Source organism: Lolium perenne, chromosome 1 (assembly GCF_019359855.2).
Source record: "Lolium perenne isolate Kyuss_39 chromosome 1, Kyuss_2.0, whole genome shotgun sequence".
Lineage (NCBI taxonomy): Eukaryota > Viridiplantae > Streptophyta > Magnoliopsida > Poales > Poaceae > Lolium > Lolium perenne.
In genome coordinates this window covers 146,709,828-146,781,588 of record NC_067244.2, presented here as the reverse complement: position 1 = coordinate 146,781,588, position 71,761 = coordinate 146,709,828, and the positions used below count along the sequence as shown (strand labels likewise).

Below are 71,761 nucleotides of genomic sequence, written 5' to 3'. Positions count from 1 at the left end.
TGCATACGTATTTTTTGACTCTATAGTCGCAAACGGTAGGTCGGCGTCCATTTCCATCGCCCTGTTGGAGATGGAGAGAATTCCTTATTTAACACTACCTAAAATTGTGATTCCTTATTTGACACTAGAAAAGTTTTTCTTCCCTACCTGACACTTCCTCAAAATTTCTTTCCTTATATAACACTCTAGTACATTTTAAACATAACGGTGTTAAATAGGGACATGTAAAGACGCTTTTTTCCTTGGTGCATTATCTCTACTACTTAAAAAGACTAAAGTGGTTCCTTATTCTGCCTCCACAATACGTTTCGTAGTTCTTGGTCGTCCCACAAAATTTTCGTCGTACCTTCGTTGTTCCACCTCTCCCGAACGCGCCGACAATTGGGCCACTGGGCCAGTCCCGAACGCACAAGCATTTTCCTCCATCTCCCGTGCGCCGCTCCCCCACCCTCTCCCTTTCTCGTCCCCCGCCGGCTAGGGTTCCGCCGCCGCTCCCTTGCACCCGTGTTGCTGGTCGTTGACCTCAAAAGAGGGATCCCGCGCCGCGCCATGGAGGCCCCATCACCTCAAGACCGAGCTCCGCCGCCTTCGTGCCCGACTTCGCCGGCTACAATATCCACCCACCTCCACATGCTCCCCTGGCTCCCGGTCACAGGGATCTGCAACCGCTGGGCCTTCACCGTGGGCGCCGCCGCCTCCACGCAGGGTGCGTCGATGGCCGTCGCCTAGTCTTCACCGCGGGCGCCGCGGAATCCTCATTGAGTGCTATTGGTGGACATCTCCATGATCCATCGCGCTGGTGCCGTGAACTATCTAGGTAATATATCTCTACTACTTAAAAAGACTAAAGTGGTTCCTTATTCTGCCTCCACAATATGTTTCGTAGTTCTTGGTCGTCCACAAAATTTTCGTCGTACCTTCGTCGTTCCACCTCCCCCGAACGCGCCGACAAGTGGGCCACTGGGCCAGTCCCGAACGCACAGGCATTTTCCTCCATCTCCCGTGCGCCGCTCCCCTACCCTCTCCCTTTCTCGTCCCCCGCCGGCTAGGGTTCCGCCGCCGCTCCCTTGCACCCGTGTTGCTGTCGTTGACCTCAAAAGAGGGATCCCCGCGCCGCGCCATGGAGGCCCCATCACCTCAAGACCGAGCTCCGCCGCCTTCGTGCCCGACTTCGCCGGCTACCATATCCACCCACCTCCACATGCTCCCCTGGCTCCCGGTCACAGGGATCTGCAACCGCTGGGCCTTCACCGTGGGCGCCGCCGCCTCCACGCAGGGTGCGTCGATGGCCGTCGCCTGGTCTTCACCGCGGGCGCCGCGGAATCCTCACTGAGTGCTATTGGTGGACATCTCCATGATCCATCGCGCTGGTGCCGTGAACTATCTAGGTAATATAGGTAAGTATACGCGTGCCCTGGTTCATGTGATTGCAAGATGTGTGGTTTTTTTAGGGGGAATTGCAGGAGATAGTTTGGTTCGTGTGATTATAGGAGCCTATTTTTACACGAAAGACTTGAAGAAATTGTCGACTGTGGTTGTCATTGCTATAGTCAGATTACTTGTATTAGGAAATATGGGGTAGTTTGAATCGATTATCAGATCTGCCGTTTTCTGTATATTATGCCCTACTTGAAACCAATATGCCAACATGAGCCCCATGTAGGCACAGTATTGAATTTCAACTTATTTCTACAACTTTAACACCAATAAGCCTCTATTTACCATATGTTAAAGGATGTGTATGTTCCAAGGAATTATAGCTCATCTTAAGTTTCTTTACATTTGAGCACCAGCCCATGTCATACACATGGTAAATGAGTGATCCCTTGAACAATGCGAAACAAGTATATAAGATGCTGAATAATATATATTCTATGCAGCTTGACTGATGATTTATAAAGTGCATTCCCAGATTTCCTTGCTGTGAGTCAGGTGGATATGAGGGACACATGTAATCTCAATAGACATCAGTTTTAAAAAGCAATAATTCCTTGGGCAAGTTCTTTGCTACGACGGGGAACCCACTGATAACACGAGTTTTGTGGAATTTTTTCAGTTATCATGTGCTCATTGGTCTCTACAACTCCTCATGAGTTTTCCCTTTATTTTTGCATGTGAAGCAGAGGAAGGAGAAGCAAGCTTGGCTCAAGGATTTAAACTATGCTGTATTTTGCCCTGGGAACAGCCAATACGAGCATTTCAATAAGGTTTGCTTGATTAAATATGAGATGTTGCTAAATTAACAAAGGTTGAATGCTTTTACGGTAATTGACACGGAGCTTATCTCCATGTAATATTTAGGTTGCAGTGGTGGTGAAGGACCTACTACTGAAGCCGGGTAAGAATTTAATTTTATATTATTTTCCAAGTAATTTTGGAGAAAACAGAACAAGTGCATTACTCCGTGTGGGAACAATTTGTTGCAGGTGTATGCAAATATATTTTCCTATTATAGAAGTTTCTAAAGCTAGACACTTCTTGCCACATTAAAAATTAAGATTTGACAAGTTTAATTAAAATATAAATTGTTTCTATTACCTCGGAAAAACCAGCTTTGCAATGGTAAGGATATCTGTAACTTGTAACTGGTCAGTCAGGTGGGGTAGGGATCGATTAATACATCAAGTTCATGTAGTGCTCAAGATTTTAAGTTTTTTTCAAGATTGCGGCTTTTAAAGCTTTATATGAACTGGATGCCACACCGAGTCGACCATGAGGAGGGAGGGATACTATTATCTTGAATTCTTGATCTCATCTTGATCAAGTCTAGGGTGGGTGGGGCAGATGGGGCTGACAACTTTGGATGTTGCCGATTCCCAACTCATGAGATCCTACTCAAAATACAAATTGGGAGATGGAATGTGCTCTTACTCTCTGCGTAGGTTCACAAATCACCAGTCACGTATTCTATGCATATAATTCGTGTGCTCGTGGTTGTGACAGAATAATAATTCTTTTTATTTCAAGTTTGGCTCATGATTATGCTCAATCAATTGCAGCTTCTATAGATCACCATCATGTGTGGACATTTACGTTTCTCTCTCTTTAAGCGACACCACCTCTGAGGTTAGCTCTAACTTATATTTGCATTGAGGATCATACTCAAATGTCTTCCCATTGGACAAATGATACATGGATTGTACTACAACTTAACTGACCTTATTTGTATTTTCATTTTATAATTGGTAGTTGTTCTTTGCTAGGGAAAAGTTCTTTCCGTGAAGCCTAATTTTATTAGTACAACATCCAGAAGAAAGCCAAGCTAGCATAGGGTGGTGGAGATATCTTGAATAGCTGCAAGGTAGCCGTAAGGAGCAGCTCATGCAGGTTAACAAGAGTGGTTTTGTGTATGGTCCTTTCCACTCTTCTTGTGCAAGAAAACAGAAGCCTGATCACTGTAAGATCGTTGAACAAAGGAAGAGTACCCTGAATCGAGAGAGTTGCTGATTCATTCTGAAGGAGTACAAAAGTGGGTATTTATCAGCACTCTACTACATGGTTCTGTTTCTTGTCAAAATTTGCATGGTTTTATATAGTGAAAAGTCTATCGCATTCTCGCAATGAATATTAATTTCTTATATGAAAATGCTTGTCGCTTGATTAGGCTAAAAGTAGGAACTGAACTATGTCTACGAACCTAGCTTAAGTAATAACATGAAGTCTACTTAATATGGCCGACCTTTGGTTGCTATGCTTCCTATTTGGCATGCAACCACCGGTGAGTTATTTTCTTTGTCGATTTTCTCTCTCTCTCTCTCTCTCTCTCTCTCCTGGCTCCTTGATCTACATGTACGAGAAATTGACTGATTGGTGGATTGATAGCTGGGCAGACAAAATAAAATCTTGTGAATTCCCTATTTAAAATTTTGTGCTCAGGTTTTTTGTTCCAGACTTGTAACTTATGGTTTGGTACAATCTGACAATTGAAACATTATACCTGGTATTTAGTTAGTTTAGTTACTGAATGGGCAATGCTAACAAATGACCTCTAAAATTTGTAAGCCTAAGGGATTCACTCTTTCAGTAAAAGATATCTAAGAAACACGAGAGTAGAAGCTATAGCTTGCAGATTAGATTGCCATTATCATTTAAATTTTTTGAGTAATTTTTTGATTATTGCCATATTGAACTTGAACTGTTATTAGCTTCAATGTCCCCATTATTATTGCCTGGGAAATGCCGCAATAGTAGTGTAGTGTGCCTGCACACTTGCCCAACTAACTGCATTTAGAAGAGGAGGCATCTTGCAGGAAATGGAAAGTACATCAACGTGATTATTTGTTCTCTAAAGAATTTGTTACTGTATATATTTTTTGTGTTTGGGGAATTCAGTACCTGCTGGTTTGTAGTGAAACATCGTTAATTTGCTAGCAGGTATATGTACAAACATCGTTAGTATGGTTCAAGTAGAGTTTTTTGGTGATTATATGGCATTGTTGTTTACTTGATGGAATAAAGAGTACCAACATGAAATAAACTGTGACTTATGTGATAAGTGGAGTGCTTTTGCATTTTATTTCCATGCAGTTATTTGCTTCCGTACAGTACACTCTTTTTTACTTGAGGCCTCTGAAATTATTTATCTTTTTATATCCTTAAATTAGACATGCCTTTTTCTTGTGCACGAAGGTAGGTCATTTTTCCTTCACTATTTATGGGGTTGCTTGCCTTTCAGGAAAAAGATATATTTGATGGTGTTTTCGTGCTACATTTTTACAGTTTGAAACAGGGAGTATATATGAGCCATACTTTGATCTGAATCAGCTCTGATGATTTCCTTGCTTGCATGGATTCCTTCATATGGTTGTAGCATGTTAAATTAACATGACAAAGATGCCTTTCTTGTGCTGCTTCTTTGGATGATAATTATCCTTGCTTCTTTAAATTGTAGAAATACAAGACGGATGAACCAGGCTGAAGAAGGCGATCCTTCCTTTGATAGTCGGTGCGTGCAAGTGGAGGGCAGGGTCCTGACGATGGTGATGAGCAAGGAGGGAGGAGGCGAGGTGGTGGAGGTGTAGAACAGCGGTGCTGGATCGATGTGCCGATTTGTACCCCTTCCCTTCCACGCCTTCGCTGCGGCCATGTTATTCAAAAACCTCAGGTGTGTCCATGTTCCTGGATTTTTTGTACTCCATTGAACTGAGGTGCAATAATTTTCTCCGGATTAGGGCATTGCCTGCCAGCCCTTTTGACGCGATTTCCAGATCCCAAATAAGATGCATCTTGGAGCTATGCAAATTTCGAATAGTACGCCTTCAGCCCTTCACAAAGGAAATATAGAGACAGATTGTGTTGACCCTTGCTAGGAAAGGCAGCTCAAAAAGTTAATAAAGATAGAAAAAAATCCATCTTATTGCAGTACGTATCTTTGTTTTTTTTATTTGGTTGAGCATCTGATAGGAATGAGGTTCCCTTGCGGCATTTTTTAACAGGTGGGATCGTCAAGAATGGGAGGGAAATCCTCCTCCAGGTGAGATTAAGAATGTGTCTATGCACACGCATTTACTATGACACTACGTCTCAAACGGATGGATATCAGGATATGTGCTCGCCTACTTTGAAACCACTGACAATAAAAATGCTCTACGATCTGCGTACACATACTACTTTTCACCTGCTATATCAATAGAAAGTGTTTCCATGCTCACCAATGATTACTGGGAAGTATCTGATTGGTATCGGTATGGAATCTCAACGAAGTATCAGGTAATCTATCATCTATTTTCTGTTCATTTTGAGTCATTTCCCTTGCAAATTGCATACATGAAAGAAGCTATTGTTAATAATAATATGTCTTGTTGTCATTCTAGGGTGGCTCTTGTGTTAGTGAGCTTTCGTTTGTTCACCTTTGTAATTTGGATTTAGCTTGACATGGTTCATTAACCAGAAAGCAATTCAAGATATGCTCACTATTCATCAGTTGGTATGGCAGTGTGTTCAGAAAAAACTCATTGAACAAACAAATATGATTTCTTTTACATATCTCTTAGATATCAATCATGTGGCAGGCTTTTAACTGGGCAGTGTTGCCAACATTGGGAAATCTGGGTTTACGGCAGCATGGCTGCCTCCACCACCACAATCATTATCTCAAGAAGTTAAGATTGCTTATCACCGTTGCTTGCTTAACTTCGCCAACGGTTGGTCATGTTATATATGACCGTTAGCATGTCCATAGCAGTCCGTCATTATGAAAAATGACTAATATGATATTGCAGCAATTTTGGATGTGCAGTGATTTTGTTAGCAGGGAATACTGATTACTGTAGTTTCCTATGTTTTGGTTCTTGAAATAAGTACCTACATGTATCAAGGCCACTCTATGTCAGAATCCAATAAGCACTTACCACATTATGAATGACCTCATGATGTCTCAGGTGTCAGGCAGTTTGGAATTTTGTTCTTTTCTGTTTAAGGTTATGCCATGAGAAATGACTCTCTTTTCACACAGGAGCGCGGTCCAATTTAAAGAGTTACAAAGTTAATCCTGGCGCCAAGAGTTGTTTGGTCAGTTGAACTGGATAGAAAATTCGTTGCTGCTGTCAACCATCTTGGAATTGACAGTAAGAACTTATCAGTACTTTCTTTGTGTCGTTATTTACTTAGAGTAACTCATGGTACTCACTATGATTTTCTGTTTATGCCAAAAGAATACTTGAGCTCATGAATGTTGAGAAACTCACTTGGGAAAATATTGCAAGTCACCAAAAGGCAAGGCACTTTATTTACTTTCTTGTAGTTATCAGTAGATCAGTACCTTGTCCGTCCCATACTGCCAAATGTAAATCTCTGTACTGCAGCCAGCAGCTAGGTATTAAAGATAGCAGGGCATACAACAAGTTATACCCAAGAGATAGTTCTGATATATTTGGCACTAGGCATTGTATACCCTGCAAATTTTCATTATGCAAATGGTACAGGATACTACCATATATTATGCTAAGCAATTAACATTATTTAAGTTATGTTGAAAGAAAGCACCGCTCCCTACACTCCTTGCTTAATTCAACAATTAATATTACATGCCTCTTATAGCAACCAATATCACCCCACGGGTGCGGTGTGTAGGATTCCCTCTATAATTGAAGTGTGTTATTATGGGTTTCAGTTAATCAATGAGGGGATGGTTGCTAGGACGTAGCTAACTGGGTAGTAATATTTAAGTTGATCTAACCTCATACTACAAAAGTTACTAATAATAGAGATTTGTTTAAGATAATTTGAGGTAAAAACTGCTAGCATTGTCTATAATTTTCTGGTTTTGCCAAATTTTGATACTGACTTTTGTACCATATAGCCTGATATTTTGTAGCAGCTGGGCTCCGAAACAGAGATGCATAGTTCCTTAAGATTTTGTGCTGCTTGAGCAAGACATGTCAATATTTCTGACACTAACCTTTTTTCACTTCTGCACTTCTATGTAATGTGTAACGCTTTCCCTCCTTTTTCTATCTGCAGTTTGTTGTAGATTAGTTTGCAAGATACTCTTTTGGTCACGGGTTTGAGACTTGCTACCAGATCGCTCTTGCGACCAAGGAGGTTGAGGATCCCGAAGCTGGTGGTATTCAGGTCTGTGTATTAGCTTTCTTTCTCTTTCATCATATCATCAATACGTCCATGTGGAATGTGTAAGAACGTGCTTTGGCCATTGCAGGTGATCCATATAGATGAGGCTGCTGTAAGAGAGGGTTTGCCTCTGCAAGTATCTTCTTTGAATGTCATGAGATATTCAGAGATCTTTCGTCACCCTGATACTGCAGGGATATAAGTTTGCTCTATTAATAATTTAATCTTGAAGTCCATTTATGAGCATATGAGGCAAATAATGATTTAGCTTCAGGTTTTCTTTTGCTTCTCGTGTGTCGAAGTGTCGTTTGTGAGTCCAGAAATCCCGACCGCTTTACTGCTTGTACAATTAAAATCCGCCATTTGTTCTTTAAAAACTGATAATTTCAACACTGAACACTTTTGTGTATTCGAGACCATGAACAGACCATGTTGTAAGGAACAAAAAACCTAAATTTAATTACTACTATGATTTCATTGGAGGTAGTCTGAAAATTGCGCCATGGTGATGGTTAGCTGATAAAGGTCTCAAATGGTTTCTGCACCATTTTTCGTGTTTGGATTTTTCTGTGCATGCCAATACGGCCCTGCTTTGGAATTGCTTCAGTGCTCATGACCATACCATGCATAAAACAGAAATGTCTTTGATATGAAATATTTAGATTAAATAGTCTGAAATGACTTAAATTTATTTTCAGTAACTTGCATACCAGTGACTTCCCTAAGATCGCAACCTATTTTATGAGGGTTTACTGCTTCATTTACCGCTTATGTGTACCCGGCTGAATGCAGTATTTATAGATGCACAGAGTGTTGATTGTTCTAGCACCCTCAAATTATTGTGTATCTTGGACCCTTCTCAGATTTATGCACCCCCGTTGCATTCAGTTATTTGTGAGACCCTTTGTAGCATGAGGTGTTTATTTTCTAAACCTGATTATGCTTTTGATTGTTTGACATAATTTTTGCACCACTCGTAAAAATGCGACACCAGCGAGGAAAGGAAGCCATGACTAATTTCTTCAGATTTTGTTGGTATGATACATTGTGGCCAATGGATCGGCAGAGAAGGAGCTGTTGTTACTAAAAAATAGTCTAGGACTAGAAAATGGGGGGAGAAAGAGAATACATACCATAGCTTAGTCGAATTGTAAATTTTCTTACATGTTATATCATATGTGTTGAGGACCTTCGTAATATCTCGAATGAGAGAAACACCACAATTATATATTGCTCCTCATAAAGTTCTCAATCTGTGGAATCATATCACCATATTATTCAAACTTCCAGAAATCTATTGCATCCATCTGAAGACAAATCACATAACAGGTGTAGTCTGGGTAAAGTATCATAGTGGGATCTTGTTGCATGCAAGGTATGCAACAAGGTAAGTGAATTACATACTGTGAAGTTCTTCATGATTTCTGTGAATGGTTTTTCCTATATTATAATAAGCATTCAAAACTATTTACGGTTAGTGATGATTTGGAGTTGGAGAGTGGTGCTGTTGTTGGGGTAGTGGTTACTGGAACAAATGAGAAGAGACACGAGGAAAGGAAGGGGAGCTGGAGAAAGAGCCACACAAGAAATGATATTTGATCGCAAAGGTGTTTCACTTAATTTTTTTGTTGCTTGCATGTGCTGAAGGGTTTGAGGAAGCTACCTAAAAAAATTAGCATCCGCATCACCGCCTACCGACGGATTTTTTTACCCAAAGATTTTCTAAGCCTCTTTTGTATGTTGACATAGCAGGATACGATCTAGCTACGGTTGTCTCCGTATAGATATTTATGAATATCAAAGTGTTGTTTAAACTAATCAGAAAAGAAGTATTATATACTTATGTTCACACACGTTTTGTGAGACAATAATACATCCAAAAGGAGTGACTGTTGAGTTAACATTATGATGGCCTAAAACACAGTTGTGGGATTGACCGCGAAAAATTAACAAGAAGAGCTAGAACTTAAAACCACACAGAACACAACAATGTTGTCTGTTATTGCTTCGGTGTTATCGTGTTGTATATTATGTTATCCCTGATTTGTTTCAAATTTTCATAGTGCGTTGTAAATTATATATGTACATTGAGAAATAAAATATGAGGACCCGTGGCAACGCACGAGCATTTGTACTAGTGCTACAAAAAACAAAAAATTGTACATGACAAAACACAATAGTATTGTGACGTATTTGTTCATGGTTAATAAACGCCAGATGAGACATTTATTTGTCCAAAACAAAAGCAACGTGATAGGACATATTTTTTTTATGGGAAGTGCACAATCAGCTCAGTTTTCGTAGATGTATAAGTTCCACACAGTTTTATAAACCAAAAATTCACCATAGGACATTTATAAAGTTGTATCGACAATTTCTTTTCCGATTCCCTTACCGTCCCAGATCCATAGCTAGATCCATTTCGTATAGGGGGTCCATTCGGCTCAGTTTCAAGATTCATAGTTACCAGACTCGGTCGGTATTTATACAGTTTTTTTGAATTCAGATCGAGAAAAAAATCACACAAGCAAATCTGGTCGTGGACAGAACTGGAGGACCAGGCCCGCTCGCTGCAGGCCCTCACGCTCGTGGAGATGGTCGGGGGTGAGGCGGAAGTACGTCGTGCAGGTCTACGCCACCGAGGTGAGGCGGGCGGCCGCTCCGACCGGCTGCTCCACAGAAGGCTTCCGTAATGACGCTGAAGGAGGAGGCAGTGCTGGTGCGCGGGATCGAGGATGCAACAGCCGAACTCCTCGTCGCCGCCCCTTGCCCGACCTTTGCCGCCGTGCCGAGGTTGCCATCCGCTGTTCTTGAGTTTTTTTTTTCCAATTGGTTTTCTTTTTTGTCCGCCGGTCGCTGACCGGCGTTTTCTTTTTTGATTTTGCCGATCATAAATCGAATTGAGTCGCCCACCGTCGTCATCATCACGCGCCTCTACTCCAACCTCAGCGTCGACTTCGCACAGGCTCTCCTCCATCATCCGCCCTACATCGGCCACTGCGGTCGACTCGCTGGCTGGCTACAGCGCCTGCCTTGGTAGGCTAACGCGGCCGGCTCGCCCGAGTCGTCTCCGCCTCGGCCGGCCCGCCTCCATCTACCGTGGGGCACGGCTGCACGCGATGCACATGGGACGCCGTTTGCGTCGCAGCAGGCCGCCTTCGCCTGCGCGGTCTCCATCGCTGGTCCGTCTTCGCCGTCATCGTCCGGGACATCACCAACAACGTCGCCAACGACTCCGATCTGCGGCGAGTAGTCCACGTCATGGCACGTGTAGCGCCCCCGTGGGTCTGATAAACCGACCCGCACACGTCTACGCCAAGCACGTCCCCGAGCACGCGCCTACCACCGATCGAGCATCAGGTTGCCGCTGCGTCGCCCCTTCGATCCGCAGCGCCGCCGCCTTTGGTCCACGCTGCCAGCCTCCGACACGCCTTCCGAGGCGGGTACGTCGCTGGTGGTCTCCCGCCGCTGCACTGACTCGCGCCCTGCAGCTATGTCGGCCCCTCGGGCCGTGGTGTCGCCGCCCGCGGTCACATTCGTCGTCCCCCGCACATCGACGTCCGAGGCCACCACAGCGCCGCCCCTTCGGCGCGGGTCGCCTCCGTCCGCGCATGGTCTTCGTCATGCCGCCGGGTCTTCCTCGCCTACTTCGTGTACCGCCGCCGCACCTCCACAGGTAACCTGCATGACCACTTCTGGCCGTCGCAGGCCTCGCCGACCACTGATACGTCTCCAACGTATCTATAATTTCTGATGTTCCATGCTAGTTTTATGACAATACCTACATATTTTGCTCACACTTTATAATATTTTTATGTATTTTCCGGAACTAACCTATTAACAAGATGCCGAAGTGCCAGTTCCTGTTTTCTGCTGTTTTTGGTTCCAGAAAGGCTGTTCGGGCAATATTCTCGGAATTCGACGAAACAAAAGCCAAACATCTTATTTCACCGAGACGGACCAGAACACCGAAGGGGAGCCGGAGAGGAGGCCCAGGGCCTCCACACCATAGGCTGACGCGGCCTAGAGGGGGGGCGCGCCGCCCTATGGGGTGGGCCCCCCAGGCACCCCCTTGCACCGCCTCTTCGCCTATAAAATCCCTCGCGACCTAAAAACCCGATACCAATTGACGAAACTCCAGAAAGACTCCAGGGGCGTCGCTGCCATCGCGAAACTCCGTTTCGGGGGACACAATCTCTGTTCCGGCACGCCGCCGGAACGGGGAAGTGCCCCGGAAGTCATCTCCATCGACGCCACCGCCTCCATCATGCTCCGTGAGTAGTTCCCCCATGGACTACGGCTGCTGTGTTACTGTTACTATTGCTCTCATATTACTGCTGCTTTCACATCACCCCTGTTAGTAGTGCTTTTCCAGGTGCAGCTGAATTGACAACTCAGTTGTTAAGACTGATAAGTATTCTTTACCTCCCCTTGTGTCGAATCAATAAATTTGGGTTTTACTTCCCTCGAAGACTGTTGCGATCCCCTATACTTGTGGGTTATCAAGACTATTTTCTGGCGCCGTTGCCGGGCAGGCATAGCTCTACTCATAAGTTCACCTGGGGAGTACACTCTACCTCTCTATCTCTGTTTTTATTTTATTTTGTTTTGCTTAGTTTACTTTTGCCTAGTTTGTTTTTGTCTTGTTTTATTTTTCCTATATACCCAAAAATTCATAAAAATTTGAAAAACCGAAAAATTAAAAACTGTTGTTATGGAAGAACCCACAACCTATATGGAGCTTATAGAATTATATAACAATTATAAAGAATCAAGAAAGGGTAAAGTCATGAGTGATGTGATAGAAAAATTGAATACAATTGCTAAAATCTTGCTTAAACGCCATGATATAAACTGTTGCTCTAAACAGGATACTAAACATCTTAAATTCCAATGTGGCTTTAGTGAAGAAGTTTTAATTGTGAACTATCATTGGAATAACTATATTCATCTTGGGTTCGAAGAAGTAGAATAATTTGTTTTATTTATGGGAGCTTCTGAAATAGAATCCTTCATGTCTAAAAATTATGAAACCTGTGTTGCTTATAATAACCTTAAAGATTATGTCTCTTCCATCCTTGATTATTGCATAGAACATTACAGCGATAATCCTTATATCATTGATTATAAAGAGAGACACATTCATGCACAAGAATGCACTCACAATTTGCAGAAACCTGTGGAAGAAGAAATTGCTGAACTTGAAAGCTCATTGGATGAAAAAGAGGAGGAGAGTGATGAACAAAAGGAGGAAGAATGGATTAGCTACCCATGCCAACCTTCTAATGAGAGTAACTCTTTATCTCTTACACTATTTGATTGTCCTCCATGCTTACCAAAGGAGGATGAATGTTATATTCCTGTGGATTCTCTTGAAATATTCTCTGTGAGTAAAACTTGTGAAAATGATTATGCTACTGTTATCTATGATAATCCATGCTATTTTGATAAATCTTATGATAATGCTTTGTTTGTGCCTGATATCGAAATGCATGGTACTAAAGAGTTTTGCTTAGCAAATGTTTATGATAAAGCTCTAGATGATGGTCCTATGTTACTTGATAATATTAATTGTACTACTAATGAAAATGGGATTGGAGAGGTCTTGACTTTATCTAGGAGTCCCATATCTTTTGAGATTGATCAATCATCCTGTTATATTATTGGTAAAAGTGGGTTTGAAAGTTTTAATCCCATTATTTTTGAGCTTGATAAAAATTATGTGTTTGTAGATCATGGAAAGCATGCTGTATGTGATAGTTATATTTTTGAGTTTATTCATGAAGCTAATGAAAATTATTATGAGAGAGAAAAATATGGTTGTAGAAATTTTCATGGTACTAAAACACCTCTCTACATGCTGAAAATTTTGAAGTTACTCTTGTTTTATCTTGCTATGCTTGTCACTTTGTTCTTCATGAATTTATTTGTGTACAAGATTCCTATGCATAGGAAGTGGGTTAGACTTAAATGTGTTTTGAATTTGCTTCTTGATGCTCCTTTTGCTTCAACTCTCATCCTTATGTGAGCATCATTAAAATTGCTGAACCCATCTTAATGGCTATAAAGAAAGCACTTCTTGGGAGATAACCCATGTCTTTATTTTGCTACTGTTTTGTTGTGTCTTGGAAGTTGTTACTACTGTAGCAACCTCTACTTATCTTTACTTTATTACATTGTTGTGCCAAGTAAAGTCTCTAATAGAAGGTTGATGCTAGATTTGGATTTCTGCGCAGAAACAGATTTCTATCTGTCACGAATTTGAGTAGGTCTCTCTGTAGGAAACTTAGAAAAATCTGCCAATTTTCATGCGTGTTCCTCAGATATGTACGCAACTTTCATTAGTTTTGAGTTTTCTGATTTAAGCAACGGAAGTACCTCTTAAAAATTCGTCTTTACTGGCTGTTCTGTTTTGACAGATTCTGTCTCTGTTTTTTGCATTGTCTCTTGTGAACTTTAAGTAAGGCTTTCTAGACGTGGAGAGCTGTAGCTAATGTTTTATTGAGTTCTTGCAATGTGTCACTACATAACCAAAGTGGATTAAAGTTTTTTGAGTACTAACCCCTCTAATGAAGTTTATGAGAAGTTTGGTGTGGCAGAAGTTTTCAAGGGTCAAGAGAGGAGGATGATATATGATCAAGAAGAGTGAAAAGTCTAATCTTGGGGATGCCCCCGTGGTTTATCCCTACATATTTCAAGAAGACTCAACCGTCTAATCTTGGGGATGCCCAAGGCATCCCCTTATTCATCAACAACTTATCAGGTCACTTCTAGTGAAACTATATTTTTATTCAGTCACATCATATGTTCTTTACTTGGAGCGTCTGTTTGTTTTTATTTTTGTTTGTGTTTGAATAAATTCGGATCCTAGCAATCCTTGTGTCGGAGAGAGACACGCTCCGCTTTTTCATATGAACACTGGTGTTCTTCGTTTTATTTTTCGTGTTCATGGCGGAAGCTGAAAACCGAAGCACTTATTGATATTTGGTTGGAAACAGGAAATGCTTCATATTGTCTTGAATAATTTGATACTTGACAATTATTTTGAGCTCTCAAGTAGATCATGTTTAATCTCATGCACCATGTAGTTTAAACCTATTAGTGGAGAACTACCATAGAGCTTGTTGAAATTTGGTTTGCATGATTGGTCTCTCTAAGGTCTAGATATTTTCTGGTAAAAGTGTTTGAGCAACAAGGAAGACAGTGTAGAGTTTTATAATGCTTGCAATTTGTTCTTATTTAAGTTTTGCTGTACCGGTTCATACTTGTATTTGCTTCAAACAACCTTGCTAGCCAAAGCCTTGTACTGAGAGGGAATGCTTCTCGTGCATCCAAAATCTTGAGCCAAAACCTATGCCATTTGTGTCCACCATATCTATCTACTATGTGGTATTTCCTGCCATTCCAAGTAAATACTTCATGTGCTACCTTTAAACAATTCAAAAGCTATTATCTCTTATTTGTGTCAATTTTTTATAGCTCATAAGGAAGTATGTGGTGTTTTATTTTTCGATCTTGTCATTTACTTCTGACAGACTTTCACCAATGGACTAGTGGCATATACATCCTCTTATCCAATAATTTTGCAAAAAGAGCTGGCAACGGGGTTCCCAGCCCCAATTAATTAACTTTCATTAATAATTCTCTTCACATGTTTTGCCCTGATTCATCACTAAGCAACTTAATTTTGCAAATAGACACTCCTTCATGGTATGTGAATGTTGGAAGGCACCCGAGGATTCGGTTAGCCATGGCTTGTGTAAGCAAAAGGTTGGAAGGAGTGTCATCCATAAATAAAACTAACTACATGTGTAAACAAAAGAGAAGAGGGATGATCTACCTTGCTGGTAGAGATAACGTCCTTCATGGGAGCCGCTCTTGAAAGTCTTGTTGATAAGGTAGTTAGAGTACCCGCTACCATTCGTTGACAACAATAAACACCTCTCAAAACTTTACTTTTATGCTCTCTATATGGTTTCAAAACTTGAAAAGCTCTAGCACATGATTTAATCCCTGCTTCCCTCTGCGAAGGGCCTTTCTTTTACTTTATGTTGAGTCAGTTTACCTACTTCTTTCTATCTTAGAAGCAAACACTTGTGTCAACTGTGTATTGATTCTTACATGCTTACTTATTGCACTTATTATATTACTTTGTGTTGACAAATATCCATGAGATATGCATGTTGAAGTTGAAAGCAATTGCTGAAACTTAAATCTTCCTTTGTGTTGCTTCAAACCTCTTATTAAGAATTTATTGCTTTATGAGTTAACTCTTATGCAAGACTTTTTGATGCTTGTCTTGAAAGTACTATTCATGAAAAGTTTTGCTATATGTTATCTATTTGTTAGCAAACTATAGATCGTTGCCTTGAGTCACTTCATTCATTTCATATGCTTTACAATAGTATTGATCAAGATTATGATAGCAGCATGTCACTTCAGAAATTATCCTTGTTATCGTTTACCTACTTGAAGGCGAGTAGGAACTAAGCTTGGGGATGCTTGATACGTCTCCAACGTATCTATAATTTCTGATGTTCCATGCTAGTTTTATGACAATACCTACATGTTTTGCTCACACTTTATAATGTTTTTATGCATTTTCCGGAACTAACCTATTAACAAGATGCCGAAGTGCCAGTTCCTGTTTTCTGCTGTTTTTGGTTCCAGAAAGGCTTGTTCGGGCAATATTCTCGAAATTCGACGAAACAAAAGCCAAACATCTTATTTCAGCGAGACGGACCAGAACACCGAAGGGGAGCCGGAGAGGAGGCCCAGGGCCTCCACACCATAGGCTTGCGCGGCCTAGAGGGGGGCGCGCCGCCCTATGGGGTGGGCCCCCCAGGCACCCCCTTGCGCCGCCTCTTCGCCTATAAAATCCCTCGCGACCTAAAAATCCGATACCAATTGACGAAACTCCAGAAAGACTCCAGGGGCGCCGCCGTGATGCGTGCAGTTAACACACGTCCGTTGGAAACCCCAAGAGGAAGGTGTGATGCAGAAAGTAGCAAGTTTTCCCTCAGAAAGAAACCAAGGTTTATCGAACCAGGAGGAGCCAAGAAGCACGTTGAAGGTTGATGGTGGCGGAATGTAGTGCGGCGCAACACCAGGGATTCCGGCGCCAACGTGGAACCTGCACAACACAACCAAAGTACTTTGCCCCAACGTAACAGTGAGGTTGTCAATCTCACCGGCTTGCTGTGAACAAAGGATTAACCGTATTGTGTGGAAGATGATTGTTTGCGAAGAACAGTAAAGAACAAGTATTGCAGTAGATTGTATTTCAGATGTAAAGAATAGACCGGGGTCCACAGTTCACTAGAGGTGTCTCTCCCATAAGATAAATAGCATGTTGGGTGAACAAATTACAGTTGGGCAATTGACAAATAAAGAAGGCATAACAATGCACATACATATATCATGATGAGTACTATGAGATTTAATCAGGGCATTACGACAAAGTACATAGACCGCCATCCAGCATGCATCTATGCCTAAAAAGTCCACTTTCAGGTTATCATCCGAACCCCTTCCGGTATTAAGTTGCAAGCAACAGACAATTGCATTAAGTATGGTGCGTAATGTAATCAACACAAATATCCTTAGACAAAGCATCGATGTTTTATCCCTAGTGGCAACAGCACATCCACAACCTTAGAACTTTCTGTCACTGTCCCAGATTTAATGGAGGCATGAACCCACTATCGAGCATAAATACTCCCTCTTGGAGTCACAAGTATCAACTTGGCCAGAGCTTCTACTAGCAACGGAGAGCATGCAAGAACATAAACAACATATATGATAGATTGATAATCAACTTGACATAGTATTCAATATCCATCGGATCCCAACAAACACAACATGTAGGATTACAAAGAAACGATCTTGATCATGATAGGCAGCTCACAAGATCGAGCATGATAGCACAATTAGGAGAAGACGACCATCTAGCTACTGCTATGGACCCATGGTCCAGGGGTGAACTACTCACACATCAATCCGGAGGCGATCATGGCGATGAAGAGACCTCCGGGAGATGATTCCCCTCTCCGGCAGGGTGCCGGAGGCGATCTCCTGAATCCCCCGAGATGGGATTGGCGGCGGCTGCGTCTCTGGAAGGTTTTCCGTATCGTGGCTCTCGGTACTGGGGGTTTCGCGACGAAGGCTTTAAGTAGGCGGAAGGGCAGGTCAGGGGGCCACACGAGGGCCCCACACAACAGGCCGACGCGGCCAAGGCCCAGGCCGCGCCGCCCTAGCGTGTGGCCGCCTCGTGGCCCCACTTCTTATCCTCTTCGGTCTTCTGGAAGCTTCGTGTGAAAATAGGACCCTGGGCGTTGATTTCGTCCAATTCCGAGAATATTTCCTTACTAGGATTTCTGAAACCAAAAACAGCAGAAAACAAAGAATCGGCTCTTCGGCATCTCGTCAATAGGTTAGTGCCGGAAAATGCATAATAATGACATATAATGTGTATAAAACATGTGAGTATCATCATAAAAGTAGCATGGAACATAAGAAATTATAGATACGTTTGGGACGTATCAAACATCACCAAGCTTAGTTCCTACTCGCCCTCGAGTAGGTAAACGATAACAAAGATAATTTCTGAAGTGACATGCTATCATAATTTTGATCATACTATTGTAAAGCACATGAGATGAATGCAGCGATTCGAAGCAATGATGAAGATAATGAGTAAACAAATGAATCATATAGCAAAGACTTTTCATGAATAATACTTTCAAGACAAGCATCAATAAGTCTTGCATAACAGTTAACTCATAAGCAATAAGTTCTTAGTAGAAAGCTTTGAAACAACACAAAGGAAGATATAAGTTTCAGCGGTTGCTTTCAACTTCAACATGTATAACTCATGGATAATTGTCAACACAAAGTAATATAACAAGTGCAATAGGTAAACATGTAAGAATCAATGCACACAGTTTACACAAGTGTTTGCTTCTAAGATAGAAAGAATAGGTAGACTGACTCAACAATAAAGTAAAAGATAGGCCCTTCGCAGAGGGAAGCATTGATTACTATTTTTGTGCTAGAGATTTTATTTTGAAAACAAGAAACAATTTTGTCAACGGTAGTAATAAAGCATATGAGTTATGTATAAGACATCTTATAAGTTGCAAGCCTCATGCATAGTATACTAATAGTGCCCGCACCTTGTCCTAATTAGCTTGGGTTAACACGGATTATCATTGCATAACATATGTTTCAACCAAGTGTCACAAAGGGGTACCTCTATGCCGCCTGTACAAGGGTCTAAGGAGAAGGTTCGCATTGGATTTCTCGCTTTTGATCATTCTCAACTTAGACACCCATACCGGGACAACATAGACAACAGATAATGGACTCCTCTTTTAATGCTTAAGCATTCAACAACAGTTAATATTCTCATAAGAGATTGAGGTTTTATGTCCAAACTGAAACTTCCACCATGATTCATGGCTTTAGTTAGCGGCCCAATGTTCTTCTCTAACAGTATGCATACTCAAACCATTTGATTGTGAAAACCGCCCTTACTTCAGACAAGACGAACATGCATAGCAACTCACATGATATTCAACAAAGGTAAAAGAGTTGATGGCGTCCCCAGAAAACATGGTTACCGCTCAACAAGCAACTTACTAAGAAATAAGACACATAAGTACATATTCTTCACCACAATAGTTTTTAAGGCTATTTGTCCCATGAGCTATGTATTGCAAAGGTAAAGAATAGAAATTTTAAAGGTAGCACTCAAGTAATGTACTTTGGAATGGCGGAGAAATACCATGTGGTAGGTAGGTATGGTGGACACAAATGGCATGGATTTTGGCTCAAGGATTTGGATGCACGAGAAGAATCCCTCTCAATACAAGGCTAGGCTAGCAAGGTTGTTTGAAGCAAACTCAAGTATAAAATGGTGCAGCAAGACTCACATATAAACATATTGTAAGCATTATAAGACTTTACATCGTCTCCTTGTTGTTCAAACACCTCAACCAGAAAATATCTAGACTTAGAGAGACCAATCATGCAAACCAAATTTTAACAAGCTCTATGTAGTTATTCATTAATAGGTGCAAGGTACATGATGCAAGAGCTTAAACATGATCTATATGAGCACAACAATTGCCAAGTATCACATTATTCAAGACATTATACCATTTACCACATGCGGCATTTTCCGTTTCCAACCATATATCAATGAATGAGGTAGTTCAACTTTCGCAATGAACATAAAAGATAAAGCTAAGAACATATGTGTTCATACGAAACAGCGGAGCGTAATATCTCCAATATAAAGGATTGTGGGGTCCAATTTTATTCAAACAAAACAAAAAAATAAACAAACAGACGCTCCAAGTAAAGCACATAAGATGTGACTGAATAAAAATATAGTTTCATTAGAGGAACCTGATAAGTTGTCGATGAAGAAGGGGATGCCTTGGGCATCCCCAAGCTTAGACGCTTGGGTCTTCTTAAAATATGCAGGGATGAACCACGGGGGCATCCCCAAGCTTAGACTTTTCACTCTTCTTGATCATATTGTATCATCCTCCTCTCTTGACCCTTGAAAACTTCCTCCACACCAAACTCGAAACAAACTTATTAAAGGGTCAGTGCATAATTCATATATTCAGAGGTGACATAATCATTCTTAATACTTCTGGACATTGCACAAAGCTACTGAAAGTTAATGGAACAAAGAAATCCATCAAACATAGCAAAACAGGCAATGCGAAATAAAAGGCAGAATCTGTCAAAACAGAACAGTCCGTAAAGACGAATTTTAAAATGGCACCAGACTTGCTCAGATGAAAATACTCAAATTTAATGAAAGTTGCGTACATATCTGAGGATCACGCACGTAAATTGGCAGATTTTTCTGAGTTACCTACAGAGAATTATTCTCAGATTCGTGACAGCAAGAAATCTGTTTCTGCGCAGTAATCCAAATCTAGTATTGACTTTACTATCAAAGACTTTACTTGGCACAACAATGCAATAAAATAAAGATAAGGAGAGGTTGCTACAGTAGTAACAACTTCCAAGACTCAAATATAAAACAAAGTACTGTGGTAAAAACATGGGTTGTCTCCCATAAGCGCTTTTCTTTAACGCCTTTCAGCTAGGCGCATAAAGTGTGAATCAAGTATTATCAAGAGATGAAGCATTGACATTCTTACCAGGGGTGTTGGGAGTTGCCTCAAAAATGCATTATATATGGTCTATATAAGTAACTCCTCTTGTATGCTTTTAGGCTTACTATTCTCATCAAACAAATTTTCAGGAACAAGCCAAGCATAATTATTTTCTAGAGCTTCATGCATTCCTAGGAGCTTACTAGGTATCGGTGCTTTAATTTCCTTACCATCATTAACATTACTAGTGTACCTTATTCTATCCATGTCCATCTTTTCAAGTGTTCTTTTAAAATCAGGGAACATACCAAGCCTCTTATGCTTGATAAAAACTTTTCTAGCTTCTTTAACTATATCCTCAAATTCTCTAGCAAGGACTTTTAAAACAAAATTTCTCTTTTCTCCCATCTCCATATCAGAAAGTGTAAGAAACATATGTTGTACTATGGGATTGAGATTAACAAATCTAGTTTCTAACATGTCTACCAAACAAGCAGAAGCACTTTCATAAGTAGGAGCAAATTTTAATAATGGTATATCTTCAAAATCTTCATCCATACTAACATGGGTGAAAAATTCTTATATATTATCTCTTCCAATGATAGACCCTCGGCCTACCGGTATGTCTTTTAGAGTGTACTTAGGAGGAAACATGATGAAATAAACAAAATGTAAATAAAGTAAATGCAAGTAACTAATTTTTTTTTTTTGTGTTTTTGATATAAAGAGCAAGACAGTAAATAAAGTAAAGCTAGCAACTATTTTTTGTGTGTTTTGTTTAAGTGCAGCAAAAAAAGTAGTAAATAAAGTAAAGCAAGACAAAAACAAAGTAAAGAGATTGGAAGTAGAGACTCCCCTTGCAGCGTGTCTTGATCTCCCCGGCAACGGCACCAGAAAAAGAGATGTTGCCGTGGGAGTTGGAAATCCCTGGGGTGTAACTTTTCTTCAGATCCCCGGCAACGGCGCCAGAAAAAGAGCTTGATGCGTGCAGTTAACACACGTCCGTTGGGAACCCCAAGAGGAAGGTGTGATGCAGACAGTAGCAAGTTTTCCCTCAGAAAGAAACCAAGGTTTATCGAACCAGGAGGAGCCAAGAAGCACGTTGAAGGTTGATGGTGGCGGAATGTAGTGCGGCGCAACACCAGGGATTCCGGCGCCAACGTGGAACCTGCACAACACAACCAAAGTACTTTGCCCCAACGTAACAGTGAGGTTGTCAATCTCACCGGCTTGCTGTGAACAAAGGATTAACCGTATTGTGTGGAAGATGATTGTTTGCGAAGAACAGTAAAGAACAAGTATTGCAGTAGATTGTATTTCAGATGTAAAGAATAGACCGGGGTCCACAGTTCACTAGCGGTGTCTCTCCCATAAGATAAATAGCATGTTGGGTGAACAAATTACAGTTGGGCAATTGACAAATAAAGAAGGCATAACAATGCACATACATATATCATGATGAGTACTATGAGATTTAATCAGGGCATTACGACAAAGTACATAGACCGCCATCCAAAGATGCATCTATGCCTAAAAAGTCCACTTTCAGGTTATCATCCGAACCCCTTCCGGTATTAAGTTGCAAGCAACAGACAATTGCATTAAGTATGGTGCGTAATGTAATCAACACAAATATCCTTAGACAAAGCATCGATGTTTTATCCCTAGTGGCAACAGCACATCCACAACCTTAGAACTTTCATCCTTGTCCCAGTTTAATGGAGGCATGAACCCACTATCGAGCATAAATACTCCCTCTTGGAGTCACAAGTATCAACTTGGCCAGAGCCTCTACTAGCAACGGAGAGCATGCAAGAACATAAACAACATATATGATAGATTGATAATCAACTTGACATAGTATTCAATATCCATCGGATCCCAACAAACACAACATGTAGGATTACAAAGAAACGATCTTGATCATGATAGGCAGCTCACAAGATCGAGCATGATAGCACAATTAGGAGAAGACGACCATCTAGCTACTGCTATGGACCCATGGTCCAGGGGTGAACTACTCACACATCAATCCGGAGGCGATCATGGCGATGAAGAGACCTCCGGGAGATGATTCCCCTCTCCGGCAGGGTGCCGGAGGCGATCTCCTGAATCCCCCGAGATGGGATTGGCGGCGGCTGCGTCTCTGGAAGGTTTTCCGTATCGTGGCTCTCGGTACTGGGGGTTTCGCGACGAAGGCTTTAAGTAGGCGGAAGGGCAGGTCAGGGGGCCACACGAGGGCCCCACACAACAGGCCGACGCGGCCAAGGCCCAGGTCGCGCCGCCCTAGCGTGTGGCCGCCTCGTGGCCCCACTTCTTATCCTCTTCGGTCTTCTGGAAGCTTCGTGTGAAAATAGGACCCTGGGCGTTGATTTCGTCCAATTCCGAGAATATTTCCTTACTAGGATTTCTGAAACCAAAAACAGCAGAAAACAGCAACTGGCTCTTCGGCATCTCGTCAATAGGTTAGTGCCGGAAAATGCATAATAATGACATATAATATGTATAAAACATGTGAGTATCATCATAAAAGTAGCATGGAACATAAGAAATTATAGATACGTTTGGGACGTATCACGCCGCCATCGCGAAACTCCGTTTCGGGGGACAAAATCTCTCTTCCGGCACGCCGCCGGGACGGGGAAGTGCCCCCGGAAGTCATCTCCATCGATGCCACCGCCCCATCATGCTCCGTGAGTAGTTCCCCCATGGACTATGGGTTCTAGCTGTAGCTAGTTGGTACTCTCTCTCCCATGTACTTCAATACAATGATCTCATGAGCTGCCTTACATGATTGAGATCCATCTTATGTAATCGGTGTTGTGTTTGTTGGGATACGATGGATTGTTACATTATGATTAGTCTATCTATATAAGTTTGTGAAGTTATTGTTGCTGCAATCTTGTTGTGTTTAATTCTTGTCACTAGTGCACAAGTGGCATGATCTTAGGTTTGAGCTCTATAATTATTGCTTAAATTGTATCTACAAGTTGTTTGCACATGTCTATGTCCGGAACCCGAGGCCCCAGAGTGACAGCAACTGGGATAACTGGAGGGGAAGGCGTAGGTATGAGAATCACATGTTTTCACCAAGTGTTAATGCTTTGCTCCAGTGCTCTATTAAAAGGAGTACCTTAATTACCAGTAGATTCCCTAGAGGCCCGGCTGCCACCGGCTGGTAGGACAAAAGATGTTATGCAAGTTTCTCATTGCGAGCATGTATGACTATATATGGAAAACATGCCTACATGATTAATAATCTTGATGTTCTGTCTTAATGCTATTTCAATCCTATCAATTACCCAACTGTAATTTGTTCACCCAACACTTGTTACTTGTTATTTGAGAGTTACCACTAGTGTAGATAGCTGGAAACCCCGGTCCATCTCTTATCATCATATACTCGTTCTATATGTCATTGGAAGTAGTATCAACTATTTTCTGGTGCCATTGCCTACGTATTCTTTATTCTATCTGCTTTGTATTCTTGTTACTATTTCTCTCATATTGCTGCTGCTTTCACGTCACCCCTGTTACTAGTGCTTTTCCAGGTGCAGCTGAATTGACAACTCAGTTGTTAAGGCTTATAAGTATTCTTTACCTCCCCTTGTGTCGAATCAATAAATTTGGGTTTTACTTCCCTCGAAGACTGTTGCGATCCCCTATACTTGTGGGTTATCTACCACCTCTACAGTCTAGGCATCCAGCATGACCACTCCTGGCCGCCGCTGTTTTCGCCGCCTTCTACGTCTCCGTCCACCACGACCTCGTCGCCGGCGTCATCGTCTCATTCCCGACTACTTCATCTACTCTGACAACCGTGGACTGCATCGGCACCTCTCCCTCTTCGCCGCTCTGCGTCTCGCCACCGCTCTGGAGGCCTCCTCTGCTGGTCCCCCTAACATTGGCGCATGGTCCATGATGGTCCCTGCCTCGCACGCCCGGTATTGGCAACACCGGTACGTGCCTTCGTCCCCGACGCGTCTCCGGGCCTGGCAAGCTCGGATCGGTGCCTCGTCCTCATCGGCTTCGTCTTGCGTACTCGATTCTGGCAAAATCGGAGTATGCCTTCATCCTCGACGTGCGCCCAGCTCTGGCAAAACTAGGGTAGCACCTCGTCCTCGACGGCTCCGACTGCATCGACCTCGGCATCGATAGCTGATGTCTACTCACGCTTCTTTTCCTGTAGACAGTGTTGGGCCTCCAAGAGCAGAGGTTTGTAGAACAACAACAAGTTTCCCTTAAGTGGATCACCCAAGGTTTATCGAACTCAGGGAGGAAGAGGTCAAAGATATCCCTCTCAAGCAACCCTGCAATCACGATACAAGAAGTCTCTTGTGTCCCCAACACACCTAATACACTTGTCAGACGTATAGGTGCACTAGTTCGGCGAAGAGATAGTGAAATACAAGTGGTATGAATGAATATGAGCAGTAGTAACGGCGCGAGAAAAGTGCTTGCTAGCGTGCAGTTGATGGTAGTAATATTGCAGGAAGTAAAGATGCAGTATAACAGTAAACAAGCGATGATTGCAGTATTTGGAAACAAGGTCTAGGGATCATACTTTCACTAGTGGACACTCTCAACATTGATCACATAAATAAATAAGTTCTCTTCCTTTGTGCTACATATACTCTTGTTTGATAATGAACACCATTCGTTGTGTAGGGCTACAAGAGCTCCCTCAAGCCGGAGTTAACAAGCGCCACAACATTCAGCATTCATATTTAAATAACCTTTAGAGCATATATAATAGATCTTTGCAACTTAAACCGAGTACTAATATAGCATACACACTGTCACCTTTACACTATGAAGGGGGAATAAATCACATCAATACTATCATAGTAATAATTAACTCCATAACCTACAAGAGATTATGATCATAACCTACGCCAAGTACTACACGATGCACACACTGTCACCATTACACCGTGAAGGAGGAATAGAATACTTTAATAACATCACAAGAGTAGCACATAGACTAATAGTGATACAATGCTCATATGAATCTCAATCATGTAAGGCAGCTCATGAGATCATTGTATTGAAGTACATAGGAGAGAGATTAACCACATAGCTACCGGTACAGCCCTTAGCCTCGAGGGAGAACTACTCCCTCCTCATGGGAGACAACAGCGTTGATGAAGATGGTGGTGGTGTCGATGGAGATGCCTTCCGGGGGCACTTCCCCGTCCCGGCGGCGTGCCGGAACAGAGACTCCTGTCCCCCAGATCTTGGCTTCGCGATGGCGGCGGCTCTGGAAGGTTTCTCGTACCGTGGCTTTTTCGTATCGAAGATTTAGGTCAGGGACCTTTAAATAGGCAAAAAGGCGGAGTCGGAAGGGGTACGGAGCCACCACACAATAGGGCGGCGCGGCCAGGGCCTGGGCCGCGCCGACCACATGTGTGGGCCCCCAGGCTCCCTACCGTGGCTCTCGGGTGTTCTGGAAGCTTCGTGGAATTCTAAGATGCTGGGCGTTGATTTCGTCCAATTCCGAGAATATTTCCTTACTAGGATTTCTGAAACCAAAAACAGCAGAAAACAGGAACTGGCACTTCGGCATCTCGTCAATAGGTTAGTTCTGGAAAACGCATCAAAACGATATAAAGTATGAACAAAACATGTAGGTAATGTCATAAAACTAGCATGGACCATACGAAATTATAGATACGTTTGAGACGTATCAAGCATCCCCAAGCTTAGTTCCTACTCGCCCTCGAGTAGGTAAACGATAACAAGGATAATTTCTGAAGTGACATGCTATCATAATCTTGATCGTACTATTGTAAAGCATATGAGATGAATGCAGCGATTCGAAGCAATGTTAAAGATAATGAGTAAACAAATGAATCATATAGCAAAGACTTTTCATGAATAATACTTTCAAGACAAGCATCAATAAGACTTGCATAAGAGTTACTCATAAAGCAATAAATTCAAAGTAGAAGGCATTGAAGCAACACAAAGGATGATTAAGTTTCAGCAATTGCTTTCAACTTGTAACATGTATATCTCATGGATAGTTGTCAACATAAAGTAATATAACAAGTGCAATAGGTAAACATGTAAAAATCAATGCACACAGTTGACACAAGTGTTTGCTTCTAAGATAGAAAGAAGTAGGTAAACTGACTCAACATAAAGTAAAAGAAAGGCCCTTCGCAGAGGGAAGCATGGATTACTATTTTTGTGCTAGAGCTTTTATTTTGAAAACATAGAAACAATTTTGTCAACGGTAGTAATAAAGCATATGTGTTATGTATAAGACATCTTATAAGTTGCAAGCCTCATGCATAGTATACTAATAGTGCTCGCACCTTGTCCTAATTAGCTTGGATTAACACGGATTATCATTGCATAACATATGTTTCAACCAAGTGTCACAAAGGGGTACCTCTATGCCGCCTGTACAGAGGTCTAAGGAGAAAGTTCGCATTGGATTTCTCGCTTTTGATTATTCTCAACTTAGACATTCATACCGGGACAACATAGACAACAGATAATGGACTCCTCTTTAATGCATAAGCATTCAACAACAGTTAATATTCTCATAAGAGATTGAGGATTTGTGTCCAAACTGAAACTTCCACCATGAATCATGGCTTTAGTTAGCGGCCCAATGTTCTTCTCTAACAGTATGCATACTCAAACCATTTGATCATGAAAACCGCCCTTACTTTAGACAAGACGAACATGCATAGCAACTCACATGATATTCAACAAAGGTAAAAGTTGATGGCGTCCCCAGAAACGTGGTTACCGCTCAACAAGCAACTTATTAAGAAATAAGACACATAATTACATATTCTTCACCACAATAGTTTTTAAGGCTATTTGTCCCATGAGCTATATATTGTAAAGGCAAAGAATAGAATTTTAAAGGTAGCACTCAAGTAATGTACTTTGGAATGGCGGGGAAATACCATGTGGTAGGTAGGTATGGTGGACACAAATGGCATAGTTTTTGGCTCAAGGATTTGGATGCACGAGAAGAATTCCTCTCAATACAAGGCTAGGCTAGCAAGGTTGTTTGAAGCAAACTCAAGTATAAAACGGGGCAGCAAGACTCACATATGAACATATTGTAAGCATTATAAGACTTTACATCGTCTTCCTTGTTGTTCAAACACATTAACCAGAAAATATCTAGACTCTAGAGAAACCAATCATGCAAACCAAATTTTAACAAGCTCTATGTAGTTCTTCATTAATAGGTGCAAAGTACATGATGCAAGAGCTTGAACATGATCTATATGAGCACAACAATTGCCAAGTATCAAATTATTCAAGACATTATACTAATTACCACATGCAGCATTTTCTGTTTCCAACCAAATAGCAATGAACGAAGCAGTTTCAACCTTCGCCATGAACATTAAAAGCTAAGAACACATGTGTTCATACGAACCAGCGGAGCGTGTCTCTCTCCCACACAAGGATGAACTTATTCAAACATAAACAAAAACAAATAGACGCTCCAAGTAAAGTACATAAGATGTGACAGAATAAAAATATAGTTTCACTAGAGGTGACCTGATAAGTTGTCGATGAAGAAGGGGATGCCTTGGGCATCCCCAAGCTTAGATGCTTGAGTCTTCTTAAAATATGCAGGGATGAACCACGGGGGCATCCCCAAGCTTAGACTTTTCACTCTTCTTGATCATAGTATATTATCCTCCTCTCTTGACCCTTGAAAACTTCCTCCACACCAAACTCGAAACAAACTCATTAGAGGGTTAGTGCATAATCAAAAATCCACATGTTCAGAGGTGACACAATCATTCTTAACACTTATGGACATTGCCCAAAGCTAATGGAAGTCAATGGAACAAAGAAATCCATCCAACACAGCAAAAGAGGCAATGCGAAATAAAAGGCAGAATCTGTCAAAACAGAACAGTCCGTAAAGACGATTTTTTTAGAGGCACTGGACTTGCTCAAATGAAAATGCTCAAATTGAATGAAAGTTGCGTACATATCTGAGGATCACGCACGTAAATTGGCAGATTTTTCTGAGTTACCTACAGAGAACCCTGCCCAAATTTGTGACAGACGGAAATCTGTTTCTGCGCAGTAATCCAAATCTAGTATCAACCCTACTATCAAAGACTTTACTTGGCACAACAATGCAATAAAATAAAGATAAGGAGAGGTTGCTACAGTAGTAACAACTTCCAAGACACAAATATAAAAAAAAAGTACTGTAGTAAAATAAACACATGGATTATCTCCCAAGAAGTGCTTTCTTTATAGCCAGTAAGATGGGCTCAGCAATTTTAATGATGCACTCGCAAGAAATAAAAGTTGAAGCAAAAGAGAGCATCAAGAAGCAAATTCAAAACACATTTAAGTCTAACATGCTTCCTATGCATAGGAATCTTGTAAATAAACAAGTTCATGAAGAGCAAAGTAACAAGCATAGGAAGATAAAACCAGTGTAACTTCAAAAATTTCAGCATATAGAGAGGTGTTTTAGTAACATGAAAATTTCTACAACCATATTTTCCTCTCTCATAATAACTTTCAGAGGGATCATGAACAAACTCAACAATATAAGTATCACATAAAGCATTCTTATTCACATGCATAAAAGTATCATTACTCTCCACATAAGCATAATCAATTTTATTAGTTGTAGTGGGAGCAAATTCAACAAAGTAGCTATCATTATTATTCTCATCATCAAATATAGGAGGTATAGTATCATCCTAATAAACTTTATCCTCCATAGTAGGCGGCACCAGAAGACCACTATCATTATAATCATCATATATGGGAGGCATATCATAATCAACATAAACTTTCTCCTCAATACCCGGAGGGCTAAAGAGATCATTTTCATCAAAACCGACCTCCCCAAGCTTAGAATTTTCCATAGCATTAGCAACAATGGTGTTCAAAGCATTCATACTAATAACATTCCCATTAGCATGCATATAAAGTTCCATGGGTTTTTTAATTCTCTCTTCAAACACATCATGTCCTAATTCAAGATAAAGTTCATAAAGATCTCTCATTGTGTTGTTATTTTCCATTAAGCCTAACTAGTGAAAACAAGAAACAAAAAGATGCAATTGCAGGATCTAAAGGAAATAGCTTCGAGCACACATACAACGGCAACAGAAAAGTACTTAGTTACCTGGGACCGGAGTGTGAGTGCCTTTTACCTTTCCTCCCCGGCAACGGCGCCAGAAAAGTGCTTGATGTCTACTCACGCTTCTTTTCCTGTAGACAGTGTTGGGCCTCCAAGAGCAGAGGTTTGTAGAACAGCAGCAAGTTTTCCTTAAGTGGATCACCCAAGGTTTATCGAACTCAGGGAGGAAGAGGTCAAAGATATCCCTCTCAAGCAACCCTGCAATCACGATACAAGAAGTCTCTTGTGTCCCCAACACACCTAATACACTTGTCAGACGTATAGGTGCACTAGTTCGACGAAGAGATAGTGAAATACAAGTGGTATGAATGAATATGAGCAATAATGTGGCGCTTGAAGAAAAGTGCTTGCTGGCGTGCAGTTGATGGTAGTAATATTGCAGGAAGTAAAGATGCAGTAAAACAGTAAACAAGCGATGATTGCAGTATTTGGAAACAAGGCCTAGGGATCATACTTTCACTAGTGGACACTCTCAACGTTGATCACATAAATAAATAAGTTCTCTTCCTTTGTGCTACATATACTCTTGTTTGATAATGAACACCATTCGTTGTGTAGGGCTACAAGAGCTCCCTCAAGCCGGAGTTAACAAGCGCCACAACATTCGGCATTCATATTTAAGTAACCTTTAGAGCATAATAGATCTTTGCAACTTAAACCGAGTACTAACATAGCATACACACTGTCACCTTTACACTATAAAGGGGGAATAAATCACATCAATACTATCATAGTAATAATTAACTCCATAACCTACAAGAGATTATGATCATAACCTACGCCAAGTACTACACGATGCACACACTATCACCATTACACCGTGAAGGAGGAATAGAATACTTTAATAACATCACAAGAGTAGCACATAGACTAAGTAGAGGGAGTGGTGTTTTGAAACATGAGAGCATATGCTCCCTATATTTTGAAATTCATCTTACACATATTTTGAATTTCAAAAAAATTGAAACGAAAAATTTGCATGTACATCTTCACGTGCTACGCGTTCACAAAGTTGTTTCATAAAAATTGGACTCCTCATGTGACGTGTGTAAAAAAGAAAAAAATCAGTGCTAAAAATAATGCTTTTTACAAGATAAATTTTCACTTTTTTGCATAAGCCACAAAAAATATTAATTTTTCGTGAAACTTGACGAATGCACATATATTATGTAGATGTACATGTAGAATTTTTTCTCAAATATTTTTGACAAATCGAAATATAATTTTTTGCTATAGGGAGCATACGCACCCGGGAGCCGAATTGAATTTCCGATAGACTAATAGTGATACAATGCTCATATGAATCTCAATCATGTAAGGCAGCTCATGAGATCATTGTATTGAAGTACATAGGAGAGAGATTAACCACATAGCTACCGGTACAGCCCTTAGCCTCGAGGGAGAACTACTCCCTCCTCATGGGAGACAACAACGTTGATGAAGATGGCGGTGGTGTCGATGGAGATGCCTTCCGGGGGCACTTCCCCGTCCCGGCGGCGTGCCGGAACAGAGACTCCTGTCCCCCAGATCTTGGCTTCGCGATGGCGGCGGCTCTGGAAGGTTTCTCGTACCGTGGCTTTTCCGTATCGAAGATTTAGGTCAGGGACCTTTAAATAGGCGAAGAGGCGGAGTCAGAAGGGGTACGGAGCCACCACACAATAGGGCGGCGCGGCCAGGGCCTGGGCCGCGCCGGCCACATGTGTGGGCCCCCCCAGGGCTCCCCTCTGGTGGCTCTCGGGTGTTCTGGAAGTTTCGTGGAATTCTAAGATGCTGGGCGTTGATTTCGTCCAATTCCGAGAATATTTCCTTACTAGGATTTCTGAAACCAAAAACAACAGAAAACAGGAACTGGCACTTCGGCATCTCGTCAATAGGTTAGTTCCGGAAAACGCATCAAAACGATATAAAGTATGAACAAAACATGTAGGTAATGTCATAAAACTAGCATGGAACATAAGAAATTATAGATATGTTTGAGACGTATCAATACCCTCTTCGACGACTGCCTCGACGCGTCTCCGTCACTCTCGTCGCGCACTATGCGCTTGCGGCTTCATGTGCGGCTTCCTCGACACCGGCACCCGACCACGACATCGACCACGGCAATCCCTCGCGCGGCTCCCTCGACCAAGGTTGCAGCATCCACACTCTCGGCTACCTCAACATCGGCACAATGGGCTATCACCTCGCATGAGCACCTCGGCTTCTTCTACAGTCCAAGCATCTGCGACGTGAGATCATCCACGACGCTCACGCTACGACTGCGGGGGAGTGTCAGCCCGTTGGTTCCTACCTTCGGCTTCTCTCCAGTCTGACCGTCCGCGACGTTACTATTGCTCACGTCACTACCGCTACGACTGCGGGGGTGTTAGAGATATATTTGGTATATGTGTATTTGGTAGTATATGATTTGTAATCATCTCCTGCCTTATCTCTAGGATAGCCTTCTTGGCTCCCAAGACTTGTACCTCTATATATACTCTCCCGAGAGGCTCAATACAACATCCAACACATTATGCCAAACCTCTCTCTATCGTTCTACATCGCCGCCGCCGCTATGGTCCTTATCGGGTCTAGTCGGAGACAGAGATGATGGTCATTTGGCTAGGCCCATTTTAACAGCGTTGAATACAACTAACGGAGGGGTATTATGGTCCACGAAACAAAAACCGGACATAAGAGTGTAACGGAATGGACGGCAATGTTATATAAGGCATAAATTTTTGCACAAGTGTCAAATAAGGAAGAGAAACTTTTTCAGTGTCAAATAGGGAATCATATTTTTAGCTAGTGTCAAATAAGGAATTCTCTCTTGGAGATGCCCTTATCAAAGCACACCAATACTGTTCTCCTACTCTTACCAGAAACCACCGCGCCGTGCGGTTTCAGTCTGTCGCCGGTGAGTCTGCCACTCCTCTTCCCTCTGATCTGTGCCGTAGCATCAGAGGAGAGGGGAAGTTTGGTTCTCATTCGTGTGTTTTAAACTTTTAATTTTAGGGTTTCTAGGTTTTGGAGGTCTCCTATCAGCGTCATTGTGTGGCAGATGTTGATGGTGCTTCTAAGAATAATGGTATCGCGGTTCATGTCCCAGACTCGGAGGTGTTGCAGAAGTCAGCGAGAAGTTTGTGGAGTCCAAGCTGTTGGGCGATGCGTCGAGGCGTGGTGATACGGATTGTATGTTCTTAAAATGCTAGATCTAGTCTTACGAGACTGGTGCTCGTAGCTCAGAGTTTCTTCGGCGCCATAGAGCGGACCAACTACTAGCTTTTTTTTTTTTTTTCTCCGGCGACGATGAAGGACGTGTCTGCCTTGTAGTTGCAACCATGGCAGTTTGTAAAAATACAACCGTTTGTATCCTTTTTGTGTTTTGTTGCTCATATATGTACCAACTCTGTATTGTCACGTGTAGAACACAACTAATAGGTATACATCGTAAAAAAAGGCACACCAACAGTAAATTTATTCAGCTTCACTTGCCCTCCGAACAACACACAGGACATGTGTTACAGTTGTTATTAAGCACGTACACACTTGACGGACTCGGACACACACAAATGTAGGAACGGACGATGTCACAGTTCACTTGGATTTGGGGGCGTTGATCCAGGCGAGAATGGTGGGCAGGAACTCGAGCATCTTGTCAGCGTCATCCGGCACCACGCCCTGGGCTGCCTCCGCCGCGCGGAACCGCTCCTCCCACCTCGCCAGCAGCGGCGTCCTCGCCGGGTCGATCAGCCGGCACCCGATCATCTTGTCGACGGCCCCGAACCACCCAAGGTAGCCGCCGAGCACGACGTCCACGAACCCAATGGCGTCGCCGCCGAAGAAGGCCTTCCCCTTGGAGCAAACCTCGAACGCGCCCTCCAGCGTTTCCAGCGCCGCCACGGCGCGGGCCACCGCCTCCGCCCGCTCCTCCTCCGTCGTACACGTGAACAGCATCCCCTGCCACGCCGACCCGACCTTGTCGTCGACGTAGGCCGCCCAGAACCGGGCCACGGCGCGGTCGTAGGGGTCGGCGGGGAGCAAGGACGGGATGCCGGTGCCGGCGTAGACCTCGTCGATGTACTGCAGGATCACCTGGGACTCGTTCACGGGGCGCCCGCCGTGGAGAAGGACCGGCACGGTCTTGTGGACCGGGTTGGAGGCCAGCAGCAGCGCGCTCTTGCTGCCCAGGTTCTCCTCCACGTACTCGTACGGCAGCGACTTGAGGTTGAGCGCCACCCGCACCCTGATCACGTACGGGCTCGTCCACACGCCCAGCACCTTCAGCTCGTCGCCTCCTGCCATGGCCACGTCTTGCTTGCCCTAGATGCTCCTGTAATGGCGTGGATGAAAGTGTTTGTAGAACGCTCGGGTTGTGGCCTGATGTTACGACTCAGGCTTTGTAGGGGATTATATATAGGAGCAGGCAAAGGGAAATTGTAGTGTGTGTTTTGCATACCGTCTACTACTGGTTGTTGTTTGACTAGTACCTGCACGTCTCTGAAGGTTGGTGCCCTGATGTCGCAAGCATCGACGTACTAGTCGTATGGTAAAGTCCATAGAACAAAAAAGCGGTTTCCTTTTGCACTGAAGAAAAGTTAGCAGCCACCATTAGAAAACAGGGAAAAACATTAGCAGCCATACTTTGTAAATTTTACATATGTTTTCCTGGCATCGCCTTGTTGGTCCTTTTCGTCTAGCTTGTAGCGTAATTTATATATGTTGCTAACTTTCCATTTCACTAGCAATAAATTTGTGCGCACTACGATTCGTGTTTCCCTTTTCCCTGCGTAGCTTCGAACGAGAATAGTTTCAATTTGCCAATGGGCACGATAAAAGGTATGCCCCAATCTATTTAATTAATGAGTTTTTTTCTTATAATGAATTAAGGAGTTTGTAAAATAAACCATGCACCACCCATCATTATTGTTTACCCTATCCCATTGTAGTATGTGTGCACTGTTACCGGAATTACCAGACCACTCATTCTGCATTTTATAGTTTTTGAATTCTTTCATGCGTCTTGATTTTTTATAATAATTGAATATTATTGTCTTTTCATGCTTGAGTTTGCCCATTGCAGTTTTTGGTTTTTTTACTCTGTCAAATTTTCGGTTGTTTCTTAATCAATTCTTTACAACTAAACAAACTTAATATCCCAATGTAAACAAAATGAATGGTTAAATATTTGAGCGATAGAAGGCTACCTTTTAGGTCATAAACATCACTAGTGAATTTTTCTAACCATGGTACCATTGTCAACATGTTGTGACAACAAATCGACAATTTTGATAAATCCTTTATTTATTTTATGGGTTACTTGACAGACGAGTAGACAACCATTTAAGCCACAAGCTACGTGGATACATATCATGGCAGAAATTTATAAGACTTTTTTGTTTATTTGTTTTGGAAGCGGATTTCATGGTGAACCTCTGAGCCCACTACTTCAAGATCTTCACACTATTATAAGATAAACACTCTCATAATGGTGGGTACCGCACCCCTTCATTCAATACTTACAACTTGATGCAACTCTTAGTGTGTATCCTCTCTGTAACAAACCCATATTCTCTTACGTGGTACCTCCTACAACTCTCTTCCTTCTATCTTCTAGCTTAGTTACATGGGTGGTGTGACACCCCAATTTATACTTGTACTAGACCCCTACATTGTTGCCATGTTGGCAATCCAAATCCTACACTACAATTTTAGAATACCCTAGAAGTCTAGATATTTCATACTAATCATATACTCCACATTGTAGAACATTTCTTTATTTAGAGATACCTAAATATATTCTACCTTGATAATTCTTGGAGCTTCTCGAATCTTCCTCGCGTATGTTTTCTTCTTAATTTCGTACTCGAAAACCTTCTAGAAGCTTCTAGTAACTTTTTCGATTTTTGTAAAACCTGCAAGAACACTCTCAAGTATGCATTTTTTTTTATAGAAAAACACATTCTCAAGTATGAACTTTCTCGATTATTGAGTCCGGGAAGTGAAATTCTCTCCATTTTTTAGAAAAGCTGTTTTGACCGCGTCCTCGCGTCGTCCCCCATGGTGACGCCAGGGCGAAACCCTAGTGCCGCCAGCCGCCGCCCCTCCCTTGCATGTCTCCCACCGCCGCTGCCATCGGCACCGGCCATGGTTGCGGCGGGACCCGGTGCCAAAGGTGCTCGGGGGTTGGTGGTGGCGGCGATCCGTGGTGGCGGCTAGCTGCAGGGTAGGCGTGTACATCGTTCGGGGCAGAGGTCCCAGGATGTGCGGCGGCAGATGCTCCCTCCATGGCCTGCTCCGGCGATGGGTGGTGGTGGTGGCTACGGGTATATTTCCCGCCTAGACCCGTCGTCGGTTTTCGGCTTACGACACGGGGAGGGGGAAATGAGCTTGCGAGGTGTGGATGGTGTGGTACCGGTGTCCAAGACTGCGTGGCGTGGTAGCCCGATCTGAGATCTGGGTCGCGTGGATTTTGGATGCTGCGTCGACGGTTCCTCCTTCGTTGTCGCTGGCTAGCGGATGGTGGCGAGGGGGTATGCTCGTCTATTTCACAAAATATAAGTGGTGGTCCTAGGGTTTCTCTTGTGCGGAGATGGAGACCTCCCGAGGCATGCCCTTCGTGATTTGGCCGGAGTGTTGAGTTTCAAGAGGCGCCACAGGCGAATGTAACAGTGCTTCTATTGCCCGGAGTTTGCTAGATTTGTTGGTATTCGGTGCTAGATTGGTTGGTATTCGGTCGTGCACACCCATGTTTTTATTCCCACCGTTTGGTTCTGGAGGGAGTGGCGCGAAGCTCTGTTATGTGTTGACATCAAGTGACATTTTGGTCCATGGTGAAGTCAGAAGAAGTTAATACCATGAAGGCCGGATTGGCGGACTAGCTAAGGGAGGTTCAAGTCTCCACGCTGTTGAGGGACTTGCTTGACGTTCTGGGCTTCGGACCAGTGGTATGAAAGTGGGGGCGACCGCACATGTGAAGTTCAGAGTCTTACCTTTTAGGGTGAAATCCAAAGTCCCTCGCAAATGCAAGGGGCATCATCTTTAGTATGACAATATCATTATTTATTTCTAAATATTGATTTTCACCTTCTATTACCTTCTACATTACAAAATACACACCATATCCAACATGGAGATATTTCAAAGATAATCTGTTTGCAGTTATGTATATGATTATATTACTAAGAAATAAAGAATAAAATTACCAATCATTTGAACAAAAAATCTGACAATATCAAATGCTCAAAAAAATCTCATTATATCGATTTTTTATTTATTATTGTTGTGATACTCTGAATGTCTTAGTAGAGGGGAAGTGACCTCATGATCTTTCCATCGTTACTTTGATATTTTCAATGCCATAATTATTAATTATAGTACTTCGCCCATTCAAAAGTGGATGACGTTTTAGTTTTTGAACAATTGTAACTATGCATATGAAAATAATTATGAATTTTTGTAAAATAATTTTTGCTTGATGGACCTAATGCATACTTTTTATAATTAATAGTAGATATGTTCGAGGTCACACTTTGTGGGGATGTATTTTGGAACATAATAGAAATCAGAGTGTATATGTATCTATAGCTATATTCAATATTCAATCAAATTATTTCGTACTCATGACAAAAGAAATCGAGGACTACTTAATTAAATATTCAGCAAAGTTTCAGAAATTAAATATGCATAAAAGATATAACCAAAATACAAGAAGAGGAAGCCAATGCAAACAAAAATTAAAGTATGATCAGACAAACCACTGAGGCATATAACTAACTGAGATACATTACTCAACGCGAAGGTCTTCCTATCGTTACTTCGAGGGGCTAAATTTCTGAATCTTGGAATCAAGATTTGTATTGAGATTATCTTGTTGAAGATATTGTTTTGAGAGCGGGACTATATTCAGGGTGAAAACCTAAGATCTTAGATCGGACAACTACGGCGATGGTGCACTGTTCCCTTCTTAGAGACGTCCCTTTTGGAGATTATGTATTTCAGGTGTTGTCTTGGTGGTAGATGTATTGATATTGCTAGGCCTAGGATGCTGTAGCGGGACTTTTGTTTCTTAATTTTCCTTTTCTCTTCTTTGGCTGTGTGCATTCGTACTGCCATTAGGGTATTACGTTGTTGCATATGCTAGGTATAATTGGTATCTTTTGATATTAATTTATTCCCTTATCAAAAAATGTATGCATGGATTAATTTTAACACCCCTCCCTTTCAATGAAGTATGTTGCAAGTCTCTAGATGTTCTAGAGAAGATTCTATGCCTAGGTTGCTTACAGTGGAACTTACGATGGATCGATTGGTCTACACATGTTTTTTTTTCTCTCCTCATGTCGAGGAGATTTTCTACGAAATTTCTTATGTCAAGTGTGCACGTGCTTATTTTTATATTACTGCTGCATATTTTTCGATGAAGCTATATTTGGAGTTTTTCTTGTAGATTAGTGGGTTGTGTCTCTCCGCGGACAAAGACTTTTTTTTGGATATGAGATGGGCGGAACGGCTTACCTTGGCTCCATGCCATTTCGTGACCAACTGATAAGAGCATCTCCAACAAACTGTCGGTTTGGCGCGCGGGAGCGCCCACGCGAAGCTCCAACGGACGTGGAAAAAAGCGCGCGCTAAAACTTTTACCCCACGGGCGTTTGCGCTATTCCGTGTGGAGAATTGCCGCGTCTGCTGCCGCGCGCTATAAACGCGACACATGTGAACGCGCCAACTGCCTAAACTTTCCACGCGCCCCTTCTTCTCTGCGCCGCTCCGTCTCTCTCCCCGCCGCTCCTCTCCCCACCGACGCTCGACCTCTCTCCCGCCGACGCTCCGCCTCCGCGCCGCCGCGCCGCCGCCCCGCCGAAGATGCCTTCGCGCCGCCGCTCCGCCTCCGGCTACCACGGCGTTCGGGCGCGGCCGAGCGGCCGCTTCGACGCGGAAATCCGCTCCACCGACGAGCGGATCCGCCTCAGCACGTTCGATACGGCACACGAGGCAGCGCGGGCGTACGACGCCGTCGCCTGGCGCCTCGGCCGCTCCCGCCAGACCATGAATTTTCATGACGTCTGGACACGGGAGCAGCTGGCGCCCCCGTCGCCGGTCATCACGTGCGAGCAGCAGCGCCGCCAACGCGAGCTGGAGCAGTGCCTCCTCATCGCCGAGCGCGACGAGGCCCTCCGCCTCGAGTGGGCGCGCCAATTCCCCGAGGACGTCGCTGCCACGGAAGCTTTCTACGCGCAGAAGGAGGAAGAGAAGGCGGCGGTGAAGGCGAAGAAGAAAGCCAGCCGCGAGAAGCGCCGCGCCGAGTCCGCAGCGAGGAAGGCGGCAAGGACCGAGAAGGCGGCGAGGAAGGAGGAGGAAAAGAAGAACGAATGCATTTGGGTCCGTGTAAATATAGAAACCAAACTTGAAACTTGATGTGTTGTGTTTTTATTTGGACGAGGAAGAGAAATACAACAATCAGCGACATGCCCTGATTCTAGAGCTATATTATGACATTACAAGTTCCGACCTGATGTTACCCCACATGGCTCGCACTAGTGCTCCCACCCCTTTGTATGCTACTATTGCTACCGTATAAAAAATGTATTTTATACGTGTCAAAAAATTATACGAAAAATTGTGAGTGCTCATGAAATATGTTCCTACAACATCCCAAAATTTCATCTCCAAATTCGACATGGACACTGAGAAAAAAAAAGAGAAAATCTGCGAATAGTGCTACCTAGTGTCACAAAAAGACAAAATCAGAGAATGACACTATTCATGCTGATTTTCTCTTTTTTTTTTCTTGGTGTCCATGTAGAATTTGGACATGAAATTTTGAGATGTTGTAGGGATATACTTCATGAGCACTCACATTTTTTCGCATAATTTTTTGACACGTATAAAATACATTTTTTATACGGTAGCAACGGTAGCATACGAAGGGGTGGGAGCACTAGATATTCTCTCGCATGGCATGGCCACTTGGCCAGTCTACTGTGCCGTGGCCGCGGCTGCAGCCTGCGCCTGTTTCATCTTGGCGAACTCGACCAACCTGTCGACGTCGGGCAAGACGGCCTTGACGGCGTCCAGCGCGCCGAAGCGCTCCACCCACGCCGCAAGGAGAGGGCTCTTGGCGTCGTCGAAGAGCCGCATGCCGTACAGCGCCGCGCCGGCGTGCACCCAAGCGACCAGAGCCCCGAGCGTCACGTCCAGGTACCCAACGCGGTCGCCGCCGAAGAAAGGCTTTCCCTTGGAGCATGTCTTGAAGGCCGCCTCCATGGTCTCCACCGCCACCAGTGTCTGCTTCAGCCCCTCGGTCTTCTCCTCCTCCGTCTTGCCCCTCGCCGCCTGCAGCCACGACGCCAGGAGCTGCGCGCGCCGCACACACATCGCGTCAGCTAATAGCCAAGTAAGGATTCAAGTCCAGGGCATGGAACTGACAGCGATATATACCTTGTCGTCGATGTATGCGGCCCAAAAGCGAGCGGCGGCGCGCTCGGATGGGTCGGCGGGGAGCAGAGACGGGCCGGTGCCGCTGAACACCTCGTCGATGTACTGCACGATGACCTGCGAGTCGCAGACGGGCTTGCCGTTGTGGATGAGCACGGGCACTTTCTTCTGCGCCGGGTTGGACGCCAGGAGGAGCTCGCTCTTGTTGGCGAGATCCTCCTCCACAACCTCGAAGCTCAGGCCCTTGAAGCTGAGCGCCAGCTTCACTCGAATAACGTAAGGGCTCGCGAATGTGCCGAGCAGCTTCAGCTCGTCTCCTCTGCCGGCCATTCTGCTCTTGATCAGAGCAGTGGGAACCACTGTGTAATATATAGTCCACGGATTGTTTGGCTGGCTACATGCGCAAGAAATCCTCTGGTAACTCCAATGCAACAATTGTTTGACCGCGTTGGTCGATTCCAAAATCAGCATTTGGACTTTGTAAACAGCACTGCTGTCGAGATGCGTATATCTTGGAGAAGAAGCCTTGGAAGTACATCTGCCATCTGCGTGTGATGTGAACAGGTAAACAAGTTTAGTTTGACTAAAAAGGTTTAGGTTGACCAGATCTCCGGAAGGAAGGATCCCACTCACTCCCCACTCCCCAGGAACAAACAAAGTGTAAACTATTTTACACGGCACCAAGAGGTACTTTTTTTTTTGCGAATTTTCACCAAGAGCTACTAGTGTTTGTCGGTTAGCACTTCGTAATACTCCTTCAACTGAATATGGCTTATATTATTTCTTTAATTGAATAAGGCTTAATATTATTTTAAAAAAATCAACCATTTAAAAGTTTGACCAAGTACTAACATAAAATATACAAAATCAACATTATTAGATACATAGTGAAATATATTTTTATATGATATTATAGGACATAATAGTTGCTATAGATTTTGCTAAATGTTTGGTTAAATTTTATTTGGCCTGAGACAAGTTTTATAGTGGTTGTCATTTTTAGAAACCGTCCATCCACCCCGATCCGATGCTGATAAATAGATGGAACCAAACTAAGTAAAATTAAAAATATGATATCGGAAGTAAAATAATATGGAACCTGTATCTCTAATATATTTTATGGAAACTGTAAAAAAGAGCTCCCTTTCGATCGGCCAAACAATGCTTTACACAAATCTTGAAGTCATTGACTCTGACGTCACGATTGTTTTTTGATAAAGAGCATATATTAATATCGCGGAGGTACCAATTACATTTAGCCTCTGCAACAACGTCATGCCATAATGGCATAAAGGATGCACACAACCAAAAAAAAGAGAGAAGAATTACAAAAAAGAAAAGTCCCTCTAGAGTGATCCATTTCTTGAAACAACAATACTGACACCACCAAAACAACAGAAGAAGACCAGTTTCTCCATATGCGACGCCTCCAAGAAGGAAATAATGCACAAACGCCGTCTGATCATAGATCTTAGGGTTTCACCCTGAAGAAAGTCCCCACTCTCAAAACAATGCCATCAACAAGAACATTGCCAGGCACAACCAATTAAGGCCAGACCTTGAATTTTCATCCTGAAAGATAAAACTCTGAACATCTTCTGTGCAGTTCCTCACCGTCCCCCATGATCCTCTCATGGGTGATTCCTCACCGTCCACCAACCCCGGACACAAACGAGAGAGGGTGCCAAGGGAATGGCACGATGTGGTCTTTATAGGGAACGATGATGGCTGGGATGGCGTGGTATGGTCTTTAGGAGGCGGGCCTTCAAAGGGAAGGGGCATGTGGTGGTAGTGCTCTGTTGGAAGGTTGACGGTGGCAATGGCGGTGTGTCATCGCTTGTCCCTCTTTTTTGATATGGGAGATGAAGGTTGGTCGACGGCTCGCATGTATGTTTCGTCATCATCAAAGCATCATATACATTAAACAATAGTTATCAGTCACGAAAATTTAGACTTGAGGGAATCGGATGAAACCTAGTTTCCATACCAATCATCGTAAAAGATCTCTAATCCTTACTCATTGCGAGGGAGTATCAATTACCAACTGATCCAAATTTCATTACTATGCAATATAAAGAACCAAGGTCCAAGAATACGGAAGTGAAAATATTATCAAGAGTCAAGACTGAAAAAATGTACTTTGCTAAGATCATTATCTTATACAGTATATTTTTGTGAGCACATGTCCTTATTTTCTGTGTACTAAGGGGGTGTTTGTGGGCTTTTTTTGGCTTTCCAGTAGAAAAAGCTACCCAAATGAACCAAACGGGGTGCTGCAGCTGTGGATTAAGATAGGGATTTCAGCTACGTGTGCTTTTTTTTTAGCAATGTACGTGTGCTAAATCGATAAAAAAAACTTTGGTGAATCTTTAAACTTGTGCTAAATCAACAAGAAACTGCCATCAATCCAGCCAACAAAAGTAGGAGTATTCTAATTATTCGATTTCTTTCTCGTAATATATGTGATGTGAATTATACATGTTCTTGGAAATCTAGGGTATTCTAGACAATTCATGTTTCCACAGCCAAACAGCCAGCCAAGTTGCCAAACAGTGAAACTCGAAACAACAGCTTTTCCTGCACAGCAGCTTTCACTATACAGCAGTTTTCCCTGCACAGCCAGCCAGCCACAGCCCAAACAAACAGGCCCTAAAATCCCAAAGACAGCCACGATGCGTTACGGGGTCAGTTATCTCCAGCCGCACCTGCGGCCACGGCCTCAGGTTGCTTCATCTTGGCGTGCTCGACCAGCCTTTCAACGTCCGGCATGACCGCCTTGGCCTCCTTCAGCGCGCCGAAGCGCTCCAGCCACGCTGCGAGGAGCGGGACCTTGCCTGCGTCGAAGAGCCTTGCGCCGGAGAGCACCTCCGTCGCGTGCACCCATGGCACCGCGCCGCCCAGCACGATGTCAACGTACCCGACGTGGTCGCCGCCGAAGAAGCTCCCGCCCTTAGAGCACTCCTTGAGGCGTCCCTCCAGAACATCCACCGCTGCCAGCGTCTGCTTCATCCACTCGGCCTTCTCCTCGTCGGTCTTGGCGGTGAACACCTTTTGCCATGCCGCGAGCAGCTTGTCCTCGATGAAAGCTACCCAGAAGCTAGCGACGGCGCGCTCGTAGGGGTCCGCGGGGAGGAGGGGCGGGCCGGCGGCGCCGGCAAAGGCCTCGTCCACGTACTGCACGATGACCAGCGACTCGCAGACGGGCCTGCCGCCGTGGAGGAGCACCGGCACCGCCTTGTGCACGGGGTTGGAGCTCAGCAGGAGGTCGCTCTTGTTGCGCAGATCCTCCTCAACGTTCTCGAAGCTCAGGCCCTTGAAGCTGAGCGCGAGCTGGGCTCGCAGGACGAACGGGCTCGCCCACGTGCCCAGCAGCTTGAGCTCTTCGCCGCCTCGGGCCATCTGCTAGTTCTAGCTAGTACTACTTCGTGTCGAAGAACTTGACTAGTATTGTGGTCTGTGTTCGTGCTGAAGAAGAGCTGTGCATATTTATGAATTATTCAGTGCTGACTTGTTGCGTGGCTCGGGTCGTGTGGTGCCAATTTTGGTGGTGCCGTGGTGACCATTCATGCACTATGCACGACGGCCATAAACTCAATGTTTGACTAGACGGTTGCTTCGGTGTTAATCTGCATTTTTTTTGAAACTAATCTGCATTTGTTTATTGAATTTCTTATTTGGTCCTAGTTAAAACTTCAGTTCTTTTCTTGACCCTCAAAAACTTTGCGTTCCCTTTTTAGCACTGAGTCAAATTTTGGTTCGTTATATGACCTTCCATCCACTCGGTTAGACCGTTCCGTTTGAGTCCCCAATTAAGCTTGTCAGTCTTTTGCTTCGTGTTAGATTACCCCTTTGATTTGCAAATTTTTTTGCTCTAGAGGCACACTTTGGGCCACCCCGACGCCGCCGCGGCTTTGACTCCCCACCATCTGGAACTGAGGGGAGGAGGAAGGGAGGTAGATGGAGGAGAGGACAGCGCGGGCACGAGGCGAGCGAACAATGAAGACGGGCAGATGATGGGGACTGGGGAGGAGAGGAAGAAGAAGATAAGGAGAGAGAGGATGAGATGGGTCCCACACGACAGCATGGCAGAAGCGTCTTTTTAGCTGTCATTTTAACACCGTTAGTAAAATGGACGGAAGGTCCTATAAGGAACCAAAAGAAGATTCTGTGTCAAAAACGAAATTAAAAGTTTTTAAGGGCCAAAAAAGGAACTGAAGTTTTAACTAAGGTCAAATAAGGAATTCTCTCGTGTTTATTAGCATCTAAATACTAGACCTAAGTTGTTGGTTGGATACAAGATAAATTTTAGAAGACACATTCGTCTCAAGCCTCTGATTTCACCCTCATCTTTTGGAAGACAATCTGCATCGAGGGGAAGGTATCATTGAAGACCACATCATTCCAATGCCATCAAAGGCACTCCAAAACCAGTGTAATTGTTTTCCATAGATCTCTCCTATTTGGTGACGGAGCTATCCGCTCGGACCACCATTCAAGTAGCGCTTTGTCCGGCCCAGCATCTGTGTCGACATTCTCCAGTGGGCCAAAGTGTGATCCCACGCCTCTTGGGCGAGCACACACCCCGGCAGAAGGTGCTGACCACACACTCAATCCACTTCAAGAGCGTTGCATTTTGATTACATCTTAATTTATGCTAGTACGTTGTGACACTATTAGAAAAAGGGCTAGCTGTGAGTGCGCCACATGTAAATGGTGTGCCATAGGTATCAAAACTAGCAATGGCACACTACTCACCTGGTGCGCCACTACTAAATTTGGCCAAGGTTTGACCACCACCTAGACATACCAATGGCGCACCATGTATAGGTGCGCCACTGCTATGTCTAGGATGGGGTGGGAATGTTGGGCAGCAATTAGTAGTGGCGCACGTGGGAATCGCCTTTTTTTTAAAAAAAATGTTAGAAATTTCAAAAAATAAAATCGTTGGAGATGACCATGTGTTATGACATCTAGTTCTAAAAGAAATTAACAAAATGAATTTTAATTTTTTTGCAAAATTGCGTCATGTATCGGTGAAACGGCTTTTTAGTTGCATACGACCCGGATGAAAACTTTTTTATATAAATGTATCTAAGCTAAATTTTACATCAGATTTCAACAGCCTACGGTCATTTAGACAAATTTTAGATTTTCAAAAACAAAAATGAAAACATGAGTTTTTTCATATTTTAGTTTTCTAGGCAACAATTTTCTTTTCACGAAAATAAAGGTAGCAGTGGACCTTGTGGTACGCCACTGCTAAGTTTCCCTCCTTCAAAATTTGAAATGGCTAGCCACCTTTTAGCCTTATCCCCACCCACCTCCCTCCTCCACACATTTTCTCCATCATCTCCTCTTTCTCTCCTCCTCCTCCTCCTCCTCCTCCTCCTCCTTATCCTCCCCCTCCTCCACTCCGACGTCCTCCCTCCAACTCCGGCATCCTTCTCCACTCCGTCATCCTCTTTAACCGCCTCCTCCTCCAACTCCGCCCCTCTCCTCCACTCCTCCTCCAACTTCGGCCTCCTCCTCCTCCTCCTCCTCCTCCTCCTCCTCCTCCTCATCCTCCTCCTCATCCTCCTCCTCTCCTCCTCATCCCTTCTCTTCGGATGCCGACCCATCCCTCCTCTTCAGCCGCATGTGGAGCTTCCCGTCACAGAGAACGTGCCAAGATGCATATTAGAATGAAATTCAAAAATATTTGCAAAAAAAGTGCTAGATCTAGATTTAGATCCATATCCAAATTTCAAATTTTTACCAGTGGCGCACCTATTTTTTAGCGGTGGCACACATCAACGAAATAGCAGTGGCACACCAATGAGCTAGTAGTGTCACACCTTGTGGTGCGCCACTAGTACTTCGGTTACCAGTGGTGCACCAAGTGGTGCGCCACTACTAACACTTACCGGTGGCGTGATAGTAGTGGTGCACCATTGCTAACCAAATTAGGTGCGCCATTGCTAAGCATTTTTCTAGTAGTGTGAGTTGCAACCTATGAAGCAGCTAAGATTTTACTAATGCACATCATCACGGTTTGTGGTCGACCACTTTCCTCTGTGTTTTCTCGTGGTTCTCTTATAATTCGTATATCTAAAATAGGGGTTAGGAAACCTCTCATACAGATAACATTCCATGTTTTTTAAACTAGTTTTCGAGATAGATCACAAATGAAACTACCTATGATATAACATATCTATTAGGGGATTCTGCCCGTTAAGTCCCTGAAACACGCACTTGTGAGCAATGCGTCTTGATCATGTTTAAATTCAGTAATCAAGGAGGTTGCTACTAGGGCTCGTAACCGGTAACCTAGCCTAGTTCTTCACAATTATCAATATACTCATGTATTCTTTTCGATATAAATACAAAGTATAGTGTGTTCCACTGATAAACAACTACAGTGACCACAATACATATGTGAATGCAGACGATCGGGCTAAAGGAGTCTTTAGTTAGTTGCAGCGACGGCTGCGGCGGCGGCTGCAGCTGCAGCTGCCGCCCCGTGAGGTTGCATCACCATGGCATAGTCAACTAGCTTACCGATGTTTGGCATGACTGCCTTGACCGCGTCTAATGTGCCGAAGTTGTCCGACCACATGGCCAAGAGCGGAGTCTTGGCGGGATCGAAGGTCTTGACGCCCTTCACCACTTCGCGGACATCAGCCCATGCGAGGAGGCCGCCGAGCATGATGTCCACGTACCCAATGCTCTCCCCACCAAAGAATGGTTTCCCCTTGGAGCAATCCTTCAGAGCTCCCTCAAGGGTCTCAACCGCGTCGGCAGCCTGCTTCATCCCCTCCGCCTTCTCTTCCTCCGTCTTGCCTCCCCATGTCTGGTTCAACGCTTTCACAAGCTGCAAATAATGCCCATATGTCACAAAACCGTGCCGATGAAACCATCAGCAAGACGCATAAAGTACTCAAACCAACGTCTCAACTTTTGCCTTACGTTAACTTGTTAACTCTGGATTAGTATCACTAGACCCGCCTTGAGATATAATTTCATACTAATTTGACCTTATATATGTCACTATTGTTTTCTAAAAAAATAGTGAAATGTTAAAAAAACTGATGAAGGTCAAAATTGGAAGTGTAGTCATTCGTGAACAGAGAGTATACAGTAATACCTTCTCGTTGATGTAAGAGGCCCAGAAGCGAGCCATGGCACGGTCATGGGGATCCTCCGGGAGAAGAGAGGGGCCGACGCCGGCTAAGATCTCGTCTATGTATTGTAGGATGATGGACGACTCGCAGACGGGCTTGCCGTCGTGGATCAGCACCGGCACCGCCTTCTGCACGGGGTTAGAGGTGAGGAGCAGCTCACTCTTGCTCTCGAGGTCCTCCTCGATGTACTCGTAGCTGATGCCCTTGAGGCTGAGCGCAAGCCGCGCACGCAGGACGTAAGGGCTCGGCCAAAAGCCCAGCAGCTTCACTTCGTTGCTTCCTCCTCCGGCCATTGCTGGTGTACTCTTGTTCGATCTTGAGTTGTTGGTGTTTTTGGCTGTTAGGGACGGAGGTGACCAAGAAGGGGTATATATGGATGGACTACAATCGCAGTGGTTCCTCCGTCGCAACGGTACACTTTGCTTTGGTTGTATGGCAGTAATTTGATTAATTTCGTTTTTTCTGAATATGTCTTGCCATTAAGTAACTTGATATTGGATCCATCTATTTTGGCTTTATCAGACTCATTTTTTTTTTTTTGCTTTATCGGCGTACACCTGTCGAAACTGAAATAAGCCAAAGATTAATCAGTAAATATATCTCACTACACTTCTGGTTGCGGATACTACAACGTTACCAGCTGGGAAAAAATTAAGCTCAAGAGAATACGACGATAAGTAGAATCGTCCGCCCAAACTTTACCACTGTTAAGAACTGATCCTCTCCTAACTGTCATGCTTGTTCAACATTGTTTGGCGAGCTCCGTCTTAAGTTTTTTAAAAATGAAAATAGCTTTATGAACGAATAATCTTGAGGTGCCCCCGGAGTCATCTCCATCGACACCACCGCCATCTTCATCGCCATCTCCATCGACACCACCGCCATCTTCATCGTCGTTGCTGTCTCTCATGATGAGGAGGGGGTAGTTCTCCCCCGAGGCTGAGGGCTCTACCGGTAGCTATGTGGTTCATCTCTCTCTCCCATGGTGTGATCTTTATGAATATGTAGATGTTACTCTTGCCTATTATGCACTCTAGAGGTTACTTTAATATGAACTCCGGATGTTGTGGAGCTTGTTTACTCCGGCTTGAGGGAGCTCTTGTAGCCCTACACAATGAATGGTGTTTGTTATCCAACAAGAGAGTGTTTGAGAGTAGTATTTATTTGTTCATCTATGTGATCATAGGCTTTGCAATCTAGATGTCATATGCTATTTAAGTGTTTTATTATGTGAACTTTGGAGTTACTGTGACCTCGATGTAATGGTGACAGTGTGTGCGCCGTGTGTAACTCCCTTATGAATTGTGGTGTGTTAGTACCTCCTATGAATGCTCACGGTGACAGTGTGGGGTGTTTATTAGTACTTGGGAATACGCCTTTGAGGTGTGCTTTTGCACACTTGCCCAATGAATTTGAGTTCTTTATCCAACAGGAGAGTAGTATGATGAAGTGCTTATATTTATATTCAATTATGATTGCAATGTTGAGAGTGGCCACTAGTGAAAGTAGGATCCCTAGGCCTTGTTTCTAAATACTGCAAACATCGCTTATTTACTGTTTTACTGCATCTTTACTTCCTGCAATATTTACTTCAGATCGCAATTACCGTTTACCACCATCTATACCACCTGCGTTTTAATATCTCTTCGCCGAACTAGTGCACCTATACATCTGACAAGTGTATTAGGTGTGTTGGGGACACAAGAGACTTCTTGTATCTTAATTGCAGAGTTGCTTGAGAGGGATATCTCTGACCTCTACCTCCCTGAGTTCGATAAACCTTGGGTGATCCACTTAAGGGAAACTTGCTGCTGTTCTACAAACCTCTGCTCTTGGAGGCCCAACACTGTCTACAGGAATAGAAGCGTGCGTAGACATCAGTCATCTTACTCATCGTCGGAGAAACCGGGCGGAGGAGCATGCTTCTTGTACCACGCCGAGTGGTTAACTCGTTGGGAAAAAAGCGTGCCAAAGCCTTCGGTTTCCACGAGAGCCATCTTGACGTTGGTGCCCTTGGGGACTCCGCGTGCGATCATCGCGAAATTCATAGTGGGGAAGTACGCTTTGCACATCACCAAGGCAATGGAGGCGGCTCCATGAGCTGACGACTCTTCCAATCTCTGATCAGATCCGGCACCATTTTCATCAACCTCCTCGTCTTGTCGATGATCGTAGTACGGGCTCTTTTCAGGGACAACGTTTCGGTGATGCCACGGCAAGCTTCGAAGAGATCGTCAATGGAGTTTTAGGATTCTTCATAAGCTTCAGTCCTGGACATGCCGGATTCCTCGGTCCATTCAAATCCGAGACATGCTGATATATTCAAATAATCGCACGGTCAGTTTCCGGTATGGGACAAAATGGATGCAATGGGGATGCCGGAAATATGAAGTCCTTACGGAAGATCAACTCGTCGATATCCGACGCCTCCTCCTTGTACTTCTTCGCCTTAGACACCAGAGTTTTGATTCTCTGGTTGCTTGTCTTAAGCTTCTCGGCCAGCTCCGACATAGCCTGCGCATGTTTTTCCTCCAGCTCTCTCTTGGCTTTAGTCTCCTTTTATGATGACTCCTTGAGGAACTTTTCGAGGGAGGAATGCTCGGTCTTTAGCACTTCAAGCTCGGCGGAGATGGAGTCGATGGAGGGTCGCTTGGCAAGTTGTTCTGTAAGGCGGAAAGCAAGATCAAAATAAAAAAAGACATATTCAAATAACAAAGAGTGCGTTGAGGAACTTTAAGCAAGGCGGAGCTCATACCCTCGTTGTTTTTCAAACGAGTTTCAAGGATGGCGATTGCCTGCTGGTCTTCCGCCTCCTTCTTATACAACCTCTCGATCTCCTGCTTCTGCTCCAGCACCAGCGTACGCAGATCTTCATGCAGTTTACGAGTGTTCTGTGAGGTAACTCGGAATGGTTAGCCGGAAATTTAAAATCTGGGGGGCTGGACGTGAAGTTAAAAAATTCTTCTTGTGCTGGGAAATTTCAAGTTTCCGCTAAGATCCAATTGAAATGATACAGTTGAAGCATTGGTTCACAAATGTTACTCGGAAAATTGTAAACCAATGCTTGGGGCTGGTATTACCTGCGCATGGCTTTGTGCTTGGCGAAGAAGACCCGGAGATTATCTTCGAGCTTTGTCAGATCTTGTTGCTCCGTCTCCGGATTTCCCCACACTTCATTCATTAAGTTGGTCATGTCTGCGTGACGATGTGCTAGGGGAATCTTTTGAAGAACCGGAAACAAGTGCTGGTGCGTTTAAGCGTATCGGTTGCACCGCTCATCAACAATTTCTTTTTGGCATCATTAGCCGTAGCTTCAGCCGAGGTGGTTTCGGGCTCTTCAGGTGGAGGCTTGGATGAGGAGGCGCCTTTGCCGGAATCTGCAGCTGGTTCTGCCGGAATATCATCAATATGGATGACATCCTTCGGATTCGGAGCTACAGAGGAGGAGAACTTAGGCGGAACCTCCACTTCCGGCGTAATAGGCATTGTGGCAGGCGAGGGCTTGGACTTCTTCTTGGGGGGCTTGCTTTTGGTACTTTTGCTGCACGACAAGAAAAATCATAACACTTAGCAGATTTTGAGTTAAGTTGCACAAATAAGGTAAGTCAGAAGCTAAGCACTTACCCGGATTTAAGGAAGAACTGTTCGATGTTGGCTTGCGAGTTTTTGCTGGTATAATTTTCTTTAAGACATTGTTTTTCTTTCTCGGCCTTCTTGGTGGCTGCGGCGCTGAGAGTCTCGCGTGCACGCTTGGGCGCCGACCCGGAGGTTGCGCCTCTCTTCCGCTTGGTGGGGGGAGGACCCTCAGGAATCTCCGCGTCCGATGCGGCTTCCGGGCTAGTGGTGCCGGTGTGCGGGATCCGAGTCAGGGTCCCCAGGTCCTTCTCCTCGAGGGCTTCGAGCTAAACACACACAAGGTAAAAGTCCTTAGACAAAATCGCAGGCATAAGAAGGGAATGATGATCAGTCGGAAGACTTACCGCGGTGCCGGCGCCATTCGTGTGTATGCCAAAGTGACACACATGAGTGCGGATGTCGCGCGGGATCTTGATCAGAACCCGGTGCCGCTTGTCCAAGGCGTCGGAGAAAAGATTGTCCTTGGTGGCGCGCATGGTGTCGTCGCGGCCGCTGTACTCGTACATCAGGCGATCCCGATTTTGGAGAAGCTGGATCTGCTTGGTGAACCATGACAACGTCAGGTCCTTCCCCGACAAGCCAGACTCTGTCAGCTTGCAGATTTTCTTACCATCCTTGTCAATTGAGGTGACTGAGAGATATGCGGGCAATTTGTCAAGGCGGGGGTCTCGCTGGCGGGCCCAACCTTGAATTCCGGTAGCATCTTCGGGCTGGCCGGATCGGAGAGATCATTCACATAAAAGAATCCCACAGACCAATATCTCACGGATTCGTGACGATCCGTATGAGGGTAGGAGCGTTCGGGGCGGATTGTGACGGTGATGCTCCCGCGGGTAGCAAGCGAAGAAGTTTGCGACACCGTCTCTTTTTTTATGGAGAAGAAATATTGGAAGAGGGGCAGATCAGGTTTTACCCGTAGGTGGCCCTCGCTCTGCAACGTGGTTGGCGATGGCGAGGACACTGTTGGGCAAGATATTGTGGGGTTGCAGCTTGTATTCCTAGAGGATTTCCGTAAACAAATCGTTGGGGGGCAGCGAAAATCCACGTTCCACCAACGCCCTCGTTAGCACCCACTCTCCGGATTCAGGCGTTGGGCTCAGGGAACCCGGAACCACGCGCCAAGAATTGGGCTGGAGGAACCCATCCGCCTCGAGGTTGCGGAGCTCGTTCTCTGTGGTGGTGCAAGGCCACCATTGCCCCTTAGCCTCGCCTTCGAGATTGGGCCTTTGATTTTTTGGCGGCGGCCTCATCCACCTTCTTCTCCATCTGTTTTTCTCTGGCTAAGTCCGAAGGAGTGTAGCAGAGGTTCCCTCGATGTTTTTGTTGGATCCCTTGGAAGGATCCAGCTGATAGGGGCGAATGGCGGAGGAGCGGAGGAGATGGGCATTGCCGCGATGGGTTCCGTCTGCCATGGAGGCAGAGTAGAGGAAGACATCTACAAAGTTGCAGAATGACTAACTTAGTCGGAACCACTGTTGCATACTAGTCCTCCCTACCAACGCCGATGAAAAGTTTCGACCTGAAGACTTACCGGAGATGGTTTCTGCGGTAGTCAGAGTCGCTGGCGACGAGGAATTCGCTGCGGTGGCTCGCTGAAGTTAAGAACATGATGAACACGTCGCTGGCTCCGGCGAAACTCCGGCAGACTCCGGCGCGGCAGAAGCTAGAGCTCGGTGGCGGCGCTCGAACGAGAGGTGAAATGGGGGGATGAGGTGATTAGGTGTGCGCGGTGTGGATATTTATAGGCGCGGGATGAGATTTGTGCTCCGCATCCTGTGGTGGGATACAAGCGTCGCACCGTTGGATGATGGACACATGTCAAAAACCCTAGCGGTAAAAATGGCTAAGGATAAGTTACCGTTCAAATTACCCGAAAATGGCGCCAAGATTGGCAGAACCGTTTAAATCTTTTAAGGTTCCTGGTAAGAATTCAAAACGACGAACCGTTATCTCAGCATGGGAGTAACCTGGAGGTTCTTTGTAAGAATGAGGTCGATGGATGAAGTCCAGCGGGATGAAGGATATTTCCGGCATGCAAGCTGGAAAGGGAAGAATCATGAAGTTGGAGTTCTTCAAGTTTCCCCATGTTACCGAGAGGATTGTCGGAAGCAAAGATGATTTGAGCAAGGCGGAAATAAGAGGTGAAACTCGGAGAATTCTGGGGGCTACTGTTGTGGGTATACTTCATGGGTGTACCATCGACAGTGCCTAGATCCGGCAAGCCCGGGTGGCCCATAGACGGAGATGGTGGCGTATGGCCCATCGGGCGGCCCAGTTGTTGTAGATCAAGATGGATGAAGTCCAGCCCAGGAACAAGGAGCCGGGTCCACCGACCGACCCTGGAAGTCGGATCCGGCCTGGCCCATCAGGGGTAGCCGGATCCAGTACGTCGTATAAGGGAAGGCGGATCCTTGACGTGCACAGCAATCTAATATTCCGTAGTTAGGTGATTTGTATTCCGGCTAGGACTCTCCGTGTAAACCCTAGATCTTGGCGCCTTTATAAGCCGGATCCCGGGAGCCCTAGAGGCACGACCACAACTCATTGTAACAACGTGAAAGCGCCCAGATAATTCCAGACAAGCAGCAGTAGGCCCTGTCATTGTACAGGTGTTCCAAAACTTGGTAAATCGCGTACCACCGTCCCGAGGACTCTCCGCCCGATGGCCCCTACTTCTTCTCCCCCTCGTGAGGATCCCTCCTCCGAGGTACCGTTGAATAGGCAACGACACCCACCATGTTCTCCTACGCGTGTCCGGCGCCGCGACCGGCCTGCGGTCCGCAGAGGTGATGTTCGACGGCGAGGGGCAGATGTTCCTTCATAACGGATGGAGGTGCTTCGCCCCCTCGCATGCCATCGACGTCGGGCACTTCGTCGTCTTCAAGTACGATGGCCACGGCGAGTTCAGCATCAAGGTCTTTGACGAGACCATGTGCCGCCGCTACTACCACTCGAACAAGGAGGACTAGGAGACGCCAAGACAAAGACGGTGTAGTTTCTACTATGTTTTTACTTAAGTTATTTTTTGTTTCAAGCAAATCTTTCAATATGTATGCAACATTTGAGAAATGAAATGCAAAACGATTTCGTCAGCTCTAGACCGAATGGGTCGCCCCGCAGCGTGTGGTGTCCGGGCCGGCCAGACCGCGATGGATCCAGTCCGCGGGCCGACCCAAATGAAACCGTTTGGGTCGCCGATTTGGGTCAGCCCGCTGGAGATGCCCTATCGACCACATGTATATCTTCAGGGTGAAAACCTAAGATCGTTGGTCGGGCGACGACGGTGTTGGAGCACTGTTCCCTTCTTGAAGGTGTCGTTTTTTGGAGAGTCTGTATCTCAGGTGTTGTCTTGGTGGTGGATGTAGTTGTTAGGCCTGGGATACTGTAGAGGGACTTGTTTCTTAGTTTCTTTTCTCTTTTTTAGCTGTGTGCATCTGTACAGCCATTAGGGTGTTGCGTTGTTGCAGAGGTGTAATTGATATCTTTTGATATTAATATATTCCCTTTATCAAAAAAATAATCCACCACACGTACCAGTGCTTGCGCCAATATCGTGCGATCATATGCTGGGGCGCCGCCTTTGTGTTGTCAGAAGGAGCTTTGGTGAATTCACGAGGGACACATACATAACGCTGCATAACAGAGCCAGATCAGAGAAGAAGATCTAGAGGAGAAGAGCTTCACCTTGGTCCACTCCGGCGCCCTCTGCATCAGGATCCTTCACTTTACCATCACCATCCTCACATAGAGATAAGGATATTCATTCTTATGACTATAAACTCGGCAACATTCATTGAAACAAGTTTAGTTCTGATCCACATGTCCCGGTAATGACGAAGTGTCCATACATAAGGTTGACAAAAACAAACATAGAAAACACAGGCATCTCTGATTGTTCGGCACACTATCAAGCAGAGCTGCATACAAACGAGAGCAACGCCTCTTTAGTTAGTTGCGGCGGCGGCTGCCGCGGCCGCGGCATGAGCATGCATCGCCATGGCAAACTCAACTAGCTTGCCGACCTCCGGCATGACTGCCTCGACCGCGTCCAACGCGCCGAAGCTGTCCGCCCACGCGGCCAGGAGCGGAGTCGTGGCGGGGTCGAAGGTCTTGACGCCCTTCATCAAATCTCCCGCGCGAGCCCATGCGAGGAGGCCACCGAGCACGACATCCACATACCCAGCGTTGTCGCCACCGAAGAATGGTTTCCCCTTGGAGCACTCTTTCAGGGCTCCCTCCAGGGTCTCCACCGCGGCCGCCGCCTGCTTCTTCCCCTCCTCCTTCTCCTCCTCCGTCTTTCCCCTCGACGCCTGGGTCGACGCTTTCACCAGCTGCAAATATCAGAAAACCGCGCCGATGAAACCATCAACAACACGCTGAAACCATCGACAGACGTGGATCATATACTACTGTATATAATTACCTTGTCGTCGATGTAAGATGCCCAGAAGCGAGCAACGGCGCGGTCATGGGGATCCTCCGGGAGGAGAGAGGGGCCGATGCCGGCGAAGGCCTCGTCTATGTATTGCAGGATGACCAACGACTCGCAGACGGGCTTGCCGCCGTGGATCAGCACCGGCACCGCCTTGTGCACGGGGTTGGATGTGAGGAGCTGCTCGCTCTTGCTCTTGAGGTCCTCCTCGACGTACTCGTAGCTGATGCCCTTGAGGCTGAGCGCGAGCTGCGCTCGCAGGACGTAAGGGCTCGCCCACATGCCCAGCAGCTTCACTTCCTTGCTTCCTCCGCCGGCCATTTCTGGTAGGAACTTGTTTCGGATCTCCAGCTGTTGGTGTTGGGCTGTTAGGGACGGAGGGGAATACGGGTATATATACACGCAGAGGATGCTCCGTCGCAATGGTACAGTTTGTTTGGTTGTCAAGCTTTGTTTTTCTGATTATGTCAAGCTTTTGTATTAAGTAACTTGACAATGGAGCCATCTATTTTGAATTACCGGCACCATTGACTTGGACAAACTTTACCACCGTTAAGATGTGATCCTCTCCTGACTGCACAACAAAGTTTGATCCTCTTCCAGATACTTTTTGTCTCCATTTCTCCGTATTTAAGTTTATGTAGAACATGGGAAGTTTGACCTTCTCCTCTGGAAGCCATTGACGTCACGATCTACGTCATCAGCATGGCATTTCTGTATTATTCCAGGATTGGAGGACAAGATACATAACAATATTCAATTGAGCATATACTGGACATGTGTAGAAAGATATAGTAGAGCAGGGCGTGGTGTTTGAAGGATCTGATTAGTGACGTGCATGATGTCCAATTCAATGTCAAGTTTCAATGATGGACACTAATTAATACTACTCTCTCCGACTAGATTTACGTGTCGGACAACGTAGCTAAAAGGATTTTTTACAATTTAACCCTTAGTATTTTAAACCTGAAGCGATCAACTCCCCCATCCCCGATTGCATCGTCCTCGTCCCCGATCCAGCGCTCGCGCCGGCGGGCCAGCGGTCTCCCGCGCTTCTCGCCTCTCGCTCCGGTCGGCTGGCGGTCTCCGGCCACCCTCCGTGGACCTCGCCTCTCGCCGCCTTCCTCCCACAAGCTCGTCTTCCGTCGGCAGCCTCCCCCGAGCTCGCCTCCTGCGCCCATGGGTCCGCCTCAAGGAGGGCGGCGCCGCTGGGCCAGTATCTCATCCCTCCTTGACGGTCCCGCCTGCAGCCTTCTCCCGCAGGCCACTCCACCGAGCTCGCCTCTCGCCGGCGGTCGCTGCTCGCCTCCTGCGTCCATGGGAGTAGTATTTTTTGGATTAAGCCAGCGATAGCATTGGGTTTACCAAAGACTTAGTTCACTTTTTTTTGTAGCAGTTCAAGTCGTGAAAATGCATACAAGAAAAAGTTTCTAGCCCTTCTACTTTATGTGCAATCGTGTAACTAATGCAAAATTAGACTTCTAATGAAGTGCTCATTTACCAGCTAGGGTATAGCTTGAGATTATATACCCCGATAAGTACAGTCGTCCGCCAAAACTACACCACACCTCTTCTAAGGTGATCCTCTCTCCTGACTATCAAAGAAAGCTGATCCCCAGGTACTTTTTATATCCATTCCCCTGTATTTCTGTTTAAGTAGAACATGGGAAGTTTGACCTTTTCCTCTTGAAGGCTTTGATGTCATTATCTACGTCATCAACATAGTATTTTGCGTAATTCAGGCTTTGAGGACAAGCGGCAGAATTATCAATATGTAATTCGGTATATGTTGGACATTTGTGGTATGATAGTATAGTAACATCACAATCGAGAAGATAGACGATCAGATTAATGATGCACATGATGTTCAATTCAATGTCAAGTTGCAACGGTGGACACTAATCAAAATTATTTGGATTACGCGATTTCTTTAGAATTGTGGTGACAAAAGATTTAGTTCAGTCTTATTCTACATCAGTTAGCTCGTTATATGATTGTTTCCACACAGGAAATGTACTAACTAAAGAGGATAAAATGTATACAAGAGGAACTGTGAAGTCCTTCCACTTTATGTGCTATGGTTCAGTGGCCGGTCTCTGTTCTTCCCCTTGTAAAATGTTTTCTTTCTATCAATGCATCTAGACACAAGCTCTGTATTTTTAGAGGAAAAAAATTAAAACAGATCATTTCTCAAAATGTTGAAGTATCGCCATCTCTCCGACCCTCGAGTCGCTCTTCAGGGTGGTGGCTCGGGCAGAAACCCTAGCTGCCACCGCCCCGAGATCCTCCTCTCTCGTCTCCCCCACTTCCGCCAGAGGATGCGGCGGTCAAAGCCCTCCGGTCGATGGTGGTGGCGGGGCGGTTTTCTCATGTAGAAGCTTCCCCCCCCCGTGGGGAGCCCTTCGGTTCATGGATGCGTCGCCCCGAACATCGTGGTCATAGCGACAAAGGATGTGAGTCGGGGTGGCGGCCGTGGGAGATGGTGGTGGTCTTCCCATGGCTGATGGCGCGGCGTGCGTCGCATTTGCCGGCCGGGACACGACACTAGGCAAGGAGCACAACGGCGTGGTCTTGTGGCGGCGGTGTGGAAGCGCAGCCCCGCATTGACGACGTGGTGGTTGCTCATCTCCAGCGTGCTTGACGTCGTCAGGCTTCGGGCCTCATGGGTTGCCTTCTTCGTTGCCATCCGAGCCTTCAGGCTTCCAGTAGGGACTGGGGTGGCCGATCCCGAAGAGAACCCGCATGCGACGTGGGGGCTACTGGCTTGGATCTAATAATGGTGGTTTGACTCTAGTGTTCTTCTCGTGACAAGTCACCCATCTTCTTGATGTCGGCCTCCTTGGTCTAGCCGCCGACAAGTTCCGACCTTTCTCTCGGATATTTCCATAGTTTGGCGTAGTGCGCTACTCCATATCTAGAGCGGAACCAATATGGTCACACACGCCTTTTCTTCAGCCAGTGTGGCTTTATTTGGGCGAGGCGCAAAGTTTTGCCTTCTTTATCGGTGTTATGGGACATGTCTTAATATACATTTTCATGAAACTGGCGGAGGTGGAGAAACTCATGGTGGCTGCGATCGGAGGCTGGTAATGGTGGAGAGGGTACTGGTTGCGATGAAGACAATGCGACATATGTTCTCCCCGTGTGTCCGATATTTGGCGACTTGCATCAGCAGCCTTGGCAAGCGGGGGTGATAACACAAGTGGACTGCATTCTTGGTGGTGTTCCTCGAGTACCGAGCTACGATTTTCAGGATGAAAACCCAAGGTTTGGCATTCATTTGTTGTACCTGGCAATGGTCTAGCGAAAGCCATTGTTTTGGAAACTCAGAATTTCTCGAGGTTGAAATCCAAGATCTTCGACCATGCGACGGTAACACTTCGTCATGATGTAGTGGGTAAGAAGAGTTTTATCGTGTCCACGTGGATTAGGTTACATAAGTATAGCACGAGATTCACAATTGTATTAACAAGCGTTTTGGATTCAACTGTATATGAACTAAAGCTAAAAACGAACAGATGGATCGCTAGCAGTAACTTAACCAAATCCTCCATATAATTCAGCTTAGACAACACAATCACTATAGAGAGTTCACAGGTTCTGAGATCCAACACAGATCAACTTACACACGAGTTCATACAACCAAACTGTCGAACAGAAAGCATGCAAGGAACAAGGAAGAATTAGAGACAAGGAAGAAAGCTCAACTCGCACATGATCATGTCCACTATCTGCTAGAGGTTGAAGATGTAGGGATTTTTAGCATAGAAAATAAAACTTTTCTTCCGCAAGAACGAATAATAAGCCAAGATCTAATCTAGTAGATGGTAGCAACAAGGTGAAGATCAACATACCCTCGAAGATCGCTAAGCGTTAACGAGATAAATCTCGTGGTGGATGTAGTCGATCACTTGCTGATAACGCGTGAAGTACACGTCCGTTGGGAACCCCAAGAGGAAGGTATGATGCGTACAGCAACAAGTTTTCCCTCAGTAAGAAACCAAGGTTATCGAACCAGTAGGAGATGAAGGCCACGTGAAGGTTGTTGGTGGAGGATTGTAGTGCGGTGCAACACCAGGGATTCCGGCGCCAACGTGGAACCTGCACAACACAATCAAAATACTTTGCCCCAACTTAACAGTGAGGTTGTCAATCTCACCGGCTTGCTGTAAACAAAGGATTAAACGTATGGTGTGGAGAATGATGTTTGCTTGTGAAGACCAACAGAGAACAGAGTTTGCAGTTGATTGTATTTCAGATGTAAAAGAACACAACTCCAGATTTGATTCAAGTCAAGGAATATTTTTACGTTCTGTTCCTGGACCGGGGTCCACAGTTCACTAGTGGTGTCTCTCCAATAAGATAAATAGCATGTTGGGTGAACAAATTACAGTTGGGCAATTGACAAATAGAGATGCACATACATATCATGATGACTACTATGAGATTTAATCAGGGCATTACGACAAAGTACATAGACCGCTATCCAGCATGCATCTGTGCCTAAAAAGTCCACCTTCGGGTTAGCATCCGCACCCCTTCCAGTATTAAGTTGCAAACAACAGACAATTGCATTAAGTATGGTGCGTAATGTAATCAACACAAATATCCTTAGACAAAGCATTGATGTTTTATCCCTAGTGGCAACAAAGACATCCACAACCTTAGAACTTTCTCACATCGTCCCAGATTCAATGGAGGCATGAACCCACTATCGAGCATAAATACTCCCTCTTGGAGTCACAAGTATCAACTTGGCCAGAGCCTCTACTAGCAACGGAGAGCATGCAAGAACATAAACAACACATATATGATAGATTGATAATCAACTTGATATAGTATTCTATATTCATCGGATCCCAACAAACACAACATGTAGCATTACAAATAGATGATCTTGATCATGATAGGCAGCTCACAAGATCTAACATGATAGCACAATGAGGACAAGACAACCATCTAGCTACTGCTATGGACCCATAGTCCAAGGATGAACTACTCACGCATCAATCCGGAGGCGGGCATGATGATGTAGAGCCCTCCGGTGATGATTCCCCTCTCCGGCAGGGTGCCGGAGGCGATCTCCTGAATCCCCCGAGATGGGATTGGCGGCGGCGGCGTCTCTGGAACTTTTTCCGTATCGTGGCTCTCGGTAATAGGGTTTTCGCGACGGAGAGTTTAAGTAGGCGGAAGGGCAGAGTCGGGAGGCGCTCGAGGGGCCCACACCATAGGGCGGCGCGGGCCCCTCCTTAGTCGCGCTGCCTTGTGGTGTCGCCACCTCGTGGCCCCACTTCGTATCTCCTTAGTTCTTCTGGAAGCTCCGTGGAAAAATAAGACCCTGGGCGTTCGTTTCGTCCAATTCCGAGAAAATTTTCTGTGTAGGATTTCTGAAACCAAAAACAGCACAAAACAGGAACTCGTTAATAGGTTAGTGCCGGAAAATGCATATAAATGATGTAAAGTGTGTATAAAATATGTGAGTATTATCATAAAACTAGCATGGAACATAAGAAATTATAGATACGTTTGAGACGTATCAAGCATCCCCAAGCTTAGTTCCTACTCACCCTCGAGTAGGTAAACGATAACAAGGATAATTTCCGAAGTGACATGCTGCTATCATAATCTTGATCAATACTATTGTAAAGCATATGAGATGAATGAAGTGATTCGAAGCAATGGTAAAGACAATGACTAAACAACTGAATCATATAGCAAAGACTTTTCATGAATAGTACTTTCAAGACAAGCATCAATAAGACTTGCATAGGAGTTAACTCATAAAGCAATAAATTCTTAGTAGAAAGTGTTGAAGCAACACAAAGTAAGATATAAGTTTCAGCAGTTGCTTTCAACTTTAACATGTATATCTCATGGATAATTGTCAACACAAAGTAATATGATGAATGCAAATAAGCAAGTATGTAGGAATCAATGCACACAGTTGATACAAGTGTTTGTTTCTAAGATAGAAAGAAGTAGGTAAACTGACTCAACATAAAGTAGAAAAATGACCCTTCGGAGAGGGAAGCATGGATTACTATTTTTGTGCTAGAGCTTTTATTTTGAAAACATAGAAACAATTTTGTCAACGGTAGTAATAATTCATATGTGTTATGCATAAGACATCCTATAAGTTACAAGCCTCATGCAGAGTATACCAATAGTGCTCGCACCTTGTCCTAATTAGCTTGGATTTACATGGATTATCATTGCATAACATATGTTTCAACCAAGTGTCACAAAGGGGTACCTCTATGCCGCCTGTACAAAGGTCCAAGGAGATAAATCGCATTTGATTTCTCGTTTTTGATAGATCTCAACTAAGGACATCCATACCGGGACAACATAGAAAACAGATAATGGACTCCTCTTTAATGCATAAGCATTCAACAATAGATAATATTCTCATAAGAGATTGAGGATTAGTGTCCAAACTGAAACTTCCACCATGATTCATGGCTTTAGTTAGCGGCCCAATGTTCTTCTCTAACAATATGCATACTCAAACCATTTGATCATGATAAATCACCCTTACTTCAGACAAGACGAACATGCATAGCAACTCACATGATATTCAACAAAGGTGTAATAGTTGATGGCGTCCCCAGAAACATGGTTACCGCTCAACAAGCAACTTATAAGAAATAAGATACATAAGCTACATATTCTTTACCACAATATTTTTTAAGGCTATTTTCCCATGAGCTATGTATTGCAAAGACAAGGAATGAAATTTTAAAGGTAGCACTCAAGTAATTTACTTTGGAATGGCAGAGAAATACCACATAGTAGGTAGGTATGGTGGACACAAATGATATAGGTTTTGGCTCAAGGTTTTGGATGCACAAGAAGTATTCCCTCTCAGTACAAGGCTTTGGCTAGCTAGGTTGTTTGAAGCAAACACAAGTATGAACCGGTACAGCAAAACTTACATAAGAACATATTGCAAGCATTATAAGACTCTACACTATCTTCCTTGTTGTTCAAACACTTCACCAGAAAATATCTAGACTTTAGAGAGACCAATCATGCAAACCAAACTTCAACAAGATCTATGGTAGTTCTTCATTAATAGGTGCAAAGTACATGATGCAAGAGCTTAAACATGATCTATTTGAGCACAACAATTGCCAAGTATCAAATTATTCAAGACAATATACCAATTATCACATGAAGCATTTTCTGTTTCCAACCAAATAGCAATCAACGAAGCAGTCTCAACCTTCGCCATGAACATTAAAAGTAACGCTAAGAACAACAGTGTTCATATGAAACAGCGGAGCGTGTCTTTCTCCCATACAAAGAATGCTAGGATCCGAGTTTATTCAAACAAAAATAAAAATAAAAACAAACAGACGCTCCAAGTAAAGCACATAAGATGTGACTGAATAAAAATATAGTTTCACTAGAGGTGACCTGATAAGTTGTCGATGAAGAAGGGGATGCCTTGGGCATCCCCAAGCTTAGATGCTTGAGTCTTCTTGAAATATGCAGGGATGAACCACGGGGGCATCCCCAAGCTTATACTTTTCACTCTTCTTGATCATATTGTATCATCCTCCTCTCTTGATCCTTGAAAACTTCCTCCACACCAAACTCAAAACAAACTCATTAGAGGGTTAGTGCATAATCAAAAATTCACATATTCAGAGGTGACATAATCATTCTTAACACTTCTGGACATTTCCCAAAGCTACTGAAAGTTAATGGAACAAAGAAATCCATTCAACATAGCAAAAGAGGCAATGCGAAATAAAATGCAGAATCTGTCAAAACAGAACAGTCCGTAAAGACGAATTTTTTAGAGGCACTTAACAGGCTCAGATGAAAAAGCTCAAATTTAATGAAAGTTGCGTACATATCTGAGGAATTCACGCATGTAAATTGGCATATTTTTCTAAGTTACCTACAGAGAGTTCTACTCAAATTCGTGACAGCAAGAAATCTGTTTCTGCGCAGCAATCCAAATCTAGTATCAACCTTACTATCAAAGACTTTACTTGGCACAACAATGCAATAAAGTAAAGATAAGGAGAGATTGCTACAGTAGTAACAACTTCCAAGACTCAAATATAAAACAAAAGTGCAGAAGTAAAATAATGGGTTGTCTTCCATAAGCGCTTTTCTTTAATGCCTTTCAGCTAGGCGCGGAAAGTGTGAATCAAGTATTATCGAGAGATGAAACATCAACATTCTTACCAGGGGAGTTGGGAGTTTTCTCAACAATGCATTGTATCTTGTCTATGTAAGTAACTGCTCTTTCGTTGCTCTTAGGCTTACTATCCTCATCAAACAAATTTTCAGGAACAAGCCAAGCATAGTTATTTTCTAGAGCTTCATGCATCCCTAGGAGCTTACTAGGTATTGGTACTTTAATCTCCCCCTCACCATTGACGTTATTAGTGTACTTTAATCTATCCATGTCCATCTTTTCAAGTGTTTTTGCAAAATCGGTACAAAATCCAAGCCTCTTATGCTTAATAAAAACTTTTCTAGCTTCTTTAGCTATATCACCAAATTCTCTAAGAAGGACCTCTAAAACAAAATCTATCTTTTCTCCCATTTCCATATCAGAGAGTGTAAGAAACATATGTTGCATTATAGGATTGAGATTAACGAATCTAGTTTCCAACATGTGTACTAAAGAGGCAGTAGCACTTTCATAAGTAGGAACAACTTTTACCAAGTGTCTATCTTCAAAATCTTTAACTCTACTAACATGAGTGAAAAATTCTTCTATATTATCTCTTCCAATGATAGACCCTTGCCCTACCGGTATATCTTTCAGAGTGAACTTAGGATGAAGCATGATGAAATAAACAAAAGGTAAATAAAGTAAATGCAAGTAACTAATTTTTTTGGTGTTTTTAATATAGAGAAAGCAAACAAGACAAATGAAATAAAGTAAAGCAACTAATTTTTTTGTATTTTTGATACAAAGAAAACAAACAAAACAGAAAATAAAATAAAGTAAAGCAAGACAAAAACAAAGTAAAGAGATTGGATGTGAGAGACTCCCCTTGCAGCGTGTCTTGATCTCCTCGGTAATGGCGCCAGAAAAAGTGTTTGATAACGCGTGAAGCACACGTCCGTTGGGAACCCCAAGAGGAAGGTGTGATGCGTACAGCAGCAAGTTTTCCCTCAGTAAGAAACCAAGGTTATCGAACCAGTAGGAGATGAAGGCCACGTGAAGGTTGTTGGTGGAGGAGTGTAGTGCGACGCAACACCAGGGATTCCGGCGCCAACGTGGAACCTGCACAACACAATCAAAATACTTTGCCCCAACTTAACAGTGAGGTTGTCAATCTCACCGGCTTGCTGTAAACAAAGGATTGAACGTATGGTATGGAGAATGATGTTTGCTTGTGAAGAACAACAGAGAACAGAGTTTGCAGTTGATTGTATTTCAGATGTAAAAGAATGGACCGGGGTCCACAGTTCACTAGTGGTGTCTCTCCAATAAGATAAATAGCATGTTGGGTGAACAAATTACAGTTGGGCAATTGACAAATAGAGATGCACATACATATCATGATGACTACTATGAGATTTAATCAGGGCATTACGACAAAGTACATAGACCGCTATCCAGCATGCATCTATGCCTAAAAAGTCCACCTTCGGGTTAGCATCCGCACCCCTTCCAGTATTAAGTTGCAAACAACAGACAATTGCATTAAGTATGGTGCGTAATGTAATCAACACAAATATCCTTAGACAAAGCATTGATGTTTTATCCCTAGTGGCAACAACACATCCACAACCTTAGAACTTTCTCGTCACCGTCCTGCATTCAATGGAGGCATGAACCCACTATCGAGCATAAATACTCCCTCTTGGAGTCACAAGTATCAACTTGGCCAGAGCCTCTACTAGCAACGGAGAGCATGCAAGAACATAAACAACACATATATGATAGATTGATAATCAACTTGACATAGTATTCAATATTCATCGGATCCCAACAAACACAACATGTAGCATTACAAATGGATGATCTTGATCATGATAGGCAGCTCACAAGATCTAACATGATAGCACAATGAGGACAAGACAACCATCTAGCTACTGCTATGGACCCATAGTCCAAGGATGAACTACTCACGCATCAATCCGGAGGCGGGCATGATGATGTAGAGCCCTCCGGTGATGATTCCCCTCTCCGGCAGGGTGCCGGAGGCGATCTCCTGAATCCCCCGAGATGGGATTGGCGGCGGCGGCGTCTCTGGAACTTTTTCCGTATCGTGGCTCTCGGTAATAGGGTTTTCGCGACGGAGAGTTTAAGTAGGCGGAAGGGCAGAGTCGGGAGGTGCTCGAGGGGCCCACACCATAGGGCGGCGCGGGCCCCTCCTTGGCCGCGCCGCCTTGTGGTGTCGCCACCTCGTGGCCCCACTTCGTATCTCCTTCGGTCTTCTGGAAGCTCCGTGGAAAAATAAGACCCTGTGCGTTCGTTTCGTCCAATTCCGAGAATATTTCCTGTGTAGGATTTCTGAAACCAAAAACAGCACAAAACAGGAACTGGCGCTTCGGCATCTCGTTAATAAGTTAGTGCCGGAAAATGCATATAAATGATGTAAAGTGTGTATAAAACATGTGAGTATTGTCATAAAACTAGCATGGAACATAATAAATTATAGATACGTTTGAGTCGTATCACTTGCCGCTTTCAAAATCGCGTAGAAGATCTTAACGGTGCCACAATCGGGCAGCACCTCCGCACTCGATCACATGTACAGTGTTGATGACGACGTCCTTCTCCCCGTTCCAGCGGGCAGAGGATGTAGTAGATCCTCCTCGGAATCCCGCCAGCACGACGGCGTGGTGACAGTGGTGGTGGAGATCTCCGGCAGGGCTTCACCATAAGCGCTGCGGGAGAAGAAGGAGGAGGGAGTAGCTAGGGTTTGGGAGAGGGGGGGTGCTTGGCCGCCGGCCTTGGTGACCCTTGGGTGGTGCGGCTGGCTTGATGTGGTCAGCCTCTCCCCTCTCCTCCTCTTTATATAGGTGGAATCCCTAGGGTTGCCCCAAAACCACTTTGGAGTCCAACTCCAAAAATTACCATAATGGGGAAACCTAGGTCAAGTGGGATTGCTCCCTTTCCTTGCTTCTTGGTCGGCCAACTAAGTGGCGTCCACCATGGACTCCACCTTCATACTTGGTGGGTTGGCTAGGGCTGGTGGAGTCCCTCCGAGACTCTACCTGCCATATTGATTTATTCCGGATGATTCTAGAATCTTCTACAACCTTCCATAAATGCACCGGACCATTCCCAAACTTGGAATGTGACTTCCTATATATGAATCTTATTCTCCGGACCATTACGGAACTCCTCGTGATGTCCTGGATCCTATCCGAGACTCCGAACAACATTAGAACTCCATTCCATATTCCATATCTACTTAAAACGACATCAAACCTTAAGTGTGTCACCCTGCGGTTTGAGAACTATGCGGACATGATTGAGACTCCTATCCAATCAATAACTAATAGCGGGACCTGGAGATCCATAATAGATCCCACATATTCAACGACGACTTCGTGATCGAAAGAACCATTTACATAAAATAACAATTCCCTTTGTCTCGCGATATTGTACTTATCCGAAGTTTGACCGTCGGTATCTGCATACCTAGTTCCACCTCGTTACCGATAAGTACTCTTTACTCGTACCGTGATATGATATCCCCTGTGAGCCAGTCACATGCTTGCAAGCTAAAGGGATGTCATTCCACCGAGAGGGCCCGGAGTATATCCATCCGTCATTTGGATGGACAAATTCCACTCTGGATCCACATGCCTCAACCGTATACTTTCCGAACACTTAATGCCACCTTTATAACTATCCATTTACGAAGTAGTGTTTGATGTCATCAAAGCATCCATCCGGTATAGGTGATTAACATGATCTCATGGTCGAAGGATTAGGTTACTATGTATTTTAAAGCTTGAAGCACAATGAACTTAATGACTTGATTTTATGCTACGCTTACTATGGGTGTATGTCCATCACATCATTTACCTAATGATATGATCTGGTTATTAATAACATCCAATGCTAATGATCAGGAAACCATGATCATCTATTAATCAACAAGCTAGTTTAACAAGAGGCTTACTAGGAACTCCTTTATGTTTACAAAACACACAAGTATTAATGTTTCTGCTTAATACAATTATATCATGGGATGTAAACATTTATCATGAACACTAAGATATAATAATAAAAAGTTTTATTATTGCCTCTTGGGCATATCTCCAACAGAAGAAGCAAGGAGCAGACATGGAAGAGCAAATAATTGTCTCCAGATCCAAATAGCCATGGTTACTTCTTGCCGCCTCTCTCTCTCTGTCTCTCTCTCCCTCTTTCTCTCTCTCTCTCTCTCTTGCTGGTACTACAGGGAGCGTTGCTAGCCTAACTTTCCGCTCTTTGCAAATGCTGGTGTGCTCTGGTTGTTGATTGCTTGGTGTCCTTCTTCGATTCTTGGAGTCCTGTTTTATAGACGAGAGATAGCAGCATTCTGGTGCCTTCTCTTCTATTATTGCTTCTCCTTTCTTCTTGCAAATCATGCATCTATATTGTAGGTATTTCTAGGCTTTATAGCCTTTGCAGCCCCTCTTTATAGCTTCATGTGAGCATGTTGGAGGCAACAATTGTGCAGCCTCCACGTTTCTTTGGCCTGTTATAAGCGTGGCCTTTCATTTTATCTTCATCTTGAGAATCTTCTTCCTCTTCATGATTATGTCTTGGACTTTTTTGCCTTCACTTTTGCTAAATTTGCTCCTTCTGATCGCATGCGAAGAATTATCACCACTATAAACTTTTGGGCTGCTTACATTTGTTTTGATGATGGAGATCTTAAATACATTATTATTATTATTATTATTATTATTATTAATTCTATTATCATTAATTTTCAAAAAAAATTGAATTTCGAAAATTTATCAAATATTCGGGTATAGGTCCTCCACGCTCGAATAATTGATAGCAATATCAATTTAAATTCCGATTGGATGGATTTTGGCTGGTCCTATACACAGAGATATAAACTACATATATTCAGACAAATTTTACACAATAAATTATCTGTGTGTATTGGTATTCCAATCAAAATTTAAATTGATCATTCTATCAATTATTCGGGCATGGAGGACCTATACCCAAATATGTGATAAATTTTCGAAATTCAAAAAAAATTGAAAATTAGAATTAAGAATAATAATAATAATAATGTATTTAAGATCTCCATCATCAAAACACATGTAAGCAGCCCAAAGGTTTATAGTGGTGATAATTCTTTGCATGCGATCAACAAGGAGCAAATTTAGCAAAAGTGAAGGCCAAAAAGTCCAAGACATAATCATGACGAGGAAGAAGATTCTCAAGATGAAGATAACAATGAAAGTCCACGTTTATAACAGGCCAAAGAAACGTGGAGGCTGCACAATTGTCTCCTCCAACATGCTCACATGAAGCTATAAAGAGGAGCTACAAGGGCTATAAAGCCTAGAAATACCTACAATGTAGAGGCATGATTTGCAAGAAGCAAGGAGAAGCAATAATAGAAGAGAAGGCACCAGAATGCTGCTCTCTCTCGTCTATAAAACGAGACTCCAAGCAGCGAAGAAGGACACCAAGCAAGCAGCAACCAGAGCACACCAGCATTTGCAAAGAGCAGAGAGTTAGGCTAGCAACTCTCCCTGCAGTAGTAGCAGTGCAACCACCCTTCCTGTAATAAAGAGCTGCAATATCCACGGCGTTGTAATATTGCAAAGGTAGGAAGCTAATTTCCCTTCTTGTGAAAACCCATCGGGGGTTTCCGAAAGGGAAACCCGTACGTAAATTATATTGTGGAAATGAAGTAGTTATGCATTTTCCCTTGATCTTTTTATCATGTTTACATGAGTTGGTATTTTTTTAACTCTTCTCTACTGCTTCGGTTCTCGTTCTAACGCCACACACAAGGCTTAACAGAGAACTACACTTAGAGATTTCTCCTATAGGATCCCTAGCATAAAAAATCAACCCATATAAACATGATAAAAAGATCAAGGGAAAACACACAACTACTTCATTTCCACAATATAATTTACATACGGGTTTCCCTTTCGGGAACCCCCGACGGGTTTACATAAGAAGGGAAATCGCCTTCCTACCTTTGCAATATTACAAACGCCTTGGATATTGCAGCTCTTTATTACAGGAAGGGTGGTTATACTACTACTACTGCAGGGAGCGTTGCTAGCCTAACTCTCTGCTCTTTGCGAATGCTGGTGTGCTTGGTTGTTGATTGCTTGGTGTCCTTCTTCGCTGATTGGAGTCCCGTTTTATAGACGAGAGAGAGCAGCATTCTGGCGCCTACACTCTTCTATTATTGCTTCTCCTTTCTTCCTGCAAATCATGCCTCTATATTGTAGGTCTTTGTAGGATTCATAGCCTTTGTAGCCCCTCTTTATAGCTTCATGTGAGCATGTTGGAGGAAACAATTGTGCAGCATCCACGTTTCTTTGGCCTGTTATAAACATGGCCTTTCATTCTTATCTTCATCTTGAGAATCTTCTTCCTCGTCATGATTATGTCTTGGACTTTTTGGCCTTCACTTTTGCTAAATTTGCTCCTTGTTGATCGCATGCGAAGAATTATCACCACTATAAACCTTTGGGCTGCTTACATATGTTTTGATGATGGAGATCTTAAATACATTATTATTATTATTATTATTATTATTATTATTATTAATTCAATTGTCATTAATTTTCAAAAAAATTGAATTTCGAAAATTTATCAATCGGGCAACTCATGGTGGCTGCGATCGGAGGCTGGTAATGGTGGAGAGGGTACGGGTTGCGATGAAGACAATGCGACACATGTTCTCCCTATGTGTCCGATATTTGGCAACTTGCATCAGCATCCTTGGTAAGATGGGGTGACAACACAAGTGGACTGTATTCTTGGTGGTGCTCCTCGAGTACCGAGCTATGATTTTCAGGATGAAAACCCAATATCTAGCATTCAATGGTTGTACCTGGCAATCGCCTTGCGAAAGGCATTGTTTTGGAAACTCGGATTTTCTCGAGGGTGAAACCCAAGATCTTCGATCGGGCGACGATAACGCTTGTGCATTGTTTTATTCTTGGAGGCATTGGTTTTGGAGAATCTCGTTTATGTTCTAGGTGTTGTCTTCAGTGGTGGTTAGGGTGCTACTATTGCCGTGGTTCGACACTACAATGGGGCTTTTGTTTTCTTTTCTCTCTTTCTTACTTTTTTTTTGGTTGTGTGCACCCTTCATATCTTTAAATATCATGTTGGTGCAGAGTCCAAGTGTAATTATTATCTTTGTGATATTAATATATTCTCTTTTGTTGAAAAATCAAGGGCATGTTTAGAGTTTCCTCTGTCAATGCACAACAACGCATGTATAAGTGTGATTACGTGAACGGAAATACCAACTTATTTAAGACTTTTGTAGGCATAACCATACATCAGTAGTTCATACCAGTACAAGTGAACACTACCTATAGTAACAAGAATTGTACCTGACGAATTACACGAAAGAGGAGTATAATTTCCACCAGAAACACTAAATTAGGTATCTACTCCTTTAGTTAGCCACTGGGGCAGCCTCGGCAGCCGCAGCAGACTGCATCTTCACGGCAAGGTCGACCAACCTTCCGACGTCCGGCATGACCGCCTCCACCGCGTCCAGCGCGCCGAAGCTGTCCGCCCACGCGGCCAGGAGAGGCGTCGTGGTAGGGTCGAAGGTCTTGACTCCCAGCATCACCTCACCGGCGCGCACCCACGCGAGCATGCCGCCGAGCACCACGTCCACGTACCCGGGGCTGTCGCCGCCGAAGAAGCTCTTCCCCTTGGAGCACTCCCTCAGGGCTCCCTCCAGGGTCTCCACCGCCTCCAACACCTGCTTCTTCCCCTCCGCCTTCTCCTCCTCCGTCTTGCCCCATGACGCCTGGTACATCGCCTTCGCGAACTACACACACACCACAAATATTTCCGTGCCGGTCAGACCATCGTCGTCGTCCCAAAACTCAAAGGACACGAACACAACGGAACGCATGTACGTACCTTGTCGTCGACGAAGGCGGCCCAGAACCGAGCCACGGAGCGCTCGTAGGGGTCGGCCGGGAGGAGATCAGGGCCGCTGAAAGCCTCGTTGATGTACTGGACGATGACCAGCGACTCGCAGACGGGCTTGCCGCCGTGGATCAGCACCGGCACCTTCTTGTGGACGGGGTT

General features: G+C 44.1%; 5 protein-coding genes across 5 annotated transcripts in view; all 5 read right to left on the bottom strand.

Moving 5' to 3' along the window:
* Positions 1-33,246: 33,246 nt before the first annotated feature.
* On the bottom strand, positions 33,247-34,252 carry LOC127306962 (probable glutathione S-transferase GSTU6). Its single transcript, XM_051337672.2, has one exon. It carries the CDS (start codon positions 34,150-34,152, stop codon positions 33,445-33,447), a length of 708 nt encoding a protein of 235 aa, XP_051193632.2. The 5' UTR covers positions 34,153-34,252; the 3' UTR covers positions 33,247-33,444.
* A 5,001-nt stretch (positions 34,253-39,253) lies between these two features.
* Positions 39,254-43,792, bottom strand: LOC127334284 (uncharacterized). Its single transcript, XM_051360704.2, has 3 exons — positions 42,972-43,792; positions 40,288-40,829; positions 39,254-40,203 (listed from the first exon to the last, which is right to left on the bottom strand). Exons 1-3 carry the CDS (start codon positions 43,681-43,683, stop codon positions 39,826-39,828), a joined length of 1,632 nt encoding a protein of 543 aa, XP_051216664.1. The 5' UTR covers positions 43,684-43,792; the 3' UTR covers positions 39,254-39,825.
* A 2,937-nt stretch (positions 43,793-46,729) lies between these two features.
* Positions 46,730-47,737, bottom strand: LOC127334277 (probable glutathione S-transferase GSTU6). Its single transcript, XM_051360699.1, has 2 exons — positions 47,408-47,737; positions 46,730-47,134 (listed from the first exon to the last, which is right to left on the bottom strand). The coding sequence occupies exons 1-2, from the start codon at positions 47,735-47,737 to the stop codon at positions 46,730-46,732; spliced, it is 735 nt and encodes a 244-aa protein (XP_051216659.1).
* A 7,106-nt stretch (positions 47,738-54,843) lies between these two features.
* Positions 54,844-55,894, bottom strand: LOC127306944 (probable glutathione S-transferase GSTU6). Its single transcript, XM_051337648.2, has 2 exons — positions 55,504-55,894; positions 54,844-55,411 (listed from the first exon to the last, which is right to left on the bottom strand). The coding sequence occupies exons 1-2, from the start codon at positions 55,831-55,833 to the stop codon at positions 55,025-55,027; spliced, it is 717 nt and encodes a 238-aa protein (XP_051193608.1). The 5' UTR covers positions 55,834-55,894; the 3' UTR covers positions 54,844-55,024.
* Positions 55,895-70,938: 15,044 nt separating this feature from the next.
* Positions 70,939-71,761, bottom strand: part of LOC127306951 (probable glutathione S-transferase GSTU6) — a 1,095-nt gene continuing 272 nt past the window's right edge. Inside the window, exons 1-2 of the mRNA XM_051337654.2 lie at positions 71,591-71,761; positions 70,939-71,495 (exon numbers count right to left, since the gene is read on the bottom strand). The exon at positions 71,591-71,761 is cut by the window's right edge and continues 272 nt beyond it. Of these exons, the coding sequence (XP_051193614.1) occupies positions 71,112-71,495; positions 71,591-71,761 (555 nt within the window). The 3' untranslated portion in view covers positions 70,939-71,111. The remainder of the gene's footprint in view (positions 71,496-71,590) is intronic.

Bases quoted from the DNA above. Each gene is read 5' to 3' on its own strand.
- LOC127334277 (XM_051360699.1), bottom strand. From the start codon at position 47,737: ATGGCCGGAGGAGGAAGCAACGAAGTGAAGCTGCTGGGCTTTTGGCCG. The intron at 47,135-47,407 runs GTATTACTGTAT...CATTATTTGCAG, and splicing joins CCTCTTACATCAACGAGAAG to CTTGTGAAAGCGTTGAACCA.
- LOC127334284 (XM_051360704.2), bottom strand. From the start codon at position 43,683: ATGGCCCGAGGCGGCGAAGAGCTCAAGCTGCTGGGCACGTGGGCGAGC. The intron at 40,830-42,971 runs GACCCCGTAACG...CATCACACGCAG, and splicing joins AGGTGCGGCTGGAGATAACT to ATGGCAGATGTACTTCCAAG. The intron at 40,204-40,287 runs GTATATATCGCT...CGGCGCGCGCAG, and splicing joins CCGCATACATCGACGACAAG to CTCCTGGCGTCGTGGCTGCA.
- LOC127306944 (XM_051337648.2), bottom strand. From the start codon at position 55,833: ATGGCCGGCGGAGGAAGCAAGGAAGTGAAGCTGCTGGGCATGTGGGCG. The intron at 55,412-55,503 runs GTAATTATATAC...TGATATTTGCAG, and splicing joins CATCTTACATCGACGACAAG to CTGGTGAAAGCGTCGACCCA.
- LOC127306962 (XM_051337672.2), bottom strand. From the start codon at position 34,152: ATGGCAGGAGGCGACGAGCTGAAGGTGCTGGGCGTGTGGACGAGCCCG.